The sequence below is a fragment of the Ruditapes philippinarum genome, unplaced genomic scaffold, assembly GCF_026571515.1.
Source record: "Ruditapes philippinarum isolate M1 unplaced genomic scaffold, ASM2657151v2 ctg4029_1_1_1_1, whole genome shotgun sequence".
Lineage (NCBI taxonomy): Eukaryota > Metazoa > Mollusca > Bivalvia > Venerida > Veneridae > Ruditapes > Ruditapes philippinarum.
Genome location: NW_026851882.1, coordinates 6,288 through 73,016, shown reverse-complemented (window position 1 = coordinate 73,016; position 66,729 = coordinate 6,288). Strand labels below are relative to the sequence as shown.

Genomic DNA, 66,729 nt, shown 5'->3' with positions numbered 1-66,729 from the left:
CTTTCCATATGAAGGAGTGAAGAGTATTAATTCATTTGTTGAATTAGAATTGTACATTTTTGAAAACCTTTGAATGAAATTGATGTAAGCTGCACCACATTTGTAATACTATCACCCTCGGGATTCCTCTTCATTTGTAGGAAAATGAAGACCTTGATAAGAAAGATCAAGATGTAAAAGCGGAAAAGGATAACATTGCGACCACCTCTAACGAATCTAACCAGGAAAATGACAAGAAGAAAAAGAAAAAGAAAATGAAGCTTCCAAGTTGTTTTGGTTTCATTTCAACTTGGATAGCCAAACGGAAGGAGAAAAGACGTCAAAAGAAAAAGAAGGCTATAGCTAGCCGCGCCCCCACACCAACGCTAGGTAAGAATTACACACACGCACGCACGCACGCACGCAAACACGCACAAACACACACACCTTGCTCGCATTTTGTGACAGAAAATATATGAATAATTGTTTCCTGCTTGTAAGAATATTTATTCAAACTTTTATTTAAAGAAACTGCGCACTGAGAAGACAAAACTTGTTTTATTTTATTTAACAAGATAATTCATTGGCAATACTCTTTCTATTTAAGTTCAATATGAGCATAGAAAATCACGTGGCGGGGAGTCTTTTGTCATTGAGGTAGATTGCAAACCGATAGTGATGAAGCCGATATTGCCGCCAATAAAGACTGCTGAAGGGCCTGTAAGTATAAATCTTATATTTCGAATACAACATACTTTCTATGCTTCCGCCTGGAAGTATTTCTGATGTATATTTAAAATTGTATTTTTGAATACAACATACTTTCTATGCTTCCGCCTGGAAATATTTCTGATGTATATTTGAAAACTATATATGTATTAATAAGATATATCCATGTAACTGCACTATTTGCTATTTAGTCTGTATATAAGAATGTCAAAATTCCTTAATAAACGATTTGTTAATTTGTCTAGACTGATCGAGGTTCATATAACATACGTACAAAATGTAATTAGAATAGTAAGTGTAAAAGCCATTTGAAATTTGCTCTTCAACATCAACTAAAAGATGATATATTAAATCTGCAACATAAAGTTATATTTAATCCAATGTAAATGCTACAAATGACATAAATCCCATTAACGCTTTATAATTAACGGAATAAAAACGAGATTAGCTGAGTATTGACGAATATGAAGTTGTGTATTGATTAAAAACATCTATAAATTCACAACGGCACTATATGGAACGTAAGGAATAGCCAATAATTTGAGATTCGAAACTTTTGACTTTTATATTTTCTTTTATACTGTTACTATAATTATATACAATTTGGACAAAATTGAGAAATTTCAAAAGGAAAGTTTGAGTTTGCCTTTAATATTTTGTAATATTTTAACAGATACGCCTAGCATGTGAGGCTCGGCAAGATAAAGCTGAGGCCAAAAGAAATGAAGAGTTATCCAAAAAGAAAATAATGGCAAGAGAGCACCAGAGAAAAAAGTAAGCTCATTTATTTTGTGTAACAACCGTTTGATTACATATACACGTACGTTCAATAACAGAATGTACCTTCTTTAAAGGAATGTGTGTATGTTCAGACAATGTCTACAAAGTTTTATATTTCGCATAATCATTATACATTTTAGATATGATCTCTATCATTGAAAAAGATATTATTTACATAACACATGTTTTTAAATAGCATCAATTCACATCAGACAATAAATCATTACATAACACGAGGTATATATCATTTACATCACATCAATATATATTACTAATATTACACCAGACACTTTATTTTTGACATCACACCAGGTACGATATCAATTACATCACACCAGATACTATATCATTTACATCACACCAGATACTATATCATTTACATCACATCAGATACTATATCATTTACATCACACGAGATACTATATCATTTACATCACACCAGATACTATATCATTCACATCACACCATAGAGAACATCATTTACATCACACCAGAAATATAATATTTACATCACATCAGATTCTATAACATTTACATCACATCAGATACTATATCAATTACATCACACGAGATATTATATCATTTACATCACACCAGATACTATATCATTTACATCCTACCAGATACAATATCATTTACATCATACCAGAAACTATATCATTTACATCACACCAGATACTATATCATTTACATCACACCAGATACTATACCAATTACATCACACAAGATACTTTATCAATTACATCACACCAGATACTATATCGTTAACATCACACCAGATACTGAATCATTTACATCACACCAGATACTATATCATTTACATCACAACAGATACTATATCATTTGCATTACACAAGATACTATATCAATTACATCACACCAGATACATAATCATTTACATCCCACCAGATACTATATCATTAACATCTCACCAGATACTATATAATTTATGTCATACCAGATACTATACCATTTACATCACCACAGATATTATATCAATTACATCACAACAGATACTATATCATTTACATCACACAAGATACTGTATTATTTATATCCTACCGGATACTATATAATTTACATCACACCAGATACTATATCATTTACATCACCACAGATATTATATCAATTACATCACAACAGATACTATATCATTTACATCACACAAAATACTGTATTATTTATATCCTACCGGATACTATATCATTTACATCACACCGGATACTATATCATTAACATCTCACCAGATACTATATCATTTATGTCATACCAGATACTATATCATATACATCACACCAGATACTATATCAATTACATCACACCAGTACTATGTCATTAACATCACAGCAGATACTAAATCATTTACATCACACGAGATACTATATCATTTACATCACACCAGATACTATATCATTTACCCCTCACCAGATACTATATCATTTACATCACACCAGATACTAAATCATTTAAATAACACCAGATACTACAACATTTTCATCACACAAGAACTATATCACTTACATCGATCACGCTAGATAAAATATCATTTACATCAAACCGGATATATATCATTTACATCACACCAGATATATATCATTTACACCTTACGAGTTACTATATCATTTACATCACAACACACATAATTTTATATATGCAATCTACATTACTCAACGACATTGATAACATTCAATTGTCACAATTTTCTTTGATATATTTTAGAACTGAGTGCAAGCAGCGAAAAAACGAAGCCGAACACCAGTTTCAGGAAAGAGTGCGACTCCGTATCAGCCATAGACAGGCAGACGCTGAACGAAATAGGAGCCACATGTCGTCTCAAAGAGCCAGTATAAGCCGGATGTCAACCAGAGCAAGAAGCTCACTGGCTGTTTCCTCCTCTTCAGAGTCTGTCGACGAGGGCACTAAGAAAGCCCTCAATGTCGGCAGTCCTAACTAAATTTTAGGCCGGCCGACACTCCCTATAAATAGTAGGACACATTCATTTTGCTATTGTCACGTGATAGGTTATTTTCTTGACATAAACTACAAAAAGCAACTTAATCCCTTTTCCCTTACTCATTTTTAATTTTATAATGTAATTTTTTTTTCATTTTATTATCAGATGATCATCTTTTCTCGCCGTTTTCAGCCTTTACTTTTGTGACCCTTCTATACGAATTTCAAATCATACTGTGTGTAACATATGTCCATGACAATTTATTCAGATAAGTATTTATTTTCAGTTTGTCTTTGCTTTCTTCATTTTTGAACTAAACAAGTTAATATCATTTCGCTCTTAGTCATGTTAAATTTTCACTTGACCAAATTCTGTGAAATTTCAACACATTAGTTATATTTTAGCACTATTTTCAGAATCAATAAAATATCGATACATTATTTTATCGAAATGATTAACTTTATAAAGTTTACATTCATCTTCCTTAATTAAAAATAACATCTTTGTTTTAAAATCTTTTTGACAACCTGACCATGATGAGTATCATCTGCCTTGAACAAAAGAAAAAACAACATAAAACCACGAAAAACAAGTATCAAATCTACATTTTGACCTTGATTTATCAACGTCAAGTATGATGATACTTACCAAAAAATCTCATCTCATTTTATCATCCAATCATCCATGTATTCATCTAAAAACTCCAAGAAACAAGGCATTGGTCTTTTCCTTAAGGTTTAAGAAAACTCCACATCTTTAAAAATGCATTTCTTATCATACCCTACGTGTAAATTTCAATCACTGATTTGTTATATTTTCTAAGTTTCTTTATTTTCATATTTAGAATCTGGTTAGTAAGAAAGCGCACCTAGATCATAAGTATATTTTTGGACATCCTAATCTCAACAACAAAAAAATATTTCCGGACTATCTTACTATTTTTGTTGTTTTTTTTTTGTTTTTTTTTACAATAAAGTTTAAATTTTCATTCATAATTATGTTAACAACCTGACCGTGATGAATAGCATCTGCCTTGAACAAAAAAATACATAAAACCACGAAAAACAAGTATCAAATCTATAATAAGTATATATGATGATACTTACCAAAAAAAAATCTCATCTCATTTTATCATCCAATCATCCATGTATTCATAAAAATTCCAAGAAACAAGATATTGGTCATTTAATTACATTTTAAGAAAACACTTAATCTTTAAAGATACATTTTTTATCATACCCTACGTCAGGGTACATGTACATTATAATCACTGGTTTGTTATATTTCCTAATTTTCATTCATTTTTCTTTTTCAAAAGATGGTTAGTCTGACAGCCCACACATCATTGTGTATTTTTTGGACATTATTATCTTAGTAACAGGGAAATATTTATATATAGACACTATTCATACTATCTTAACTGTTTTTTTATACAAAAAGTTTTACACATTTTTGATAATTCATCATAATAATGTTACAGAAAATCTTTCTTTTTTTCATTCGAATAACAGTTAGAAAAAACCAATATTGCTATAAATATCATTGATATCCAAGTTTAATATATAAATTATTTAATGACTATTCACGTGACATGGCTCCAATATTTCAAGGCAAAAAGACCCTTTGGCCTGCTGATATAGGGATGTTGTCGGCTTTGGTGTTTTAGGCATTTCGGCATTTTGTTTTTAAATTTACACAATCTATCTTCCTGTTAACATTGCACCATTAATAATAAGACTTAAAATAGGTATATCAATAAAACATATACATCTACAGTTTATTTTACATATTTTCCTATACATGTATAATGAATAAAAACAATTTTGGATCACAAAGCATATTATTCTTGTTGTTGTTTTTCTACCATTTTACACATCATCGTAACGAGTAATATGGATATCTAAGATCAAAGAAGCTTTGTCAATATTGTAAACGTATGTCAGGATGATATTCTTAGTGTGACGATATTACTGGATTTTAACATTTACCAATTTACTTGTTCTAAAGGCATATTATTAGAACAGAAAATTAAAACCAAAAAATGTAAAGATCAACAGCATGAAGTGTTAAGAGCCGCAAGAATAAGTTGTTTTGCCTAAATGTGATATGATTTGATTATCTTATCTCGTTCAGTTAACACGTGCAGACAAGGTAAGTTACTGATGTATTACTCTAAACTGGTAAACATTTACGCGAGATATCTGAATGACTGTGTCGATAAATGTGTTTTTATTTACCGATATACATGTACATGTAAACATAACGTGGGACGATTTGAGTCAACAGATCAATTCCAATCGATTTATTTCATACAACTTGTAAATTTGTGAATGTAACAAAATGCCATTATATTGATATATCAATCAGTAATCTATAAATAGACCACCACATTTGTATAGTATAGTATATCTGAGTCAGTAGGTTCTCAACACAGTGATCTAGTTTTCTTGAGTGCGAAAATTCCTAAACTTGCATAGGAAATTCCGGTGCGGTTAAATAATAACTACATATAAATAGCCGTGCTGTTAAAGGATGGTTAAGAATCGATAATTCTGTCATTGAGAAATTATTTCACCTCGACATTCACGGATCTATTTGACATTGCCTGGCACCATTCCAAGGGCATTTATTTATTTTCTAGCTAAGTTCAGGTAGCTTTTGTTGTTATATGTACTAATACGGTACAAACTGCAAAGAAGTAATATATTTATACACATTGCGTAACATAGTTTTACCAGTTTTAAATTACCACTGCTTCAATCAATACAAAGTTTAACACATTTTAAGTACAGGAAATACATTTAAAGTACAGGAAATTATATGCAATTTTTAAATTTGACAACTGTTGAAATAGGATCGACATCGGATATAAGGAGTATTTCAATACACAATACAAATATAATTGTGGACGGTTTAAACAGGTACGTGGAATAATTATACTTCTTAGCATAGATCTGTAGATATATGAAGTAAAATATGTGAGCTTATCACGTACGCACGTGTCTTAATCCGTTAATTGTTTTGAGAAGAAGACGAATAGATTAAATATCAAAGATATTTACGTGTTATATCCATCAATATTCTAATGTATGTATAAGCACATTTTCATTAGTGCCACCGTCCTATATATTAATATTTAAGTGTACAAACCCAAGATTTACCATTCTGATTCAACTTTCAACTTCTATTGTTTAATAAGATTCTTGTACAACGGATATAATATAATAATAAAGTATGAGTTTTTGGAGACTGATATTGCCTAAAGTACGACCGGGTCTGTTACATTTATTATATATTTTTATAAATTTTATGTCACTGATTATTAACAATATTTGGCTACTGCTTGTCAAACGTATTTGAAAATCATTTCTGGACACCTAGTGTTGTATAAATAACGGCCATTTAAGTAACATGTTTTATGTCTGACCCATTGAAAATGTGTTAATGTATATTCCATTGAGAGTAAAGCATTTTACTACATGTAGTTTCCCCTCAGAAGGGATCGGTGGGATGGGGTAGTCATGAGTTACTTTTGTTGATTGATATTACATAAAAAAATTCGTTAATTGATATCGAAACCTTTTGGATGTTATATGATATTTATGCATAATCTATCAAATCTCAGGTCTAAATATCGGGAATTTGACCCCCTTACACCACAAGGACTTGTAGTAAGTTCATTAAATGTGCATAATGAAACATGGCGAAAACTATAGTTTATTTATATTCAAGATTTATGATTATATGCTTCACAACAAAAGTATGAAAATATTCAAAAACGAATACACCTATACAAATGTTAATACAGGAACGCCCTTCTTGTCTGTACTAGTGAGGTTAAATTCTTTTCTATAATGATGAATGAACAAAAACTTGAAGGTATATACTAAACTTGTGTTAACGTATTATGTTACAACGTTAACTAGACAGAAGACAAGATGATTAAGATTGAGACATTCGCAATTTGAAGAGAAAGAAATATAACTGAGATTTGTGCTCCTTTGAACTTCATAATATGTCTCAGTTGTTTTTTGTTTACAAAAAATTACCAACGTACCTCAGTAAAGATGTTATTTTCTCTCATCGTATCGCATCCCGCTTTATAACATGATTTTTTATACTTATCAAGCACCACACATATAATATACATGTAGCTCAATAGCAGTGGTAAGCATATGGAAATTCGGTACCGTCATTGCTTGATGACTGACGTCACGTGAGTTGCGTCTAATTACGTCGTACTGTACGGAAGTTGACTAGGGATACCGGGCTTTAACATGCCGTTAATAGACCCACAACCGTTAACATACTTTTCAAAATATGAAATCACTCTTGTAAATTGCAATTAATTTGAATACAATAACTTTAAACACCTTATTTGTTGCCGTTTATAACTTTGTTTTCATAGCATCTCATATTATAATAAAAAGAGTGTATTAATCTATTTACAAAAGCAAACAGAATGCACTTAAAATAACGTGCCATTAACATACAAGTTTATATATGTATTTTGCAACACGACCACAAAAATGTCCCTGTGGTTAGGTATACATGTTAAGCAACTTATGCCTAGGTCACAAATAAGAAAATGCCGCCGGGCGGCGTCTGTTTCTCTAAAAAATCGCAATATCGGCCGGCGTCCGTCCGGCGGCAGTGACTATCGGACGGCAGCAGCTGAAAATTTTGCTCATCGGGCGGCCGCCTTCGAGTTTTAAGTAATACTTAAAAGCTAACGGCGGCCGGACGATAATTTTTGGGGTCACTGAGTATAAATATCATCGAGCGGACATCGTTCGGTAGCCGGGCGGCGACCGGGCGATGATTTTTTTGATCGGGCGATTTTTTGTTCTACTAAAACAGCGTCCGATTTAAAAGGCGTCCGGGCGGACATCGGCCGGGCCCCGCCCGGTGCCTGAATAGAGCTAAGTAGTCAAACGATTATCGCCCGGTACCTGGACGATTCATGTACAGGCACCGGGCGGTCATCGTTTTGTCATCCGGCGACCGGGCTGCTTGTGTTTGTTGTAATTTCAGCTTGAAGAAGTTGTAATTGCCTCAAAAATATATTTGTGAATTTCTTTTGAATACTAGTAAACATGAATTTTTTCTTCAATGTCCATGCGAATGTCTGATTGATTTTCGCCTTCTACGGCCTCGATACTGGCCGTTGGTGACTCGTTGTCAACAACACGGACCAACTCCTTGGCCTTCCCCTTGGGTTTGGCAGCTTACTTCTTTGCTGGCATAATTACAACTGGCTGATTTATATAGGATGTCATTAAATGTAAAGTCATTGTCGCCCGGCGCCCGCGCGGAAACCGTCCGATTCACTTTTAAATCGCACAGGCGCCGTACGGACATCGGGCGGCGACCGCCTGATCCGTTCAATTCTTTCTGTAAAATCCACTCGGCAAAAATCGGCCGACGACTGTTTCATTCGTGACCACGCAAGGTATCAGATTTAAAATCGCCCGGCGTCCACGACATCAAAAAATCGGCCGATTTTTATAAAAATCGTTTAATCGGACGGCGCCCGTTTTATTTGTGACCTAGGCATTAAATCACCGACGGGTAATTTAAACTTTAAATGTTAACAATATGTCATCAAATATTTGTACAGGCAATACATGAGGATACAGTAAATTTTAAAGTTCAAATTTGAGTACTTCCTCTTATATGGTGTTCCGTTTGGACTTTCGTGACTTTTTATGTAGCGATGGTGAAAACGCGATGGCAAGATTGTACGATGGTGAAATCACGATGGTACGATGGTGAAAACGCGTCGTAACATCGCGTTTTCACCATCATACTATCGCGCCATCGCGATTTCACCATCGTACCATCGCGTTTTCACGATCGTACCATCGGGTTTTCACCAGCGTACTATCGTGTTTTCACCATCGTACCATCGTGCCATCGCGTTTTCACCATCGTACCATCGTGCATCGCGGTAATAGACTAAATTAAAAATCACGACTGTCCAAACGGAACACATCAGAGAAGGGATCCAGTGCGATATTTGGTAATACAAAAACGACAAATTATATAGCTCAATAGATTTATAAGGTAAAAGCAAGTTTTGCGTGTATTATCATCTGTTTGTTTGGGTTTTAGTCACATTAACACAGTATATGCCATATCGCGACGTTCCAGCTTTACTGGTGGAGGAAGACCCCAGGTGCCCTTCCGTGCATTATTTCAGGCTAGAACGGGCACCTGCGTAGAACCTCCGACGTTCCGTAAGCTAGCTGGATAGCTTCCTCACATGAAATAATCCAAAGTCACTGTCGGGATTCAAACTAACAGCGGTAAAGGTCAAGTGGTTTAAAGTCAACGACCTTAACCACTCGGCCACGGCATTATCATCTGCATCATCGGTAACCCAGGCTATTTACTGTAAACATGTAAATTAAATGTAGTATATACAGAATTTGTTACGTGGGTTTCGACCACAGGCACTTGGTTTCGGGATAAAAAGCCTTTTGAAGGGTTTGTAGGACTCAACTTTGATTGAATGTAACGATTTTTTAACGTAGATGTCTCGATTCTAAGTTCGACATTTTTCCGATATTAGTAATATCGGAAAAATGTCGAATTTAGAATCGAGACATCTACGTTAAAAAATCGTCACATTCAATCAAATTTGAGTCCTACAAACCCTTCAAAAGGTTTTTTATCCCGAAACCAAGTGCCTATGGTTTCGACGATGTATCATCTGTACAAGTACAGCCATTCAAACCGTTCAAAGCCAGAGTATGAAGGGCGAAAGAGTTAATGTTTGTCTGAGGGCTTATCCAAATGTTAATGCAAAAAAAAATTGCACTCTAGCGCTATTCTTGCATAAAAAATGCATTCTGAATCGGTAATTTTGCGTCTCGTCATTTGATTTTTAGCTCGACTATTCGATAAGAATAAGTAGAGCTATTGCAGTCACCCGAGCGTCGGCGTCGGCGTCGGCGTAACCACTTATGTTAAAGTTTTTGTAATAGTTCAAATATTTTCAAAGTCCATTGACATATGGCTTTGAAACTTTGCACACTTGTTCACCATCATGACCCCAACCTGTAGACAGGAGGAGGTAACTCTATCAAGCATTTTGACAGAATTATGCCCCTTTTTCGACTTAGAATTTACGTTAAAGTTTTTGTAATAGTTCAAATATTTTCAAAGTCCATTGACATATGGCTTTGAAACTTTGCACACTTGTTCACCATCATGACCCCAACCTGTAGACAGGAGGAGGTAACTCTATCAAGCATTTTGACAGAATTATGCCCCTTTTTCGACTTAGAATTTACGTTAAAGTTTTTGTAATAGTTCAAATATTTTCAAAGTCCATTGACATATGGCTTTGAAACTTTGCACACTTGTTCACCATCATGACCCCAACCTGTAGACAGGAGGAGGTAACTCTATCAAGTATTTTGACAGAATTATGCCCCTTTTTTGACTTAGAATTTACGTTAAAGTTTTTGTAATAGTTCAAATATTTTCAAAGTCCATTGACATATGGCTTTGAAACTTTGCACACTTGTTCAACATCATGACCCCAACCTGTAGACAGCAGGAGGTAACTCTATTAAGCATTTTGACAGAATTATGCCCCTTTTTCGACTTAGAATTTACGTTAAAGTTTTTGTAATAGTTCAAATATTTTCTAAGTCCATTGACATATGGCTTTGAAACTTTGCACACTTGTTCAACATCATGACCCCAACCTGTAAACAGGATGAGGTAACTCTATCAAGCATTTTGACAGAATTATGCCCCTTTTTCGACTTAGAATTTACGTTAAAGTTTTTGTAATAGTTCAAATATTTTCAAAGTCCATTGACATATGGCTTTGAAACTTTGCACACTTGTTCACCATCATGACCCCAACCTGTAAACAGGAGGAGGTAACTGTATCAGGCATTTTTTTTACTATCAAGCACTAAGAATAGTCGAGCATGCTGTCCTACCGACAGCTCTTGTTACGAGAAGAAATCGGTTTTGTCATGCTTTTCACGTGCTGGTGCGATGTCATTTGGCAGCTTGTTTTGATTATAAAAATACCGGGTGTACATGACGCTTAGAGTTTCGATTATTAAAAGAGTGCAGCAACGACACGTGCTTGCGTGATTTTAATCATTAATTAAATTAATGTACATGTATGTTTGCGATGCAAGAATGATACTTTAATCACAAAAGTCTGTTTTTGTAATTTTTGTTGATTACGTTTGAAAAATTAATGAAGTAAAGGACGTTTTTTCCCAATAATTTGCATTTTTTTTTTTCAATCAAACAGGTGCATATTCGAGGTTCGAACTCTACCAGCGAGGCTCATTGGAAGGAATCATGGAGTTTATGGAGCCAGAAGAGGAGGCGAAACTGATTGCCGAATTTAATAAAAGGTTTCCGTACAAGGTACATTTAAACTTGAAAATTTGCGACTTGAATCAAGATTTCTGAACAAGGTTAACTTGAAGAAAAGTTATTTGAACAATTAAAGATTATTTACTTTAATGAAAATAGGTAAAATAGAACAAGAACATGAACATTGACTATTTAATTCCTAATCAGAATGACAGATGGATTTTCATGGTAAATACTGACAAGAGTGTACGGTAAATACTGACCGAGGGCCGTGTACGGTAAATACTACCGGATTAGCGTGCATGGTATATGAATACTGTTGGAAAAGGCGTAAAATGAAACAAACAAACAAACAAAATACCGACTGAGAAGCGTGCGTGGTACTCACTGCCAGATAAGAATACATGTTGCATACTGACATTAACAGATTAGCGTACATGATAAATACTTCCAGATAAGAATGCATGTTGCGTACTGACATTGACAGATTAGCGTGCATGATAAGTACTGCCAGATAAGCATGCATGTTGAATACTGACAGTGACAAATAAGCGTTCACAGTAAATACTGCCAGATTAGCGTGCATGGTAAATACCGACTGAGAAGCGTACATGGTACATACTGCCAGATAAGCATGCATGTTGCATACTGACAATGACAGATAAGTGTGTATGATAAGTACTGCCAGATAAGCATGCATGTTTAATACTGACATAAACAGATTAGAGTGCGTGATAAGTACTGCCAGATAAGCATGCATGTTGCATACTGAAAGTGACATGTTAGCGTGCATGATAAGTACTTCCAGATAAGCATGCATGTTGAGAACTGACATTGACAGATTAGTGTGTTTGATAAGTACTGCCAGATAAGCATGCATGTTGCATACTGACAGTGACATGTTAGCGTGCATGAAAAGTACTGCCAAATAAGCATGCATGTTGCATACTGACAGTGCCATGTTAGCGTACATGATGAGTACTGCCAGATAAGAATGCATGTTAAATGCTGACATTGACAGATTAGCGTGCGTGATAAATACTGCCAGATAAGCATGCATGTTGAATACTGACATTGACAGACTAGTGTGCATGATTAGAACTGACAGATAAGCGTGCATGCATGGTAAATACTGACATTGACGGATGGACTTAAGCCTTGCATGATTAATACTGGCTTTTTAGCGTACATGGTAAAACCGACAGATAAATGTGCATTACACATACTGATAGATAAGTGAGAACTGTAAATACTGACAGATAAGCGAGTACTGTGAATAGTGACAGATAAGCGTGTAATATACTTACTGACAGATAAGCGAGTACTGTAGCACAGTAAATACTAAAAGATTAGCGTGTTCAGTAAATACTGATAGATTACACTGACTGGTAAATACTGACAGTACAACGCTGCACAATGAATTAAAAAAAACAGTCTCCTATAGTCTCTGTGTGTGTAGGAATTCAGGAAGGAAATAACATGAGGTGATAAACGGATGACTTTCTCAGAGTTGTTACAAATAAACAACAGAATAAAATTAATGATTTGACTAGTAAATCATCTCTTTATCTGTTGATATGATCATGAACGGTAAAAAACAGTATATTCTTGTAGTCTTTCAGAAACAGGATTTGAAAAAAAAAACAGTAACGTTTTCTCGATTATTATATTACTGAAACTCAACGGCCATGTTATTTTTTTATTTTTTTTATTTTTAGTAGTTTCTAATTTTTGTGTTAGTATTTAAAGTCACACAAAACTTGCAATATTTTCTTTTTTGTTGAAGGAAAACATCTGTTGATAAGTTGGCTATTATTTTAAGCGCGGGGGCAACTGAAGAGAACCACCGACTTTAGGTTAATTTTTTTATGATTTTTGAGAAATCAGTAACCCTTTTGCCACATTTTGTTACGGTTCCCGGGGCAAATGATAGCGTAGTCATACTTTACTGTACTAAAAAGATCGGTGAACATTTTTTTTCTATTCATTCAACCGATTTGTTGATATTTACAGGTAGAATTACACGTGCATCTCGATGGCGCCGTGCGGCCGGAAACAGTTATAGATATTGCTAAGTAAGTAACAAATATCTTGAATTCAAAACATGTTTATTTTCTGTTTTTCCAAAAAGGGAAACCGTATTTGTTTTATTAGTTATCGTTAAGTCAATGGTCAAAAGAACAGACATTTGGTTCGTCGGGGGTTAAAGGCTAGTCCCACCTTACGAAGCCCTTGTCAGCTATAATTAAGTCACTTTTATCATTGCAACACCATTGTGGCATCTGTGTCAATGTCAATGATAAAACATGTTTTAATTCAACTTTAACATGAATTAATTAAAAATGTTAGAATACAATATAGCATATATAGTGGTGATGAAACGTCACTGCAGTGGGCGTTACCCTGTATGGTTGGAAATTTCGGGTTTGTTAGTGCACTAGTTGGGACTAGTCCAAACTAAAAACCGTTGACCATCAAATTTCGATTCAGAACATGTATTGATTGAATTTTGTTGGATTTGAACGTCAAACTCCTGTTATAATGTTAAAGAACGCAAGGGCGGGCAAAGTGGTGTCAGGATTTGACACCTGGAAAATGTCATAACAGTACTGTAGTTAAGATAGATAAGCAATCTATAGGCCACAAATATGGATAGTCTCGTGCACCTATTTAAAGGTTAAATCTGTATGAACCAGGTAGAAATTATGTTGATATTACATACAATCAGGACGATTAACGCACTAAGTCAAGCTTAACAAAGCTTTGCGAAATGACCATCTTGCTGGACATTTCGGTTTAAAAAGTTGGCAAGAGGAAATAATACATGTAGTACCTAAAATATGCCCAAAACGGCAAAACTGAAAATATTGCAGACTCGGTTTGATTGAGCTATTGATGTATCGTATATATGTAGCTAGACTACACGCTACCTAACACAAGCTTTAACCGATGTATTCATACGGAGGTTAGCATGGAACCTTCCATGCATGTGACACATTAGTGCCCTGCAATGAAAAGCGAAGTAAAGGTCCCAGGTAAAAGAGCCATGAAAAGCGAAGTAAAGGTCCCAGGTAAAAGAGCCATGAAAAGCGAAGTAAGGGTCCCAGGTAAAAATTGTATGTGGCATAGACAAGTAAACAAAGGGGGAAACTAAAAATGGAACTTTGAAATGGGATCTGAGGTTATGAAACCTGCATATCACAGATAAGCGGTAAAAAAAATAAATTAAAAAAGCAACATTTCCTTAGGGTGACTATACAGTATTCAAATAAGTAATACTAGAACCACCAAACTAGAAAAAAAACAAATAGAAAGAAATAAAAGTACCACAAACAACATTAATGTCGTGCGGAACGACTTTGATCAAGGATGACTCACCTTCAAGGATGGGAAATATAACATCAGCTGTAATATAAAGTAATATAATGTTATATTTCCCATCCTTGAAGCTTTACTATGAGGTGACTTTTGGCTTAGGCAAAAAGTCGGTGACTATATGATAATGTATAGTTTATGGTATATAGTTTTGGGAGGGGGTTTTGACTTTTGGACAGGCACAGGGGACTGTGTGGTTGTGTTTGGAGACTGGTCCAATATGTGATGGCCTGTGATATTGATAAGGTACCATGGTGACTTCTCTGTGAAATCTGACTGAGCTGATATTTTAAAGCGAGCCATAACCAGCTTTTATCTTATCAGTATCTTTTATTTAAATTTTGTTTTGATGCCATATATCATTCTTAAATTAACAAATGGTAACCATAAGTGTTTGCACACTTTAACATCAAAATAATTTCTGGGGGAGTTTGGGGGGGGGGGGGCTTGATTTGAAGTCCATTAATATCAAAGTGCATCCTCTATTTTATTGCACTATAAATCTGTACAAATTGTGAATTGTACATTGTGTAATAATGATAGCTGATAAGCTGCCTGTTGTTGCTGGTATGGGACACTGCTATTTGCGGTGGCCTCTTAAAGATAACATTCTTATGTCACAAAGATATCCTTACATTTCGATTACTGGTCCATTTTTCATGCTCCTTATCCGAACATTGACGGACATTGACGGAAAGAGCCTTGATACACAGCGTTTGTCTGGAATATTTTAATTATGTTGCTGAATATCGATTTCATAATAACCCCAACAAAATAATCATTGTGGTACCCGGCACTGCTACCAGGAATGTGACATGTCCTATACCTGTGAACACATTGTCTGACTTTTTTTGCAAGCGAATACAGCAGAAAAATGTATGTTAGAAAATCAGCCGTATCAGCTATATGGAGTCATTATCTGAATTTGAAAGAATGCATTGGATGACCTCCCTTGTAAAGAGAAATCATTAACTGAGTAGTTCTGGCTTCCAAAACTTTTAAAGCCGCTTATTAATATTTTGGCATTAAATGTCATGTCATAGTATATAAACGGGTACGCTGAAGACCTTAGTTAATTTTATTCCAGAACCTACACAATACACAGATATCTTTAGAAATTATATTCTGAATTGACTTCTTCTCTATAATTATGGGTACAGTATATGCCCTGCATAGTTTTGTTGGTGAAGATTCTATTACAGCAATTAACATGCCTTAAAAATGAAGTAAAAAGGTGATATAGGCACCACATGAGATCTAGGTAGCTGTCCTGTCATTATGGGTCTATTAATGGGAAACAGGGAAAGTTTTTTTGGTTGTTTTTTTTTTCTAATACAAAAAGGAACATTTTGATAAAATTATGACAAAAAGACATTAAGTGATTTCCTGTGCCCTGTGATTCTGTGACTTAAGAAATCAGGACTGCATTTCATAGCAAGTCTGAAATCTGAATCTAAATTAAGAATCAAAACTGAGACTATTTTGCGTTTCAAAGAACATGTCTTTACTTATGACTCCCTTGAAATTACTCCTTCAATTCCTGAATAGCAATGCAGATGAACATTAAATGTTGCAGTTTAAGACACCTACATGTACCATCTGATTGTAATTCCAAACTTTTCTCAAGAGAAAGGATTTCATTTATTTAGTCTTAACATCTTTAATAATAAATATGTTTATTGAAACAGTCATAAGTTTGAATTAATGTTGATCTTATATCCTAGGATTTAGGATACAGTTAAGAATTGATTATATTATGTCAGAGTCATGTTTGTATATATTACAGAGAGAGAGGGATGTTAGATGATCTACCTCATAAGACAGCAGAAGAATTAAACAGAGACGTTATCCTTGTAGAACCTAGTAGTCTCGAGAGATTTCTTACTTCTTTTAGTTATTTCATGCCAATTATCAGGTTGGTTTGTTGCACTTGTTGTTTTTGTTTTTTTTTTTTTTGCTTACCTGAGCACTTTAATATACTCCTAGGTGAGCTTTTGTGATGACATTTTGTCCCCCTTATGTCATTGTCCATAGTTTCTTTAAAGCAGCATGACTCCAGATTCATGTTAATTTTCATAATTTTTTTAAAATGTATTTAAAAGTAAATTATTTTGAGAGTAACAAATAAAGCAATTTACATACTGCAATCGGTTGTTATATTCCAAGAAAATTTCCAAAAAGTTGTAAACATATGCAAAAACAGCCCTTTCTGTGTTAGTAACACAGTAGAAATATGGTGATAAAATACTGCAACAGCTGTCTTAAACCACACATAACATGTAAGATTTCACTTAGATCCTGAATGTTTTTACCTTTCATAAAATTTTAATACATTTTTTCAATATTGTTTTTTTTTCTTGAAATATTTTGGCTCATCTGGGGGCCTGCAGCTTTAAGCAATAATTCCATAGGTACTTGATGGATTTAAACCAAACTTCACAGGAATGATGCTTAGGGGTCCTCTGTAAAAGTGACATACTTGGAAATGGTTCAAGTATGATGCTTAAATAGGTCCAGGGACTTTAAAAATGAAATATTTAAAAATCTTCTTCTCAGGAACTGCTCAGAGTATAGAAATTTGGCATGTGACAATGCCTTGTGGTGCTCTACAAAAGCTGTGTAAATCCTGCCACATCTAGTACCCACTAAGTTTATATAGACTTGTACAGAAAAATACAATTAAGGCCACTTTTGTAAAACTACAATTAATGCATTGGGGGCTTATACATTTGGCATAAGCTTTGCTAGTGGATCATTATGTAAGCCGTATTAGTCATGCCCCTGATCTCAAAAATGGCCACAATAAAGGAGGTATTTTACTCTGAAATGTGTCTTTATTAACCTTGTGTTTCAACGAATTGAATATCAGATCTGATTAAGTGGTCAAAAATGGAAATCTAGAGAAGAATGTTTATTCTCCTGCTTCAAATTTTGGAACTTTACATTAGCAAGTACATGTATTCACAAGATGGTTGAATTGACAGAGCTTTTGCCATGTCAAAGGCTTATTTTGTATTTTGATGTACATGTATATTTGATCTGTTAATTTGCCATAATTAAGATGCTATAGGAAACTTGTATTATAATACTGTTGCTTTTATAACCTTAAGTATGTAGTGAATAAATATGAAAATACTGATATTTGATATTTTTCATTTTTTTAAAGCGGTTATAAAAAGGCGGTTGAGAGAATTGCATATGAGTTATGTGAAGACTGTGCCAAACATAAAATCAAGTATATGGAGGTACGTTATTCACCCCATCTACTGTCAAATTCCTTGAAGGACCCAGCATTTACTACGACACCAGGCACGTTTACACCACATGATGTCGTAGAGACTGTAAACGAGGCTCTAGCACGTGGGATGAGAGATTTTGATGTCAAAGTAAACACTATACTTTGCTGCATGACTCATAGACCAGGTAGTGTGCCCGACTATTACACAACTACTGTTTGCTTTATTTAGTTAATTTTTTTTCAACTTTGTCAATAAGACAAGGTATCTTAATACCCTTGGCTTGATACAAATTTATTTCAATTATAATAATACAGTCTGTACTATACTTATTAAAAATTCACACCTCAAGTATTCAATTGTTACCCAAGCCCAGATTGCCAAATTAATTTAGACATGAATGGTTTGACCCATTTTACAGACTGCTTTTTCATACTTTGAGGACATTGCCCATCCAAAAATTATTTCAATGACTGACAAGTCAAATTATTTGGACTAAGCTTTTTCTTATGGCAGACTCTTAAGTTAATTTCCTTGGTTTCTTACTATTGACAGTGTACTGACTTCAAGGCAAAAAAGAGAAAATTATGTCAAAAATTTAGCAAACACAAATATTTTCTGTGGCAAATTAAAGATGCATTTCAAGTAATGTTTAAACTGATTGCCCTTAATTACTGTCCCACAAAAACAGTAAATGGAGGTTAATAGTATTTAAAACAATTACATGTATGTGTTAACTTTTATTTCATTTTGCAACTAACAAAATTATACATTGTGTATATTAATATGTATTTATATAGAATGGTCAAAGGAGGTAGTAAATCTGTGTAAATGGTACAAATGTAAAGGTGTTGTGGGAATTGATCTGGCTGGTCAGGAGTTTGTACCAGGCAAGGAGATTAATGAATGTGAACACAAACAAGCATTTCAGGTAAATAGTGAACACAAGCAAGCATTTCATGTAAAAAGTGAACACAAGCAAGCGTTTCAGGTAAATAGTGAACACAAGCAAGCATTTCATGTAAAAAGTGAACACAAGCAAGCATTTCAGGTAGATAGTGAACACAAGCAAGCATTTCAGGTAAATAGTGAACACAAAAAAGCATTTTAGGTAACAAGTGAACACAAGCAAGCATCTCAGGTGTATATATAGTGAACACAAGCAAGTATTTCAGGTAAATTAGTGAACACAAGCAATCATTTCAGGCAAATAAGTGAACACAAGCAAGCATTTCAGTAAAAATATAGATATAGTACTTACAAAAAATGTACATGTCCCAAGCACAGTCAAGTACATATTGAAAAATATCTATAGGCAAGTTGAATAAAGTCTGTTATATGTAACAAATTACTGATATTAGACATACTGAAGGCTACTTGTATCTTTAATATTAAAAAATTATATTATATTATGTTATATTATACAACCTATTTCTGAATTATATTCTACAGATGTCTATGTAAAACCAAAAGATGGTTGCCTCCCTTGCTATGTATGTTAGTGTATCTGTGTATTTAGATTAGCATTATTGTTTATTTGAACTAGGAAGCTGCCAAGTGGGGTATACGACGAACAGTCCATGCTGGAGAAATAGGGACATACAAGGCTGTTCAGGAGGTAATCGAAGATATATTATTGTTCTTGTACATAAGGCTGTCTAATAAAAATTTTATTGAATAAACATAATCTTGAGTACTTTTGGGTACTGTATCTATGTTAAAATATATTTTTTGCTGTGTTGAAGATACTTAAATGTCTCCTTATGTTGTGAAACACCTGTTAAAATGTTAGTGACTCTTGACTCAATCTTGTGCTCCAAAGCAAGTTCTTTGTGTCTGATTCCTAACTTTTGCTAATGTAAAGCAGGTATATTATTGGCTATTTTTCATCTCTTTGTCAAATGAGAAAACTAGATGCTATTCTCTTGTGAAATATGCTTCTGTTCAATGAAAATCTGTGCCCTTTGTACAGTCATGTACTTCATTTTAATTGTCCAATTATTATCATATAAATGATAACGGCATATATGCCTGAGCAAAGTTCTAAATACATGTACATGTATATGTTAAACCATGATTATTCTGACATTAAGCCATTGTTTGATCACAATTTAACACTTTTGTGATCTGGTCCCTACACATAAAACTCGAATTTTTATGTACTAGCAGACTTACATACAAATTTAAAAAAATTGTGTGCTGACATTAAATCACACGCAAATATAAACCCTAAAACTCTATGTTGATATGTTGGCCATAAATCACATGGGACATATTATCCCTACACTCATAAATCAGTCTCCAATAATAAACCACTGTCTTAATATGACACTGACAAAAATCAACTCCATATTTATGTGCTAAAATATAAGCGTTTTATTTCAGGCATTAGAGGACATGTGTGCAGAAAGAATCGGGCATGGATATGGTTCTATAGGTCACCCAGACGTATACAATGTTATATTACAAAATCAGATTCATCTAGAGACTTGTCCTATATCCAGCATTATGACTAAAGCTTGTGATAAAGATATTCAAAAACATCCCCTTAGACAGTAAGTTAAAATGATGTTACATCATCATGCAGTACTCAAAACTAACAAAATATTGAAGTTTTTCCAAAGTCTGATATAATTTATTTAGTCTGGAAACTCCCTATTTGATCTTTTATGTATCTTTGTGACTTTAACTAAATTAATTTGATCTACTTTGAATTTAGGACAGTTCATTAAAAGTTTAAGGGATTTCAATAATAAAATACAAACGTTAAGCCTCAAACATCTTCCTTCTTGTTTAAAACATTTCTCCAAACCAGTGGAAAATTTTTCATGAAAAGGTCTTCCTTCATCAAAATAGCTGACCAATGTATGTGGATGTGCCATTAAATCCAACTGACATGGCATGATGATTCAAGTATATGAGCCGCGTCACGACAAAACCAACATAGTATGTTTGCGACCAGCATGGATCCAGACCAGCCTGCGCAGTCTGATCAGGATCCATGCTGTTCGCTTACAAACCCTTTAACAAGAAGAGAAACTGATAGCGAACAGCATGGATCCTGATCAGACTGCGCCGATGGGCAGGCTGGTCTGGATCCATGCTGGTCGCAAACCCATTATGTTGGTTTTGTCGTGACACGGCTCAATTATGTCTTTGAAATTAATTAGATTTTGTGATTCTTTTTGTATATTTATATTACATTTACTTTCATGTTTTGATAGGTTTGTGAAAGATGGTATTAACTACGGTATCAACACAGATGATCCAGTAGTACTAGGGAATACATTGACAGATGATTATAAATTTGCTCAAGATATGGGACTCACAGATGATGACATCATTCGAGGGGTAACTGTTCTTTTTTAATCTTACTTTGACCATCAAAATGACACTGAGAGAGCATAAAAGTAATTGATTGTAAAGTACAAGCCAGGAGGAGCATTAGGGTCATCTTTTGGGAAATATAAGGTAGGGTGAGCATAAGAGATTTATTTTGTGAAGTACAAGGCAGGGGAGCATAAGGGGTGTTAGTTGTGAAATACAAGACAGAGGAAACATAAGGTCATAATTATGAAAAACAAGGTAGGAGCATTAGAGATTTAATTTGTGAAGTACAAGGCAGGGGTGCATAAGGGGTGTAAGTTGTGAAATACAAGGCAGGGGTAGATAGATAGATAGATAGATACTTTTATTTCCTCCAAAATTGAATGGCATGAACATATATACAAATCAAATACAAATCAAATAACAAGCAAAAAAGCAGATACATTATATATAACAATGAACATTGGTGAAATATTTTCATTTATCCAACATCACAATATGCAATGCATTTAAGATATCACTTGTATACAGAAACCTTAACTCGAAATCGAAATATCAAGATTCCTACAAGTAAACAAAGACATGTAAAGGTACGTATATGACAAAATCTCATCCAATAAGTTAATGTAATAAAGGAATATCAATGACAGTGTGAAATAGAATTATATATTTGAGAGGTTCAATGCTGAATTCATTGAATAAAACAATATTGTGCTCACCAGAGTGTTCACAAAGATTTAAGGGTCAGGATCAAGATGAGGATTAAATTTAAGAACTCAAATATTTTCCACTGTTATCCTCATAGATGAAATATTAAATAATATCTTGATTAAATTGTACTTCAAATGGCATGTTTATGAAATTTTAGAAAAAAATTACTATTTTTCCAAAATATGGGCATTTTACAGTTGATCCAAAATGGATTTTGATTCCTCAAACTCATTCAATGGTCTCTTCGCATTTTTTGTCACAGCACAGTTCATTCTGGCCATAATTTTGACAAATTAAGTTGGAGGCCAACAAACTAATCAAACCATGTTAGATTTTAATAGTATACAATTCTAACAAGATTACTTTCAGTATTTTAACTGTAAAATTCTAGAGTGATTTGTTAATGGCCATAACAAGTAAACTTGTTTCTTTACTTTCCCAGATATTTAACTCAGTAAGATCAAGCTTTGCTACAGAAGAGGAAAAGAAAAAAATGGAAGAAGATCTTGTTAAAGTTTATGGAGAGTGCAAGCCATTACCTGTAAAATCATTCCAAGAAACCTAAAAGAATTCCAGTTTTATTGTGTTTTTGTGTACAATTTGTTGGAACATTTTTTGAGAACACAAAGTCTGGTGTGTTAAACAAAGCTTACAAAAATATCATACTTAATTGCTTTTGTATTAGAAGGCCTTAGTTTACAGTACTATATGGGCATTTTCCATCAAACATACTTATCATTAGGTTAGTTTTTTTGTGATTTTTTTCATATGATTGTAGCAATAATTCCCCTTTGTTTACTGGTACCGAGGCTAGCCTGCTTGCACATGCTGTTGTCTAAGCATCTGTTTTATTGGCTACAGTTCAAGGTCATCTGCACATATACAGCTCAAAGGCAAGATTCTAGCATTGGTCAGTTGTTAGTGGTCTGCAATTCAGTGAAGTTAAATTTCTTGACTGGATCGTCATCAAACTTTGTCAGAATGTTTTATTTGCTCTTCTTAGGTAAAAATTAGTTAATATAATCATATTAATATCTTGTTGACATGTTTCTTTATGTCCTATAAAACTTGCGAAGAATGTCTTTGTAAGAAATTTGTCTTCCTGACATCTTGTGACAATTTTGGGTGATGACTCAATTCCAGTATACATGTAGGTCATCTGGGGTTATCTGTTTAATTTTCAAGAAACCATAACCAGGTATAAGACCGTAAGTCTGGGGGAAACTTGCATGATATTGTTAAATTAATCATATTTGAACAAATGAAAATCTGGATTGTCTTAAAAGTAAGTAAAGGTCAAAAGCATAGATTAAAACTCTTCTCCTTGTCATAGTTTACTGGACCTCTTGTTTGTATTTTATCAAAATCACAGATTTTAGCAATGGAGTTTAGACTATTCCCAAATTTTAGGAGGTCAAGTCCATTTATGGTATAAATGGTTATATGTTGTGGTAAATACACTAGCTGTTCACAGTTATGAAGTTTTCTTACATGATTTATACCTGTCTTTCATTTGCAACATTTCTTTCTGTATCATCTTTTAAGATTCCAAAGTACATATTGTCTGTTAGGACTATGTGCATTTAATTTCTTGTATCCCGGTCCATTAGATGTTATTATGTTATCCCATGATTTTTTTTATAATTTCAGCAATTTATGATGATGTTTTATGTGAAAACACTTTGTTTGTATATGCTATAATTTTACAAAATAAAAATTTGTGTTGCGGCAGTGAATCTTTTTGTGTCATCTTTGCTTTCTGCCTTTCCATTTCTCATGACGATCTAAATCTTGTTACGTTAATTTTTCTTCTATAGTAAAGAGACATAGTTGTTTTAAAAAGTTGTCAGAAAAATCGTAGTCAACATCTATGATCTGTTTATAAGACAAGGAAACATTTTTGTCTTCAAAATAGGAGATCAAATCACTGCCTTAGAGTCATAAATACGGTACACTGTTGGTTTGACTTACAATCCACCAAAAACAAACTCGTTTATGGTATTTTTCCAAATTAAATTCCTTAAAAAAGACTAAACAAACATTACTTTTTGCCATATTTTTTTTATTGAAAACTGCTCATTGATAAATGCAAGCATGGAAAAATAATTATTCCGTGCAATAAATATATAAACAAAATATTTCATCAATGAATATTTGAGCTGCATCACGACAAAACCAACATAATGCGTTTGCTACCAGCATGGATCCAGACCAGCCTGCGCCTCCGCGCAGTCTGATCATGATCCATGCTGTTTGCTTACAAACCCTATAACAAGTAGAGAAACTGATAGCGAACAGCATGGATCCTGATCAGATTGCACGGATGTGCAGGCTGGTCTGGATCCATGCTGGTCGCAAACCCATTATGTTGGTTTTGTCATGACGCGGCTCATTTATACAATATAATACTCCTCATATTTGGAATTGAACACACAATCAATCTCTTCCCTTCTTCTTTAACTTTTCTCATACACTGATGCATATACCAAAAACTTGTGTGTTCATGGTGTTTTTAGCTTTTCTCAAAATCTGATACTGTGATTTGCTTTCCTATGTTAATTGCTTTTACTGATCCTATAAGTGATTCAATTTTCAAAAAATTGATTATAACAGTAATTTACAATTTCTGAAAATTGATAAAAGAAAGAGGTAGTTCAAGACAGTCAGTAAATAAGTCTCCAAATAATGCCTACAAATAAACTGAATATTTTGCGTGAATATGAGAGGACAATATATCAAGTTTGATATCAAGTCATTTGCTTGTTTCTTGACAACAACTGTTACAATTTCTTTTCACAGATAAACCTTGATCTATCACTGGATGCAATTCATTTGTCCATTTACATTTAGGTAAAAAAAAAAAAGAAATATGAAATGAAATAATCTCTGTCCAAATATTTTGACTAGTTGAGTCAGGTTTGAAAAATAAATATTTAACAATGATTGTGAAAAATTGGTAAAACAAAACAAACAATAAAAACAGTGAAATTAATAAAGCGGCTTTACTAAATCAAAGCACAAGTAAGAGTTGTAGTTGTTAACTTGCTAAAAGATTTATACTTGTACTTGTTTATAAAATTTTTAAAGTAATTTTTAATTTCAGGCCATTTTTTTATACTAAAAAGGGAAAATAACTTATGTTAAACAAAATTGACAAACAATGAAACTTCCCCTTTTGTGCTTTCTAATGACCACTTTATATATATTTAAATTAACAAATTAAAACCATTCTTTGTTTCAAAGATATTTCAAATAAAGAATCATGTACCTGAATGAAGGACAGTGATGCCTCAACTGTTGGTTATTAATTTTGGGATATCAAGATGGAAACTCAAGATCATCCAATAATATAGAGCCTGTCCGACTGTATGAGGGTTAGGTCTGGCTCGGCTCAAATCAAGTGGCAAATGTTTATCACAGATTAGGGGGTTTCATTTAAAAGTATTTCAATATTTCTCTGGTACTTACTACACTACACTTTGTTTCTATCTAACCTTCAACAAAAGTCTATCCATAAACTTATCAAAATTATAGACTGTGTCAAATTCATCTTAGTCGGTGCCACTTCCTCTTCAAAATTTGACTGTGTCCCAACTTTCATTCTCAAACATTTAATGTAGATTTAGTCAAATGTTCATTAAATTACATGTGCCATCATAGAGGATGAGAATGTTATATCTGGATTACATGATTTTTTGGAGATATTTTTTTCCTTTTCAATTGCTCATTTACAATGATCATGATATTAAAGATTTCATGTTTTACAATATACCAAGCTGTTTTAACAATATCAAAATTGATAACTCTTTCTGAGTAATACTCTTATCTATATATAAATAGCATCTACCTCGTAAACTTGATTTTGTTCAAAACAACAACCAGTCAATTCTCAGGACGTAATACTGAACCTTCAACTGTAGAAAAACAAAGTGTGAAGTGAGATCATCAGCATGAAAAATTTAACCTCTGGTTGTATAATGTTGTAATTTAGCTTCACTAAGAGATTTCAGTCTGTCTTTTGTTGATTGAGGCACTATGTCTCCTTCTATAGGCAGGAAAGGAATTAGTCCATTTGCTAATATAAATTTGCTTTGCATCTTCTGTAAAAACTGCACCTGATCAACAAAGCAAAAAAACGAAATAAGTACATGGATTGTATATGAAAATCTTTTAGATAAAAAGTTTCTAGCATAATTTAAGGTTTTGTTTTGTTTTAATTTTTCAAGTCACATAGACATTATAAACACCATGTGGCAATGTGCAAACTTCCCTGATGGATGAATTCCTTAATGCGCCTCCATGCATTATTACAGGCAAAAGCAAGCACCTGAGTAGAGCAAAGAATGGTCTATAATCTGGTTTGCTTCATCACATGAAAGTATTAAATGTTTGTGGTAGGATTCAAACCATTAGCATGTCGGGAATGTGACTGAAAGTCAGCAGCTGTGTCCACTCTACCATTGAGGTCTAAAAGTTAGCATTATATGTGTAGTAATGTGTATACAACCTTGATGTCTAACATATTTTTGGTGCTTCATGTTACTTTTGCAAAAGATGTCAAACATGAGCTGTCTGTTAGATAGTGTGCTCAGTACATGACAGTTAAAAAAGCGCATAACATTCTTAAAAAGAAACTCTGAGTTATGGGATTTGAGCTATAAGATAGTCATAAAAAACAAGTTTGGAAAGTTTCGACCCATTCCTTTCAGTTGTTATGGAGATACCAACTTGCAAGCAAAAACTTAACCAAAGTGTGACTATTCTTTGGATAGTGCAGCTAAAATGGCTTTATTGTTATTTACAGACAGTTATGTATAAAGGCAACTTCAGTTCATGCCGTTCATGTTTAGAATGTAAATAGTCAGAAAGGTATGATTTATTGGATTTTTCTTTTAATTTAAGGGCTGAAGGTAATTGTTTGAGACACAACTTGTCACATATCACAATACCTCACCTGAGCACAATGTGGTAAAAGCTAAACACTGTAATCACAAGGGCCCGAAGAAAACAAAATACTAAACCTGTTTCCGTACATATTGTACCATAATCTCAAGGTGTCTGGGGTCTATATCTTGTCTAAAAGTGAATAATGATCTCCAGAGGGATGCAGCTAAAACTTTGTCATCTAACAACAAGCCCTGTCAATTGTAACATTAAAGATGATATATGTTCTGTGATATACAGAATGTTTTTTTCCATATCTTATAAGATTTAATGTAAATAAATAAGTGTTTGTTTGATTGACTCACAATCTTTCCCAGTGGAGGAAGACATCACATGCCTATTTTTGGATAATTTTCCGTACAATCGAGCAAATAGCTTTCAAGCATTAGAGAAACCAGTCTTTGACACAATTGAAACCTTAGCATAGCAACCTCAACACTTTGGTAAATCATCTGAGCATTAAACAGTTACTTTCATCTTTACTAATAGACAGTGTAAGATAGTGTTGCAGTGAGGCCGAGTGGATAGTATTGCTGGCTGCGTGAGTTCAAAGCCTGTCAGCTGTTGTATCTGTAGCAAGAAACTTTACACTCATTGCTTAGTACCAGTTGGTTCAAGGAACAGATCGAGAGTGTTTCAATAAACTTATAGCTCCCAACACAATCGAACTAAAATAAATTGGTTTTAATAGATTCACAGGCTTTTTTAATAGATTACCAGGCTTTTACCTACCTCATCATAGTTTCCTAATGCTGCCAAGAATTCTGTATGTAATAAATCTAGGTCACCAGCTTGTACTCTGATATCTAATTCTTTCTGCAAACATTAATATATCAACATATAATTGACCATTAGCTAAGCTGTAAAATAAAATTGCTGTTTTGAATTTAGAACAGTGAACAGCAAGTGACTGACTACAAATCCTTTTTGAAACTTGCATCAGTCATGAAAGAATATGACCATTTAAACTTAATATCCTAAATCAATTTGTCATTGCGAAATTACACCATGTCAAAGGATCAAACCAACAACCCCTGCATCTAACCCTGATGCTTTCCTGCTTGAGCTTAGCAGGTTGGTGTATAAATATACACTTGCATAGCTCTGTAGTGCTGGCATTGCCATGTTATTAGTACCAAGTGTCCAGAGATTAACCATTTATAGCTCAGATTGGAGAGTATCAGATTTTAAATCCAGGGGTCACTGGTTCAATGCTAGGGCAAGGTGAAATTACCACAATTGATCTCGGTGTAAGTAATCTACAGTTACGTGTGACTGTAGAATAAAGATACAGACAAGTAAGCATTAAGGTCAAACTGTCAAAGGATCGCAACAATACATTCCATCCAAAACTTTCAGGGAGAAAAAACATACACTTCATTTACTAGAAGAGAAATTTTCTTAAAAAAAAACTGCCCAATACAAAATCATTACATATAAACATTTGACTTATAATGAAAATAGATGGTAGTAAAAATAAAACATGCTTACCCCTAGCATCCTAGCCTTAGCTTTAGTATCTGTAATGAGATTTTCTATGACTTGATCACGTAAAATTCTACCCTCACGTCCTTCTGTTGATACCCGTACCATTATCAACCTAGTACAATAATATCATCATATGTTTAAAGATTTATCACCGGACTTTCCTTATTGGCCAGTACAAAATGTAACCTGCTATGTTGAGGTATGATAAATGAAACATCTTTCCCATGCATGTACTTCTTTGTTGTATTTAAAGTTATGCTTACATTCTAATTAATGCAATTTCCAGCTTTACTTGTGGAGCCAGACAATTTTTTGGTTTATTTTTATGTCTCATCAAAGCTGTATAGGTAATAGTGTTACTGGTGGAGGAAGACCTCAGGTGCCCCTCTGTGCATTATTCCAGACATGAATGGGCACCTGAGTTAAACCACAGACATTATATATGCTAGCTGGAGATGTTTCCTCACATGAAAGAATCCAAATACCTCACAAGAAAGCAACTGTAAAGAACCACTGACTGTCTACATGTATGCTAGCTGAATAGCTTTCTTATACAAATGTAACCAAAATGTCCCTAACTGGATTCAAACTTAAAGCTGTGAGAGGCAAGTGATTTGAAAACCTAAATCACTCAACAACAAAAGCCCAATCTTAAACAAGAGGGCCATAATGGCCCTGAAATCGCATTTGCTTATAGGCCCCTGGGCCAAGGCCAATTTTAAACCAGGGGCTTATATTTGAACAAACTTGGTAGTCAACCATTAGAAGATGTTTCATGATAAATATCTAAGCTCTAGCTCTTTGGGGTTTTTATAAGAAGATTTTAAAAGTTTTTACTATAAACATATAGAGGAAAAAACGACCCCCCCCCCTTGGGAGGGGCCAATTTTGACCCCAGCGCACTTATTTGAACAAACTTGGTAGACACTCACTAGAAGATATTTCATGCTTAGTATCTAAACTCTAGCCATTTAGGTGTTTTATAAGAAGATTTTTTAAGACTTTACTACATGTGTATACACATATAAGGAAAATCAATGACCCCTGGGGCGGGGCCAATTTTAACCCCAGGGCCCTTTTTTGAACTTGGTAGACACTTATTAGAAGATGTTTCATGCTAAATATCTTAGCTCTAGCTCTTTGGGGTTTTTAAGAGAAGATATTTTAAGTTTTTACTTTATACAAATAAGGAAAATCAATGACCCCCGGGAAGGGGCTAATTTTAACCTCAGTGCATTTATATGTACAAACTTGGTAGACACTGACTAGATGATGCTTCATGCCAAATATTTAAGCTCTTATTCTTTTGGTTTTCAAGATATTTTAAGTTTTTCCTTTTGGTTGCCATGGCAACCAGAGTTCTGCTTGTAATTAAATTCTTTGAACAATTGTTAAAGTTGACTACCAAAGGAACATTCCTGTGAAGTTTGGATGAAGTTGACTTAGGAGTTTATGAGGAGATGTCATTTAAAGTAAAAGTTTACGGACGGATGACGGACGAAAAGTGATCACAAAAACTTACCATGTCACTTTGTGACAGGTGAGCTAAAAATCACTTTCATGTTGTTTATATGTGCTTACTTTGTCATTTAATTTTAGAAACAATCAAACAAAAAGTTTAACATAACAGAAATGAATATTGTAATTTTGTACCTTGAAATTAGAAAACAGGATAAAATGTTCCTAGATAAAATATTCACTAGTCACTGCTAATATGTACATGTATAATTATTCTACATAAATCTTCAACTACCCTAAAAGGTTCGTTTGTTCAATTTAAATTCACATCAATATTGTTACGGCCATGGTTATGATGACTTTCCAGCTTTACTGATAGATGAAGACCTTGGGTGCCTTTTTTACATAATTTACATAATTTCAGGTAAAAGTGGGCACTTGAGTAGGACCACTGATCTTGCTGGATACATGTAGCTTTCTCACATGAAAAAGTCCAAAGTCCCTGATGGGATTCTAACTCACAACATTCAGGGGCATGTGGTTTGAGGTTGACAACTATGAATACTCAGCCACAGAAGCCCTGAATGATAAAATTCAAAAACTAATAATTAGCAGAATATTTATAATAAAATATGAAGTTTACCAAACATGCAGACATGTCAATTTATGCCAGGATGCCATCGTATCAGGAAGATCTATATCTATCAAAAATAGAAACATACAATGTTAATAGTTCTCATTCTTTTATAAGAAGTTATTTGCCACTTCAGTAATCTGAACATGACCAAAATTTCCATCCTCTTTTTTAAAGGAGTAGGGTGGATGGGAGGCATGTTTATGTACAATGTATAAGTGAAATAGATTTAAATAGATTTCTAACCATGATCTATTAACTTAATAGTAAAATTAATAATAATAAATTTCTGACACCTTACAAGTATTTATCTTTTTTACAGTCAAGTATTGTCATCCTGATTTGATTGATTTTATAAATGAAAAAAATAATAAAGATTTTAATCAATTTCTTAATTTTAAAAATCTTATAGATCTAATATGTCAGATATTTTCTTCTGTGTTTTATTCTTTTTCACTTATGTCACACATAAATCATTTTTCAAAATGATTTAACAAAAAATAATGCTAATATTTCATTAGCATTTTTTTCTTATACATGTAATATAGCCTATTAAAATATGACTTAACATCATTCTAAGCAGCTATTATCATTATCCCTCATGTACAGACTCAATCAAACCGGTCTGCAGTCCTCTTGTAATTTTGTTGTGATTAATGCTTCCGAGGGATCACTTTGTTTCCAGATTTTTTTTTTAACATCATTCTAAGCAGCTGTGACTTATTAATATATGTAAGCACACAACTTTAATATTCATTAACGATGTCAGACTGACGCCACCTTATACAAGTTGTATGATGACATTTTCCAGTCTGATGTGACAGAATAGAGATGTATGGAACAGTGTTACTTACAATCATAGATATTGTTATATCGTGATGCTTCAGCTGCTGATAGATACAGTCGAAAACCACTATACTTTAATGTCTACAAATAAATAATACATGTACATTTGTAATTATGCTTTATGATTTTCTCACTTTTCAAACTAGTATTTTACACTTAAGCAAAAGCACTGTTTTTCTTGAATTCCATACCCTCTTAATAAAATGTGTATTATATACAAAACTCTAGAAACCTGTGAGAAAAATACAAATACAAATGTACATTGAAAATACAAATGTATGTGTGTATAAAGCGTTTGGGTTGGGGGACTACATGTAAGTTAAAATATACAGCATTTGATTTCTGAATACAGTGGTTGCTTCAATATATCAGATAATCAAACCATGAAAAAATTCACAAACCATTCTGTTTCCAGAGAAAGGGTAGTGTTCCAATGATTTGTATATTTATATATATCTCACACCATTCTGTACAATAACAAGTCGCTAATTATGATAATATAATGTACATTACACAACTATAATTTCATGAGTGCCTTGTCTTACATGTACTACACTTGTGATAGCTTGACTGACATACCCTGTAAGGTAAATATCTGGAAACAATGTCATATTGTGTAAAATAAGAATAATTAAGCAACTGAATGATTTAAAGTTTGTTTGTTCAATTTGAAGTCACACCAACAACTAGTACCAAGTTGAAAACAAGCACAGTATGCCATTCCTCTGCTAAGTTTGCTGCCTAATCAATTTTATAACAATTGTTTATATTTTAACCTAATACAAGTAAATCTATTTTTTGTTTTTTGTTTTATTTGGTTTCATGTAATACAGACAGTTACACTGTACAGGTCATCCAGAGACTTCCCTGTGTTATTGGTGAAGAAGATATCAGGTGCCACACCCTACATTACTTAAGTCACAAGTTGTAACTTAGTCCTCTGAGTATGCTAAATGCCTTCCTGTAAACTACCGTGATAGTTTCCTCGCATGAAAGAACTCAGAGTGTGAGGCAAATAAGCCTTATTCAGCAACTTTTTAAAATCTGCCATTAAGGCTCTACTATCTCAATGAATATAAGAAACAAATAAAGAATTAATAAACAAGTTTTTACCATTGGATAATATCTCAATGTGCCTTTAAATCCTAAATTTTCTTTAAATCTGGTAAAAAATCCAACATTTTTGATGAATTCTTCTTTTTTGGGGGTTGAGTAATCTCTCTGAAAAAAAAAATTGGTACAGATGATATGCTTTTTATGTGCAGAAAGTTTAAAGGCCCAATTTGCTCCAATAATGCTATTATTTTTATTTTCTCAAACACTTTCTAAAGTTATTGTCCTGTTACAATTTCAGAAAAAAATACTGATTTGATAACTTAGTTTTATTGGCAATTGAGCTTAAGCAAACTTTGTTTGCCTTTCTTTGTTTATTTTTATATAATTATAATAAGTACAGTTACAACTTACACTAAGTTACAGTGATTTTCATTTTTGTACAAAAGTAAATATAACACAGTAACAGTGAAATATTTTAGATTTTTGTATTAATGATTTTTCTATCTGTTTAAATTAAACACTGTTTTAATACTTTACTGTGTATATGACTATATCCAGTAACACTGAAATGTGAAAATAATGTTGGAATTGCAAATCTGTGGATTAAGAAAATAACTACATGTACACATTTATGTATCATTACATTTTAGTTAGGGTCAGTCTAACAATAAACAGAAAGTAGTTGCAGCATAATAAACAATTATCTTTTTGCTTCTGGCATTCAATCTTTTCACATACCCGTATCTATATCAAGTACAAATGTTAGAAAATAAAACTAACCTTTAAAATGCTGTCATCTTCTCTTAATATATTGCTACAGTAATTTTCCCTTAAAATATTGCTACAGCAAGCATGATTTGAACAAGGAGTTCTGCCTCTTATTGCTGGCCTGGACTTTGAAGAATACAGCCGCACTCCACTGAATCGTAATGCCTTGTATAACAAAAGTTTTCCTCTCATCATCATATTGTTCGACAGCAGTCTGAAAAGTCAATAAACAAATCATAAGTTACATGTATGTGTCCTTTCAAGCAAATGATCATGGGTCAAACTGAGTCCACAATTCCAGATTGTTGGGGCTCAATCCTCTACATGAACTTAGGCAATTTCCTGAATATTTGTATTTCCAGCAACTGACAACTAGTACTATTGTTGAAATACTTACATTATTCTACACCGAACTTTATTTTTGACATACGATTTATTTTTGGTTACGTAAACCGTCAGCTTTATGGTTGCATAACCACAAAATATAACCCCACCCACAACACTGACAACATTTAGAAGCTGAAATTAAGGATTTTATTTATAATTTCAATAGCAAGATATTGTTACTGATATAATATTTTAACAGTTGTATATTGCAAGAAAATTAAAATATAAGAATAAACTTACAAATCAAATACTTTCACGTTTATGTAAGATCCATCCGATTTCTATGTCAGTATACGGTCGTGAAATTATTCCTGGTATCAAAGGCGCTTGCTTACCTAAAAAACAACGAACAAATAAAAAACGGAAAGTTTCAAACTTTGCAAATGGACGCTAAATTACTTGATAGGAAACACATGAAATGTGCCGGGTTGTGGAATGTTGCATATTGTAATGATACTTAAACAGCGATCTCCTTTTCCAGAGTCTTTCAGGATAATCAATACAAAAAACTTTGGTGCTGATTAGGGGCGTTACAAAAATACCTATACTGTATAATTATATAAAGCTCCGTGGGGACGTAAAAAGTTGCATTTCCCGTTGTATATTATCATGGAGCTAAATATATATCTGTGATTAAATGTATCTCATTAGTAGACACAGAGACATAGATAATCATGTTATCTATGTCTCTGGTAGACACAATGAAACCATGCAAGTCTGCAACTCTTAGTTTTATTTTCTTCAAAATTTAAATATTAATATAATATTATTGCTCACTATATATGCAGTATATGCGGTTCCATATAGCTATGAAATATACACATATTTAAAATAGCATCATGTAGTACAGCTAGTTTCTTGGCCATTATGAACTTAAAAAAAATTGGGCTGTGAAAAATTCATCAGTGGTGGCTTTAAGAAAGACTGCATGGAATTCGGGATCTTATTAAACATATAAAGATCCTGATATCTGATCATTTGACATATAGGTATCAACGGGAGTACGGGATCAGAATCTACTGTCTCCAAGTATAATAATATTTATTAATCATTTGACAATTGTTCACTAGCTGAAATATGTAAAGATTGACATTTTGTCGTAGACATTTATTTCGTGCATGTGTTTATTTATAATAATAAATACAGTTGAGTTCACACTAAACTTCCCACCCTTGTGCACTTCTAGTTCACTAGAGCTGTACTAGAAGTGCACACCGTGTGCACTTCTAGTGCACTAGCTAGACCATATGACCAGGGAAGGTGACACCTAAATGATTTATTGGATAATTGCACATCAAGTGACAGGGGTGAGGGGGCATCCATTGTTAAACTGCTGTAAGAAAAAAAAACTTTGGGAATATATGGCCTATTCATGAATATAAATAAGTAAATTTTAAAATCAGCAGTTTTAAAATTTTAGGTGCTATCATGTTAAAGCTTAAAATTATTTTTTTTCTTTTATTTATTATAATCAAATTTTTATTAACCAGTATTTAACTGTAAGTGTAAAATAATACCCCTTAAAATCAAATCTATAGAATTAATAAGGTTAAATTTAAATATGCTTTGTAATGGATAATTAATTGTTTTTAAAACTTTTTTAATGACCATGTATTTCAATTTTTCTTGAGTACAAATGGGAAAATCAATGTGATAATTCTGGCCCAATTAATTTAGTTTGTAACAACATAACTTTTTTTCATAAGCTCAAACAAATTAAGGAAAGGTTTATATTTAAGCTAAAATATTATTTCTATAATATACAACTTGGAGACAATTCCTCATGTTCAATATTGAAAGAAAATATTAATACATTGATTTTAAAACAATCAATATACTGCGATAATTTAGTATTCAACTATGTAATGCTTGCATATGTTTTAAAGATATAAATAATTAAAATTTTCCATGAAATAAATAAATTTGATAACTTTATTCATGATTTCAATATTAAAAATTTAATTTATAAAGGGATACTTTTATTGAAGAGGACAATCTCAAATCATGCTGTGTATTGGTATTTTCTGAAAAGGACTGTTTTTATTATATGATAAGAGGGCCTCATGGTAATTAACAAAGAACAGTCAATTTTGCAGATTATAAGTATGCTTTGAAACTCCCTGGTTTTCTCAAAATGCATATTATTAGACTCATCAGGCGATGGCACTCAGGCTTGTTAGACATATAGATAAATGACCACAATTTTTGTGTAATCAAATATAAAAAAATCATAATGGCGTAAATGCATATTAGATATTATTGTCTCTAAAGCGGAATTTTCTATTTTTATCCATTTATCCACATTTCTTGCCATTCTGCATAATGATATAAATGTTCATGAGGCAATTCCTCATGTTCAAGATTGAAAGAGAAAATTAATTCATTGATTTTAAATAAATCCATACACTGTGATATTACGTTTTTCAACCCTGCAATGTTTGCGTACTTTTTAAAGATATAAATAATTAAAAAAAAATATGAAATAAATAAAATTGATAACTTTATTCAAGATTTCTATATTAAAAATTTAATGTATAAAGGGAATGCTTTTATAGAAGAGGAAAGTCTCAAGTCATGTTGTGTATTGGTACATTTTCTGAGAGCGACTGTTTTAATTACACTGGTCTCCTGCTGATAAGAGGGTCCCAGGGTAAATAACAAAAATGCAGATGTATGCAATATTTATTTAAAATTTCCTGTTTTTTTTCCCTAAATACATGTAAGACATTGATAAATGACTATAATTTTTGTATTATCAAATGTAGAAATAATCATAATGGCATAAACGCATGTCAGATAGTATTGTCATTATTGTCTTGGTGTGGAATTTTCTAATCTTTTCATAAAAAAAAATTGTTTAAAATTAATATCAGTGTTAACTATTCTAGAAAGACCTCATATCAATATTTATCCACATTTCTTGCAATTCTGCATTAAAATTTGCAACATCTTTTAGTTTCTGAACAGGGAAATGTTAAATTTTTCTATTATAAATTTGACAAATTTGCCTTGTCAGTTTTAACACATTTAGAAGATAATATATTTTTTAAGAAAATATTTAAATACATGATTATAAAACTTTTGTAACTACCTTTCACTTTAATGCAGATCTGTGTTTTTTTTGTTTGTTTTTTTTTTTTAAAATATCATACATGAGCAGAAAACAATTACAGAAGATTGAAGTGTCAAAAGTAATGCTGTGTATTGGTGTTTTAATATAGTACCCTGCTGATAAGAGAGCCCCTCAGGGTAAATAACAAAAGGCAGATGATAAATATAAGTAGGCAATGTAAATTCTGTATTCTCTGGATGTTGGTGCAAATAAATTTCATTACAAGTAGTACAAAAAGAAAAAAAACCCCGAAATATTTTTGCATTTTATAATAAACTCATAAAAATAATCATATTGCATAATTACGTTACAATGCATGAAAAAAGGAGGAAGATTGGTGTCATCTCAAAAATGGAATTGAAAGATTTTCTAATCTTTTTGTAAATATCCATGTCAGTTTAATAATACATTGTACTAGTGTCCCACAGATACATATCAATACTTAATCCACACATATCGATACTGAATCCTCATTTCATACATATACTACCATAATATATAAATATTTATTTTCAGAATAATATATATCATTTATATTAATCTTAGGTAAATCTCAGTTTGAGAAGGTAAGAGAGATTATAAATGGGATAAAATTGACAAAATTTAGGCCAATTATAAACATATTAATTCTTTAATGTATTTAAGGCTATTTATGCTTAAAATCATTACTTAAACTAAAACAACCATAAGTTAAGATCAAAAATAACTAATTGGCATAATTTCGCCCCCCCCCCCCCCCCCCAAAAAAAAACCCCCAAAAAACTGACAGAATTTTGTTTAATTAGCATTTCAATTAGCATTTCAATGTTTCATATTTCATAACCCAGATTAAAAGAAAAAAAATAGAATCATATTAAATATCAATTAACTTATTAATTAACTTATCAACATTAAAGTTATAATTATTTATATTTACTTATTCTAACACTTAAGTTTTAAAGTACAAAATCAGTAAAATTAATGATTTTGAGAAAAATTATTGTTCTGATATTTTACGCCATATTTCACAAAATCAAATATTCACAACTTCAAATTTATTATGAAAAACAACTATACAGATATCTAAATTTATCTATCTTTTTGTAAAAGTCAAATTGAAATAAAAGGTAACTGCTTAATACATATAAAAGGTCTGGTGCACTACAAAGTGCACTTACGAAGTGCATTAGTAGTGCACATCTAGTGTACTCCTAGTGCACTTTGTGTAACCTTTAGTGTGAACTCAACTGTACTATTTCACTTCTCTTTTCGAGTATTTTACGTGTGTGTCATTGATTTTAGAAAAGTTGTACAGGTGAATAACAGTAATAATAATACAAGTGTATTTGTAAGACGGGTTACATTTTTAAAATAAAGAAAATCGTTTAAAAGTTAATCTTAAAGTATGCAAGTTTGGTCATACCCTGCTTAAATATTTCCCGGTTTAATAGGGACTAAATTAGGGACTTACACAAGTAATTATGGGGCAGTGAGGGAGTGTTTAAGTATGATGATAGTTCGAATGAATACTTTCAACAATTACACTACGTACTGATTCGGGAGATTTGTCCACATAATTAATATAGAACTTTGATAAGTTAAATGCATTATTTTTACATGACATTATAGATAAAAAAAATAACCGTGTTTATCTGCAAATGAAAGCTGCTTACAGACTACATATAGATGTAAGCAGCTATATTCTTTATTGTGTTAATCCGATTTCAGCTTTAGAACAGCTACATATGAACACTAACACACTTAGTGTCAAGCTTTATTTGGCTTCATTAAAATGCGCTAGCTTTATTGCGCCACTACCTGTCTATTCTTACATGTAGTTCTATGAAGCACTATGAAAAATAGGAAGCGGCTATGAACGGAATTTGATATAGTATCAACTTTTGTTCGTCTAAGAAAATTTACACACATTTTTTAAAAGAAATATAGCGTTTCTATTGAATGCCAAAAAAAGCTTGACACTAATACTAGTATGTTTTCTTTACTTATGGAATAACTTCTCACAGGTACTAGTTATTGTGAGTATATCTAAGTATCCAGGTGAAGACCAAAACATCCAGTCTGATAAGCATGTTTAATGTGTTAATCAATTAATAAACCAATATTGTAAATAAAATAATTAATATACTTATAATGTGATTTGGCTATTTCCCTTCTGCACATGACATCATTGAAATTATTTACCCTGGGGACGATGATTAGTTCTACGCGTGGAATGTGTATGAGTTTACTTTTCTGCATGCAGAAAGCAAAATATTTTAGCAAAACTAAATAAAATCTTAAAAACATGAAATAATTTGTATGCAATGCCGAAAGTGTGCGCACAACCAGCGTTCACCACTCAAAATCAGCAGCTTATATTAGCAATAAAATTCGTGTAAATCGATCATATTGAGTATATTCATGAGAGATAATAAAAGGTGTCACACCTCTCACGCCCCTCTTTTTCTTCTTCCAGTACTGTACATAAACCACTCTGGGGCATTAACGTACAGGGTAGCCTAACCCCGACTTGAGCAGTATTCAATCTTCAACACAACTATTGAAAATTATGATCTCAGAACCAGAACCAGAAGCAGAATAATATGACAACGATTATACATGACAATAACCTGGCAATGCTTTTTTCAATGCATGAAATTTACAAACTGAATTAGCTACGTACATGTTTCATCTTTAAAAAAAATAGCATAATTGTCCTACATGTATGTTTTTAAGTGATTCCGGATTTATTTTTTTTAACTATTATTTTAAAATCCTGTTTTTAAGTGTAAATAATACATTTGTTTATTCTCGTTTGTTCATGCACAATCTATTTGAAATACCCCGTACATAGTACAATCTTATGGAAGGGAATAATTATTTCATCATTTACATTGATTATAGATTTTCCGTTTTTAAATTATTCCTTTCAGCTTTAATTTTTTATGGTTCCCAATTTAATTTTTAGAAATATGCTGGGTACCAGTCTAACCATCTTGCTTACAGCATTAATATTGCATAATTAATGTTATAAATAAATTTCAAGAGACTCAGTTAGCTATAATATATTTTGTACTGTATGAAATAATTAAATTAAATTATATTTTTAAAAAAATTATATACTATGTTCCAGTTTCATAGATTTTTACATGCTATAGGCGACTTAAACTTTGCGCTTCTGCAGGTATGCTAAAAGGAATAATATTTGATGTTAATGCCTGTGGAATGCGTTTCGACTGTAATGTTGGTTTCATAAAGTCACTCCCAACTAAAAGAAGTATTTGTTATCACATGTCAGGTCTTTATTTGAGAAAATAAATGAAATGATTTTAGTGAGGGAGTCGGCCCACTGAATTTTCGCCCTATTTATCCTAGAGTGGGTGGACCAACGCTCGGCGTAAAAATACTATATTTGATATGGCAAATTCAAATCAACGTCAACAAACCTCAATGTTATATGTCCATTTTCAAGACCGATGATATTGTTTTAAATAGCCATTGTGTAAAATTCGCTAATCATATAATGATGTGCATGGCTGGAGCCCGATAAACAAGTGTGGTTTGCGTGAAATTGTACCATAGCTCGGCATACAATACTACATTATTCAGGATTGTTTTTCGAATAAAATCTCTTTTTTATCTTATGAAGAAAACATATTGAATAAATTGTAACAACCAAATTAGGTTCATACATTTACAAGTACCCAACTTTTAGTTTAAATTTTATAGCCCCAGAACTCTAGTGTTAAAAGATTTTAATAATTTATATGTTGGGGATTACATACGGTTGTTTGTCTGCTATTAGCATTGTCACGTGACTTTATCAGCAGTGAACCACGCCAGGATAAAATGGTGAAAGATGTAAATAAAAGCACCAGTGACCTATATGAGATAACTCGAGACATTTTCAGATATTCTAAAAAAAATATTTTTTACGCCGAGCATTGGTATGCGCCGAGCATTGGTCCAACCACTCTATAGTATCTTCAAAATTTAAAAGATCTACTTTCTAGACTACAACGGGCTTGGTCTAAGTCTAGGTACAGCAGACTGGCCATATCTGGATAGAACGCTACTGAAAAAGGATCATTGTGTACACCAGTTTTGCTGTCGATTTTAGAGAACTGTGTATGCATTGAAAAAAGAGTGAGCATAAAAAAAGGATTTGAGCACCACACTAAATACTGTATTCCAGTATGTACCGGACAAGGCGCTTAAATGCTAAAATCATGCATTTTCGCACAAAGAAATGAGCTAATTCATGTTTTTACACTGATTTATGTATGATTATATGGATGAAAAATGTAAGAATTAACAAAAAAAAAGATATTTGTCTATTTTGTGATCATGATTTCTGCAAGCGTCTAGAGGTACTGCTCCAGTCCTTTAATGAGTTAAATCCATGAAAAAAGGATTGGACCACCACACTAAATACTGTAATCAGGTATATACTGGACAAGGCGCTTGAATGATTAAATGCTAAAATTTCACCCATGAATTACATGAGAAAAAGAGACAGTGAACTATCATTAATCAAGACATTTTTACACATATTTCTTTAACTTTTTCCCCATTTAGTAGCATAAAAAAACAGTTAAAATGTCACATATAATGGCATTACAATTCTAATTAATGGAGTTAAAGGGCCCAGACCAATTCACAAAAGACTAAGAAACACTACCCGGTCAGTAAGTCTCTAAATCAGATGAGCCATATAAGGGCCATTATTGCCTTCTTGTTTAGCTTTGTTGTATAAATAATAATATTTTGATATTAACTTTATGACACTAACTCGTGAATAAGTGGCAGATTGACATCTTCTTGAACTCTTGACTAGTTATGAAATGATATTGCTGAAAGTACACAACTCATCTTACACAAAGCTGTTGTAAGATGTTATTTTCCATCTTGCAACATGTAGAAAATCCGTTCTAATATGTGAGAAAGTTCTGTACCTACTGCATTGTCTGATTACACATTGTTCAATGATAGCGTCAAATTGATTTGACCATCTTTCTTTCATTCAGGTTTTGATGAGATTTCTATATGGATACAGTAAGGAATATGGAATTCATCAATGTGTTAGGAATGCCTACCAGTGTATTAAAGTATGGTGAAATTTTACAGGACACAAAATCAATGTTTCTAGTCGTACCAGGTTTGTTTTACTTTCATTTGCTATGATCTGGTACGTATTTATGTGAATCACCACTACCAACTTGAGAAGGCATCAGTCCTTGTTTATATAATTTGGTGGAGACATTGCCTATTGTCAGTAGATGAGTCATGACCCCTTTTGATTTTGAGGTCAGGCCTTGCAGAAATAAAAATAGGCTTTTAATAAAATATCTTCACCTATTTTTCAGCAGATTTTTATGAAAATTTATAAATAATCTTTGAGGTATTCTTACACCAAAGAGCTGAAAATGTTCCAGTCTGCTGAAAAAATGGCAGCCAGAGCTTTAAATAGAAAATAGCATTAACTGTCTCACAGTCTGATTTTGATGAAATTTGACCAGAGGGTTGTTGTTATTTTCTAAAAAGGAATAAAAAAGCCAAAAATGATTTGATTTGTTGAACTTAATAGCAGGCAGAGAGAAAAATAAATATAATCTATTAAAATGTTAACTTAAATTCAACACATCAGGGAAAAAAATAATAATTCTGTTTTGACTCCTCTTTTCTACCCTGTGTTTTAAACTACCAACCCTAGAATTTTTTATTTGCCTTTGGGACTTTTCAAAATCTTTTTTTTTTTTTTGCTCATATTAACTTTTAGTTTAAGTGTGCTATTATCATATGTCAGTTAACTCGGCATCCACAATCAACAGTTGTCACTCTTGAGGTCACAGTTTTGAAGTGCATCAAACTTTGTCAGAATGACCATATTATTGATCAGTTGGATTAGTTTGATTTATGGGTCATCTTTGGTCTAAAACTAGGTCACCATGCTACAACAAAGAATCTTTAAAGTGAAATTAATAACAACTTTCATACACTGCTGTAAGTTTGAATCCAAATTGGGACTTCAGGTTCTTTCATGTTAGGAAGCTATCCAGCTAGCACATACTGTTTGTGTGTAAGGTTCTACTCTGATGCCTGTGAATACCTGAAGTGGGGCACCAGAGATGTTCCCCCACATTTGTACAAAATGAAGCTGGAAAGTCACCAGGACCTTTACAGTGACTATAAGCCAAAGAATCTTTAGAAAGCCATCATTTTTGATGACTAAATGACTTATTTTCAAGTCAGAAACCATTTCAGTTATTAATAAGGAAACATTTTGGTATTTTTTTAATTTTTTTTTTTGTAATCAGAAAGCATTTCATGTTTTAAACAAATTCCAGGAGCCAGGCATCATGTATGAACATTTTCAGTTTGTAACAAAAAGATGCAAATGCATCAAGAAAGATCCTGATGTTGCTTGAATTTGCGACTTACAAGTGATAGAAACAAAGTTTGAGCCCACTAAGCCAAAGAATGATTTCCAGGCCCTGTTGTAAGAAGTTGTACATATATTTATGAATCATAACAGTTGACAAGATAAAATTTAGGTGACCGTTGATCAAAACTAGGTTAAATTCATGACAAACGATTCCTCTTTCTGAAATTACTGTTTTATTTGGATTTTGTCATTATTAGTAAGAATGACTATATTTTTAGACAAACTTGCCCAATTAGACGGACAATCATGGTCTTCTTGTTTACAATAGGTAATTACACTGTATGTAAAATTATATACACTACAAATACATCATGAAATAAAGAATACCTTCCCCTACCCTATTTTCCCCCTAATGGCATTATATTATGTTATGATTCCCAGAATATGTAATAAGTTAAATGGTATAACATTATAAATTAATATGTTGTAAATTGTTTTTAATTTTCAGGAAATCCAGGTGTTGTTGAATTCTATGATGATTTTATGAGTCATCTGTATACAAGCTGTGGAGGTACAGTGCCTGTATGGGGTGTGTCACATGCAGGGCATGTACTCCCACCTGCTGGAAACCAGGACTTGTACAGTAAGTCAGAAACCAATGAGGTTCCACAGTCTTTAGTCTAGTAATTACATGCTCTTTCTTTGTAGCAATTAACAGATATGATGAAACTTTTGCAGAAATGTTAATTGTTAGCTATATAGTAGGGCTGTAAAATTTCATCAAGGTAATGAGATCTTATAAAGAAATATTATGCATCTGGACATGGGTTTTGTAAACTTGAAATGTTGTTAACCCTTTCCCCCCATGAGCATATTGTGAAAAATGGCCGTTTTCACTGAAAAGCCTCCTGTTACAAGTTCAAACTGCTATGAAACTATGAAAAATGCTTCAGTACTAATCAAACTTGGCACAAATGTTGACTGGACCATTGCCTTTGTAACGACATGCTCAGTCTTAAATTTCCTGTTACCATGGCAACGAGGGGACATCTCAAAATTGCCAAAAATCACTATTTTGCCTTGATTTTTTCCATCAAAATTTATTTCAAAGTGCTGCAACTTCTCAAGGGATTGAGACAGAATCAAAGGCTTTTCAGCGTTGGTTACATGTTACCTTATGATCGACCTGGGGTCATTTTTAGCCTCTCACAAGTCCAGAATTTTCTTGGTGATGAGGGGGACTCCGCCCCCCCTTCAAACCCCCCAAACAGAAGGGGGTACATCCCCCTTCTGGCAACCCCCTGATGTATCTTTTGGATGGGGGGCGGCGCCGAAAAAGTGCTCACTTTTTTTTGCAACATTTCTCAAACGATTTCACTATTTCAGGCCTAAAAAGGGGGGGGGGTCGAAAGTGCGTTGTTTCGTGTATATATGGGGTAAAGGGTTAAATCATACAAAGTCAGACTCAAAGGTTCTAGAAATATTTGTATTAACAGATAGAAAATCATTCAAACAATGGGTCAGATGGTGCAGGTCGGAATTATTCAGCACAGATAGTTCATTTAACAGTCTGCAAATTTAGCAGTAGACTGCTAGCCGATGGCTAGTAGAATATGAATCAGGGTCATAAAATTTCCAATTTTCTTGCCAGACTGGCTTATAGTATGAAAAATTTGTGGTCGATGATCTAATTTTCTGAAATTTAACTGAATTTCAAATAGAATTTGTCCTTGATTCAGAAAACAACTGTATTCATTATTATTCTTGACTACTTTCCTCTTCAAAATTTGAATATTTTTGGGCTTGTTAATAATGGTTCAGGCTAGTATAGATTTTGCAGAATACTGGCAATTAATTGCTGTGGTTTTCTGGTCCTTAGTATTTTGACTGGTTCAAGTTTAGGTCTTAGAGGTAAAATATTTATGGTTTATCTTCTTGTGATGCATTAGATAAGTAGTTAACTGGTGAATGAATTTTTTTATGTAGGCCAAGTAGCGTATTGAAAAAAGTGATAACTTTGCATCCACATTTTCACTGTATGACTTGAGAAACAGATATGTATTGTAATTTATATCATATGAAACTTCATCTGTAACAGATATTCTAAGTTGGAACTTTAGCCAGATTGTGGTAGTTATATAATTACTTCATTGAAAATTAATTGTTGAGTTAAGATAACAATTATTTGTCAAAAAAGGAATATTTATTAATTATCTTTTCTATAAACAAGACTTTTAATTTTTCAGAAAAGTTGAGCTATGAAGTCTGCACCCTAGATGGTCAGATAAGACACAAAGTTGCTTTCATCAAAGAAAACATTCCAAAGAAAACAAAACTGTTCCTGATTGGACATTCAATTGGCTGTTACATCATTCTAAAAATACTCTACCAATTGGAGCAGCCGATAGGCAGATGTTTCATGCTGTTTCCAACAATAGAAAGAATGGCTATATCTCCAAATGGCAGGATTTATACTCCAGCATTGAAGTATTTACGTTGGATGGCACCACTTTTAGTCTCAGGTGTTGGCCTCTTACCTCAGGGTATAAAGACATGGTTGCTACGCAGTCATTTTAAAGATGAAAATGTGCCTGAATGTGTTCATTCAGCAACTGAAGGTTTGATCAATCCGTTTTGTGTAAGCAATGCCTTGTTTATGGCACACCAAGAGATGTCCAAAGTGGCAGAGCTTGACAAAACCCTAGTTGGGAATCATTTGGACCGTCTTAGTTTTTACTTTGGAAAATCTGATGATTGGTGTCCTCCACATTATGGAGAGGATTTCAAGAAATTGTTCCCCACCTGTGATATACGTGTCTGTGAAATGGGATATAGCCACGCTTATGTGATAGATGCTAGCTTACACATGGCTGATATTGTGGCCAAATGGTGTCAGGACTTCATGTGATAATGTGGTATATTGTATCTGGAAACTGAAAAAGTCGGGGAAGTGCAATAATCAGTTTGAGAATTGTGTACAAAATTGTAAAACTTGTGTATATAAAATGGAGTAATCTTGTATACATATATGAAATTCTATGCCTTTTATAAATGTACTTGATGAATACAATTCTTGTAAAGACATGCTGACTGCTTCAATGAAAATTGATCAAAATTGTTACCAGTACATTGTATTAAAATGAATAAAGTAAAATCAATTGAAATGCTCAAAATAAAGTAAACATTGAACAAATTCAACTTACTTAAAATGATTTTATGAAATCTCCAAAAATGAAAAGAGCATAAGCACATACATGTATCATATCAACTTAGCATGAACTCAGGGAAATATGAAGAAAAGTAGATATAACATTCTTGTTTGAATAATGCTCAAGATTTAAATTATTCATTGAAACAGATTTAAGTATGTATTGATGTATCTGCTGCTATATGATTTGGAGACAAACTAGACCATACATTATCTGTGATTTGTGAACAAATAGAAACAGAAATAAGAACATTTTGAAGCAAGAGTGAATCGGAAATAATGTCAACATAAAATCACTGAAGGTGTGATTGAAAACAAACCAGAAAGTATATTCTAGGAAACCCTTGTCAAATTTTAGATCATTATAGTTAATTCTTGGGACTAAATCAGTTATATATATACCCAGTAAACATTCATAATTTTATACAGTGTTCTTTGACATTCACATGTTCATGAGCATGAGTTGTGATAGAATAATTGTGATAAACAGTAGATTCAAATACAGTATAATAAATATTGTATTTTGTTTCAAGAGGACAACAATCCATTGATAACCATAACAACAGATCTGTGAGTTATTTTAAATCTATTTTCTGCATCCAGGGCTTATGTTTTGGTAAAGTGATTCCTTAACAAAATTGAAGTAATCATTTCAATTTAAAGAAAAAAAGTAGTCACAATTTATTCGTGGAAAAAAAACCTGATAGGTAACAATAGTAATAAGTGAAAAATTAATTTACTAAAGGAAACACTTGTAAAACTTATTGACTCAAAAATATATTTAAAGTACTGTCTGGTAAGTTGAAAAATCTGAATAGATAAACATTCCTAGGGTGGTAAATTAATAATGTCTAATAAATATGTTTGATAATATTCATTAACATTTTTTATTAAGTGAATTTTTTTTTTCTTTTTGCTTTTGAGTTACTTGTTCCAAACACGATTCTCTTGCGAATTATTTGGTCTGGCTGGTTGAATTGACAGTACGTTACCCTGATCCGTAAATGTGTTAGGAATGTGTGAAAATTGTCGGAGCCCTGTGTCTCGTAAAATTTGTTTCGAGGAATATGGGGTTAAGTTTGGTCTGGACATAGTTTCTGAACCATGTGTAAGTTTCTAATTTTTTCTCGCCGTCAGCGGTGATATCTCTCCGTGTTTGGTGCACTTCTCTGCCTCTGTTTCCTACCTAGATTAGGTGATATTGACTTTTTGCTCCTCTCTTTTCTCCAACAATGGCCCGTTGAAGATCAATTTTGCGTGATCTTCAAATTTCTGCCATTTATCTGGTAAATTCCTGCTATTCCAATTGATTTGCGGAGGCGGTATTCCTACCGTTGTTCTCGCAAAGTGTGTAAAAAACATAACATGACATATATTTTATTCAACATAAAATTGTATACATACAATTTATAGTATACTTTATATGATAAATGTAATAATCCTTTTTCTTTTCTACTATTTTTATCATTTTTACTCTGACACCATGTAATATATTTATTGAATGTACATACATGTCATATACTATAGTGTAATGTTACAAAGTTCTGTTATTCACAAATGTGAATATATATAAAAAAGGACACAGATGTGAACTTATCAAGTTAAATCTTAGAACTGGTCACTGGCAGGAATCACCTGTCTATAATAAGAGCTACCTATTCCAGCATTCATGGGATTATACTGACATGTAAAGGTCAAGGTAAAAGTATCAGGTAACTGATATCATTACAATTGAGACTTGGTTACTTGATAAATGATAGTATGAAATAGTAAATGTTTTTATTCAGACAGGGTGATTATCAGTATTGTAACAGGGCTGTAATTTAACTTTTGCAAATGTTTGGGTGAACAAAATATTCTGCTTAAATCCGCCTGGATTGGACCTACCCTAGGCAGAAAGAGTTCTACCTTGTAACCAAAGTAAAATAAAGGCCTTATTTTTAAGGGGGAAAAATCCTGCTTACTGCATTTTAAAACTTTGAAACATAGGTTAAACACATTAAAGTGTTTGTTAAATGTACATTTAACATGTTCAGTATTGGCACTGTTTTTTTTTTCTTTGCTTCTTTGCAAAACAAAGTAATCAAATCATTCATCAATATAAAGAAATATTTTAAACACATGAACTTCCCTGGCCTGGGATTTGGGACCTAATGCTGGTTGCCTGGCCTTTCATTGAACATCCAGCTAGCTCTGTTGTTGAAAACATTCCCCTCATGGCCTTTGTGATAGCTTTTACAGGCTGTTTCTCCTCACCAATAATCAACATCACCTGTTGCTGGAAATATAATGTCAAGGATAATTCACATACTAATAATTAAAATAATATTGTGATTACTTAAAAATACAGTTAAAGAATGTCATTGTTTATGTCAGATAATTTTGTATTCGTTTTAGACTTCACAAATTTAACATACTTACTTAAAGAGATATGACCAAAGGATATGCCTATTTTACCCAAATCTTTGACAAACATTTCCCCATTGAAACAAAAATGTAAGCTAACAAATTATTTATGACCCTGAATGTTCACATATCAAAATCAAAAATTGAGAAATGAAATCAAGATGACTTGTGAAATTAAGATTTGTTTTCTTTATATGCACACTTATTTACACTATTTGCAAGACAGAATGAAAACAAATGTAATGCTTAAAACAACAGAATTGAAATAGAGTGAAAAACACGTTTCATTATGACTAATAAAAAAAAATGTCTGAATTGATAATGAACTGATAATTTTTCCCAATTAGGCCAATTTCCAAACTGTTTGATGTACTTTTCCCAAAATTGCCAAAGTCCTAATTTTTTCATAACATGAATTTCAAAATATAACTTTGATCATGCCACCGCAGCATCTGCAATAAGGTGGCAAATAGCGATTCACATATGTGTGTGCAGTGTGTGGATTTACTGGATTAATGTATGTGTGTTATATTGATTATATAGTAAACTTAAAATATTCTTGTGAAAAACCACTAGTCTATTTGGTATATAATATCATCTATAGGTACTCAACCAAAGTTGTTTAATTTTTACCTCTGGTATCAAAATTGGCCCTGCCTTGGGGGAGTACATTATAGTAAAGACAGAAACTAAGACAAATGTTTTCTGAATAGGAGAAAGTTAGAGTTTAGATATTTGACATAAAACATTGTCTGGTGGACCTGTATCAGGATTGTTTTAATTTAATCCTTGGGTCAAAATTTTGCTCTACCGAAGGGGACAGTGACCTACTTTCTTGTCCTTTGATGTACAGCCAAGAATTTTGGACCGTGTGCACAGTTAGAGATTTAAAATTGAATTTTAATATCAGCTGACCTAAATTTTGACACATGACCTACTTTAATGTTCAGCTATGAAATTTCTTTTGGACACTGTACACAATTTTAAATGTAAAGTTGAACTTTGATATCAGCTGACCTAGATTTTGATTATGTGACCTACTTTCTTGTCCTTTGATGTACAGTCATAAAATTTGATCCATGTGAAATATGACCTTGACCACCAAATTCACTAGAATCAACTGCATTTTGGCAAAGTTCAATTGTATAGTAACAATAACTCTTCTTGTCCTACACTACTATTTAGTGTTGCATTATATTATGCGGTGGCATTGCTTTTTTCACAAATGCAATCTTGTTTTAAAACTGTCTTGATATATTAATCTTAAAATCAATGTATTATAGGCTATTAGGACGATGTAGTTGAACTGTCAGGAGTGATATGTTTCCTTTGGATCGAGTTAGGGGTCAGTTGGGTCAAGGTCAACAGTCAAAGTCAAATAGATTTTTACATTATGCCCATGCAGCCTTTATATATTGACATATTTATTTCATATTTGGTAGGAAAATAAGTTGCATGATATTCTTCGTTTGGATGGAGTTAGGGGTCAGTTGGGTCAAGGTCACCAGTGCTAAAAATAGATTTTTTACACTTTTGCCTATACAGCCTTTATTTTAAATATTGTTACTGACAAGAATCTGAGCCGGGGGCATTTGTGTTTAACAAACACGTTCTTGTTATCATATCATATCATATAAATATGTAATATGATAAATCTTTTAGAATTAATTAAGAGGTTTTTTTTTTATTAAATCTGAAATGGAGCAACTTTCAAGGTTTGTAGTTCAAACCTTACTATGGTACAATTTTTTTCTGTTTGACAAAAGCAAATTTCAATTTTTTAATGAAGAAATTGAAGTTCTTTGATGTCTGAAGACTATTGTTTTCTTCAAAAACAAATATCTGCAAAAGCGTCATGAACATTGCATAACACTAAGGATAGTAAATGTCAAAAATGTAATACACACTTATTAACTGAATTATTCCAAAGAGAAGGCAGTCCCCAAAACATCTTATGGAGATGTCATCTCCAACAATGAAAACTGCTTTGAGTTTTCCTTCATCAATAAACGCACAAAGATGTGGTGCTGACCCTTCCTTTGTTTTTAATTTCTCTGTTACCATGGAGTCATCCGCATCCTGAAAATATCATATTTACGCATATATTGATGCTAAGCTCAAATTATTTTTATTATCTTAAATATTATTAATTAATTTGTCTGCATATGACTAAATATCAGCATTTTCTCTCATCAGAATAAAAAGTACATGATATATATGATATATGGGGGTTGTACGATATAACTCATTTTTATGCCCCAAAAGGAGCACAGACAACAAAAAATCGTTGAAACAGCAGAAACTGAAAATATCCCCCGGATAATACTGCAATACATATGTATCGTAGTATCCGGGGTGTGTTTAAACACATATATAAATCGAGGTTCTGCTATATAAACTTTATATCGCTGTATTTTCATTATGTGAATATCATATGACAAAAAAAATACAAAGTGACATTATATACAAATTTCAGTCTTCCTCAAACTGTTTGACCAGTTCATAATATCTGTATTTTAGAATACAAAATCCTGATTATAATACAATAATAACACAACATGCTTCAGTTCACTCAATGAAGAGTCACACTTTATCACCACCTGACTGATAAAAATACTACACCAGTGATAACTTTACTATGACATTTTTACAAATACTTTATATCAGTATTCATGTGAATTGACGTGATATCAAAGTTCAGTCACACGCCCCTCATGTTGTTTGGTATACTTCGGTGTTCATCCTCCAATATGGACACTTGACACACTGTCAGTTGGTGACAGGACTGTCACTGGCTGTAAACTTGCCAAACGTTACATATGAAAGGAGTTTCTGAAAAGATAAAGTTAAAACCCGATTAAATTTATGTATAAAACTGAGCAGTTTTTTCTCCTGAAAAAAAAATTTTTTTTCATTGCTTTCTAAAATAGACTTTTACTCACAAGTTTTCAAGCAAGTCCGTCTCTTCATTGGCCTCGCGGTAAGCTCCTACTGCACCATCAAAAGTCTTCTGCACTTCTGCATCGTTGGGGATTCGCCTTTGGTAATATTTGTCGCGGATTGCCCGGTCTGGACCTGTGCTAACATTTACAGCCATGACATCAATATCACAACGCTCTATTGTTAAGGTTTTATCCATTGCTTTCAGGGACACAGGCAGTGAAATATTATCTCTTGAGTTTTCGTCCTGCGTCAGATTTAAAATATTTTAAGTCTTTTTTGGTGCAAAAGAATTCGTGTGAAAGTTAAATCACACATTATCAGTCTAGGAAAGCAAAAGAGCATGTTCGCCAGAGTGGCGTATCGCAAATATGTTCTGTATGGCACAACAAAAACCTTTTCGACGGCTGCTTTCAGGCTAGCATCCACAGTCCCCAGCGATTCTTTCGCAAAAAGGTATAACTTTCCTCTGATGAACTGAATCACCAGAGTTCCGATTCTCATTTCATTTTCAAGTCTCACTATTTTATCGTGTTCATTCTTGAGTTGTTCAGCATTTATGCCATCAAAGTCAGTTATTATATTGGAGAAGTCCATTTGAACTTGCACACCTTCTTCCTGTAATTCCGCATCCTCAAGTTCCTTGATTTTCCTCTCAATCTGAGGCAGAATGTTTTTCGTGAATATGTTTTCGTCTGACAAGTTTTTGCTTGTTTTTTTCCGTTGTTTTCTTTCCTTAAGTTCCTAATTTTGTGTTAAGAAAAGTTAATCCCTTTTCAAAACAAACTTTCTTTAGTCTCTTGAGACATTTCTTGAAATGCAACATTTATGGCATCCTCTGAAAACTTTGCAACCTGTTTTATTTGTTCCGCCATGGTAAAAAGGGGTGGTTAAACTATGTATCGGAAACTTTAATCATCATGTGAGATAACTAGTTTGATTACCATTTTCATTCCAATAAACACACCTTGCTTCAGTGCCCTGGCCATTGTGTGTATTTTGGTGTTGACTGCTTTGGTGACTAAGCTACTCTCCATACTAAGTTTATTGAAGCAGTACACTGATAAAAAACGGTTTATTTTTCATTTACATGCTGCCATGTTTATACTGGATAAAACTAGAACTATCACTGAAGGTGACTGATACCCCAAAACCCCACATTGAAAAAAAGTGGCAGTAATCTATTAGTAAAGCCCACCTACAAATGAAGAAAATAAACACCAAAGGCAATTATTATTTATTGGTCAATACACTGGTGCTGGCTTGATTTTGATCTGTTGGGATGAACATGCATTTGCATTGCAAAACCTAGATTTAAGTACAAATGACAAGTGGATACCCACCAGTACCTCAAAACGTCTTTGCAACTGCCTATCCACCATTGGAAAAAATTCTTGATCAGCAGTGAATGTTAACATAAACATCTCAAAGTTCAAAGAATATATATTACTGCAGTCATTAGCGTTGTGACTATGAAAGCGATATAACTATCTTTCAATAACAAAATATCCTTCATTCATCAAAATTTTAACAAACAATTAAGAATATGTGTACTTATGTGGTTAAAATTAATTCCAATATTTAAGCAAACATGACCAATATGAAATTTTACTCACACTGAAATGCCTTTCCAACTGGGGTCCTCATGATCTCAGAGGCAGTTTAATTGACTAGTGCCTGGGGTTCGTTTAAGAAGAGTTTGGCACAATGGGACCTTGTTTTATTCTTAAACAGGGATGTTGTTGACTCTAGCCAAGTCACTGGAACACACATATCGGATCCAGAGACCAGATACGTGTATCCTGTTTGTGGCGCCTCTTGCCCAGAAGGAATAAAAATCTTCAATTGAAAAGAACATCATATTAAATATCTGTATTATATTATCATTTAATTAATATTTGTTTACAAAATGGTACATTAAAGCATTTGTGACATTGTTCACCGAATCAAATTGCCAGTTAAAACTTAAAATTCATGAAAGCAAGATTAACTGTTATTGTGAACAACAATACCCTCCATGATACATATGATGTTTCAATTTGATAACTCTTAGGCAAAAAATAAAAATATGTTTGTTTCCCCTTCCCGACCCATTAAAAATAGTTTGAAATGTCATCTCTAAACGGAATAATATATACTACATATCATGATACAAAATTTGTAAAAGAATAGTAAAAGAAAACCATATAAACATATACAAGAGACCATCATAACACAAGTGGGTAAAGTGGTTAGCATAGCAAACTTATGATTATAGGAGCCAGTAGGCATTGTATTGCAACTGACAATCGTATTGCGATACGTCACTAAGTGTATCGCAGTACGTACCGATACGTATTGTCGAACATTTTTTACATACTTATCACTAATTCATGTGGTGCAATAGTTTATAAAAACAACATCTTTTCATAGCAAGAAATCAGCGTTGTGAAATTTTACTCAACGAGCCACAATTTCACATGTACATTGATATAAACAATGTGTTTAAAACCAATTTTTCAAACAATTCATATTCATCACTGTTATTTGTCGCCATTTTGGTAAGGGACGCTACTCTTGATAGCATGTACCGGTTAGACTGTTTCGTACCGATACGAACCGTACCCAGCCTTTTCGTACTGCTGTTGTGCGGTACACCGGTATATTTTTACACCACTAGGAGCCAACTAAGACAAACCTTGAGCCTGTTTTCGGTATTAAAGGAGCTGATCTGAAGATGGTAGGCAAAAATAAAGAATTATGTTGTATGAATAAAAAAAAACAAATAAGGGAAGTTGACCCTTATGTGCAAACCTAAATCACCCTTTATTCAGAAAAAAAATATATACATGTTATGAAATCAACAAATGAGACTTTCTCAAAAAGGCTGTTTCGACCTAAAGATATTTGTGACAAACAGTCACATGTTTAAATTCATATTACCTTTCCTGTTCTTAGCCTTTTCACATTCACCTCGCGAATACTCCACATCCTGTGTGAGGGTCAATATGTATTTGTTTTGGTCACTGATTCGTTCCTCTTTTTGGAGACATTCTGCACAAGTTACATCTGACAGCATAGACATGAATGATGAAGTTATGGCTATGCTAGAAGAGTGTGGTGAAGAAAACTGGTGGATGCAGGTGAATCAGAAGGGAATGAGGTTGTTGCTGCAAAAAGCTGGTGAGGTGTAGATAAGTCAGATATTATACTGGATTTGATGATAATGGCCATTTCATGATGTTTTGTTTTTTTATGTGATAGGACCAGCTGTAAACCATTTAAATTATAAGTGTCAAAAGATCAAACCAAAACACCAATTGTTAATGAAACTTCGTCTGAATAAGGAAGACTATGAACTTAGCCTATTTTTCTGTGTGAGCCAACCGACCATTTCGAAGATGATTGAAACATGGATAAACTTTATATATTGTCAACTAAAGGAAATAAATACATGGCCTACAAGAGATATTATTACACAATATATGCCCGAGGATTTTAAGAGGAAACATTCAACAACACGTGTCATTCTTGATGCAACAGAGATCCCAGTACAGAAAAGCATCAAATGTTTCAGCTCAAAGCTCGAGGTTTTCATCATATAAACATAAAAATACCCTCAAAACTATGATTGGTGTTTCACCAAGAAGTTTAGTTACATTTGTCAGTGATTCTTATGCCGGAATTGCTAGCGACAGACAAATAATGGAGCGTTCAGATCTTTGTAAGAAAGACCTTTTTAATAAAAAAAAACAGCATTATGGCAGACCGGGGGATAATGGTGCAAGATTTATTTGCAAATAAGGATGTAAAGGTCAATACACCTACTATGATGGCAGGAATATCACAGCTTGAACCAGAGACAGTCGTGAAGGACAGACGCATTGCGTCCAAACGTATACATGTTGAAAGAGTCATTGGTCTTGCGAAAAACTTTAAAATACTAAGTTCTGAACTTCCAATGTCAAAAGTTAATCTTGGTTCAAGAATTGCATTTATATGATTAAAAATTACCAATTTTTACCGCTGTATTGTTGGAAGGTTAGCATGAATATACTTAGAATATAATACTATTAAATTCTAAATAAAATTAGGACAAAATCAATACAATCTTTGTTTATTTTTCTATTCATACACTCGATCAAATAATTATTTTATATATATTAACATTTACACTGTCTTCTCATTTCTCTGCAATGGCATCCTTTTCAAATTATGTATAGATGTTTATTTGTTTTCTTTCACACTGATTATAGTTGAGCAGCTACCTATAACCTTGGAGGTATAGAGCCAATACAACCCAGTGGGAAACCTGTATAGAAACCTTTGATAAGTTTATCTTTCAATGTTTTGTTGTAACCATTAAGATACCAGGCTAAGCGTTCTGGCAAAACAGGCGATGGTAGTAGAAGTTTAGGATTTCTTGTCTGATGGGTACTTGGACATTTTTGGTGTGTCCAGTTGTTGGCGCTGGACAACAGGTCTACGGCATCTTCCTGCCCCATGGGACTTATCTTCGCAGTTGGCACATTTGTGCAACACACTGCATTTTGATTTAGCACAGGAATTAAACCGTTGGAAATCCCAGCCTTATCCGTTTCGAAAGAGAGTGCTGGCGGGGACTCTTGAATTAGAGCCTGATGTTCTTTGACCATGTTGGGGACGAAAATTCTGTTTAGATTGTGTAATACTACAGAATAGGTAAGTTTCAATATGAATCTTACCCCATAGGATGGACTCAATAGCCCGGCATTGACGAAATTTTTCATCATAGAGCTGCCAATAGTTGGTATGATTGGCAAGGTTCTGAACAATGGACATATATCTGAGAATTTGGGGTGATTCTAACGGATATTTCATACAATAGATGTCGGCATATATTTGAAATGCTCGGCACCATACCATTATTGTTGAGATTTGTTTTGGGGCAGCTTTATGAATAGATGTGACTGTGCCTGAATTGCTTTTAGGGATAGTTTTTGTCTCGGACGTGTCTTTATTAAAATAGAGGGAAGCCAAATCTACATACTGCATATTCCAGATTTTTTCCTTAATTTTTTTGCTTACTGGCGGATGAATGGCTGAGAAAGTCCCCAAATCAACAGGCTCCATTTTCTTAGCAGGATGGTCATTAGAACTGTCATCAGACTCGGAGTCAGATGCAAAATTTGGATCGGAGCCTGTTAATTTTGGGAATCTGAGGATGATGATACAATATCATTGTGTGAGGCAATTGTACCATCTTCGTTCACTTCCATTTGTGGCTCGTCATTGATCAGTTCTTTTAACTCATTCATGAGTGTGTCATCTTTTGTGATAGCTGATGCTAGTAATTCGGCCATCCGGCTTTGCTTTTTAGCTCACCTGAGCATGCTCAGGGTGAGCTTTTAGGATCGATGATTGTCCGTCGGCCGTCGTCCGTTCACATTTAGTTGTTAACACTCTAGCGGTCGCATTTTTGCCTCAATCATCATCAAACTTGGTCAGGATGCTTATCTAAATGATAGCTCGGATGAGTTCGAACATGGTTCATCTCGGATGAGAAACTAGGTCACAAGAGCTAAAAATAGAAAAACCTTGTTAACACTCTAGAGGTCACATTTTTGCCTCAATCATCATCAAACTTGGTCAGGATGTTTGTCTAGGTGATAGCTCGGATGAGTTCGAACATGGGTCATCTCGGATGAAAAAGTAGGTCACCGGAGCTAAAAATAGAAAAACCTTGTTTACACTCTAGCGGTCACATTTTTGCATCAATCATCATCAAACTTGGTCAGGATGCTTATCTAGTTGATAGCTCAGATTAGTTCGAACATGGGTCATTTCGGATGAAAAAGTAGGTCACCGGAGCTAAAAATAGAAAAACCTTGTTAACACTCTAGAGGTCACATTTTTGCATCAATCATCATCAAACTTGGTCAAGATGCTTGTCTAGGTGATAGCTCGGATGAGTTCGAACATGGGTCATCTCGGATGAAAAAGTAGGTCACTGGAGCTAAAAATAGAAAAACCTTGTTAACACTCTAGCGGTCACATTTTTGCATCAATCATCATCAAACTTGGTCAAGATGCTTGTCTAGGTGATAGCTCGGATGAGTACGAACATGGGTCATCTCGGATGAAAAAGTAGGTCACTGGAGCTAAAAATAGAAAAACCTTGTTAACACTCTTGTGGTCACATTTTTGCATCAATCATCATCAAACTTGGTCAAGATGCTTGTCTAGGTAATAGCTCGGATGAGTTCGAACATGGGTCATCTCGGATGAAAAAGTAGGTCACCGGAGCTAAAAATAGAAAAACCTTGTTAACACTCTAGCGGTCACATTTTTGCATCAGTCATCATCAAACTTGGTCAAGATGCTTGTCTAGGTGAAAGCTCGGATGAGTTCGAACATGGGTCATCTCGGATGAAAAACTAGGTCACCGGAGCTAAAAATAGAAAAACCATGTTAACACTCTAGAGGTCACAATTTTGCCTCAATCATCATCAAACTTGGTCAGGATGTTTGTCTAGGTGATAGCTCGGATGAGTTTGAACATGGGTCATCTCGGATGAAAAAGTAGGTCACCGGAGCTAAAAATAGAAAAACCTTGTTAACACTCTAGCGGTCACATTTTTGCATCAATCATCATCAAACTTGATCAAGATGCTTGTCTAGGTGATAGCTCGGATGAGTTCGAACGTGGGTCATCTCGGATGAAAAACTAGGTCACAGGAGCTAAAAATAGAAAAACCTTGTTAACACTAGTGGTCACAATTTTGACTCAATTGTCATCAAACTTGGTCAGGAAACTTGTCTAGGTCATTGCTGGGAATAAATCGAACATGGGTCATCTCGGATGAAAAACTAGGTCACAGGAGCTAAAAATAGAAAAATCTTGTTAACACTCTTTTGGCTACTGTTGTGATCCAAATATTCTGTTAATTGGTCTGAAAGATTGTTTTGATGATTTCTAAGTCAAGATCGAACATGGGTCATCTTGGATGAAAAACTAGGTCACACCGCCCAAATATGGAAAAACCTTGTTAACATTCTAGTGGTCACATTTTCGACTCAGTTATCATCAAACTTGGTCAGGATGCTTGTCTAGGTAATTGCTTGGATGAGTTCGAAATCACATGTGAAACTAGGTCACCGGAGCTAAAAATAGAAAAATCTTGTTAAAACTCTAGTTGCTACTGTTTTGATCCAAGTATCCTGGAAATTGGTCTGAAAGTTTGTTTTGATGATTTCTAGGTCAAGTTTGAATATGTGTCACCTGGGTAAAAAACTAGGTCGCACTGCTCAAATATGGATAATCCTTGTTAACACTGTAGTGGTCACATTTTTGACTCACCTGTCATGAGATTTGGTCAGAATGCTTGTCTAGGTAATTGTTTGGATGAGTTTGATAAGTCAGGTGAGCGATCTAGGGCCATCATGGCCCTCTTGTTCTTTGGTTCATTTGCTAGTGAAGGGTTTACGCTTAGGCATTCTAAAATAAAGTGATAAAAAAAATGGTTAGTCAGCATTCATTGTAGTATTTACTAGAATGAACGAATACACAAAATTCAAAAATTATGTGCGAGGGGATATTCAATTCCCTAAACAAAATAATTTAATATCATTATAATCTATGTCATAATGTCCAAATATGAAAGAGTTTAAAACTTTAACCAGTAAAAGTGGCCAGACATAGGCAGTGATTAATGTTGAATAACATGTTTGTTTGTTTGTTTCATTTTACACCTTTTCCCAACAGTATTTCAGTTGTGTAAGGCGGTTTAATAACAGAACTGTGCCAAAAATAAACATTTTTTACATTGTATGACATAGATAAAGTGCAATGAGAGCACAAAGAATGTTGCCTTAAAGCAAAAGTAGATGTCTACGTGGTGTGTCGCAAAAAGGTAAAATGCATTTGTAAAAGGCTAGAAACCCAAAGCCAAAATAATTACCGAACAATAAATTATGGCGCTCAAAAGCGAAGTAAAAAGTCTACAACAAAGGCGTGTCGCACAATGCAAAATGTATAAAGTGAACACCAAAAGGTGTGTCGCAAAAAGCGAACTGGTAACTACGCCAAAGGCGTGTCGCAAAATGCGAAAACAGGAAAGCCAAAAGGCTTTATCGCACAGAGCGAAGATATAGAAAAGCTTCGCACATAGGTGAGTCGCACAAAGGCGAAAAAATGAAATGTAAATGAAATAAATATTCAACCTTCCAAATGGCAATGAATAACTGTCAAACGTCCAAATATAGCAATGTAAAGCTAACTAACCACACAACATTACCATCTATGATCTGCAAAATAAAGTAAAAAGTTAAATAAACAGGCAAAATATAACAGACTGAGGTTGAAAAAAAACCTAGAAAGTTCTAATGCAAGTGTCAGCATACAACAGAGCACCTCTGACTGAACTATAATACCGCGGCATTCCTCTAATGCTATCAACATGTACCCGATCGTGTGCAACATAATCTGAAAGGAAACGCCTGTTAAAATTGTTTCTTGAATATTAATGTGTCCAAAAGTAAAGACTTGATGTTTGCCTGCAAGCTGAACAAAGTAATGAATTAGTGCGGTCTACATTGGCATTATAGATTCCATGAGTCTGCCTATGGAGTATTTCATAAACAACAACTATCTTACAAACCTGTGAAATGAGTAATTTTGTTAATTCAAGCAACTGCTGGACCAGATTTTGGATAAATTGATAGGTCGCACAAATCGTTGCTGCCAATATCTAAGAAAACAATGTCACCTTGTAGATCAAAAACAAGATGTGGATCCGACCAAATGGATTTAGGGTGATGTGCATTCTTCAGATTTCCCCCATTGATCCCATGCCAGTACACTTGGAACCTGTTGTGATCAAGATTCATATTAATGCGATGGTTTTCAACACACAATCTCTGCAGTCTCTTGGTAAAAGAATGTCCTTAAATAAGAATATTAGATGAAACAGCCATCTAACTAAGTTAGGAATCCACTGGCACTACAATTATATAAATAAGTAACGTAAGAGAAGTCTTATAAAAAGGAAAGTCAAAATGTATCAAATAAAGAAAACGAACAAGTGTGCTGATAACTGTGAAATAATATTATTGTATATTCATTCACCTTACAGGATTAAATGTAAAACACTATTTCACTTATTACAAACAAAAGATGTAAACAAAGGAAATGAACCCACGCTAAAATGGCGGATGTCCGAAACTAGGTCAAAGACGCTTTCCTTTGTGTTTAAAACAGTACGGCATTCAGCGACAATTTAGTATAAATAACCCGTGAAAGGGTGTCAAAATATAGGAGAAATAAATAAGTAGTTAAATAGCACAATTAAGTCACTGATACTTTATACAAAAATACAAATGAAAAGAAAAACTTCTCTTTAGCGTCAATCTGCTTTGTTAACTTGAATGAAAACAACATTTGGTAGGTGGTATTTAGTACTTATGAAACCGGAGCGCCGTATTATTTCAACATCGGAAACTCTACCGCCGCAAGCACAAGATAGGAATAACACCATTTGGGGTACATGAAATCAAAACTTTCACACTACTGTGTTTTTTATAATTTGAGTAACATTTGGCACGTGCCTGTAGGTTTCTTGGTCTCTCAATAAATATCTCGAAACAATCAATAATCGAAGTCAGTCTAGGAAACTTTGCTGTAAAGGTGCTGGTGAAGTCAAATTTATTGTTTCACGGTCTGGCCATTTGATTAAAAAGTCTAATTTTGCACTGATGAGTGATATCCATAACCAGAAAATGATACTTATTGTAGCTACTGATACCCTTTTGAAGTCAGCTATCAACTCAAAGGCCATATCATGCCTCAACTTAACCAATGTAATGAAGAACTGATCTTCAAGATTTATCATCCTATTCTTTGGGGCTGGTTTTACAAATGTAGACAGAAACTGAAATGTTGTAATAAATGTTTCCCAGCACAATCCTGTATAAAACTTACACTTTTCATCATTGTTTTCAACATGTTTGAAACTTAAATTTGCACTCTGTAATGAGTCTGTAAGTTCTTTATTTTGTTCTTTGAGTTTCTCTTTTTCTGCACGGAGATTGTTTATTTCAATATTATACTGAGCTTTTTCATATTCAGCAAAATATTGACTATTCACATCTGCATGAAGGGGGGTGGCCATATACACCTCTTCTTCTTGTGAGTTTTCACTTTCACATAATGGTGATAGCACTTTTCGCTGACGCTTTGCTGGTGTTGGTGTATTAAAGGCTATCTTTCTTTTCACAGCACTTGCGAACCGTTGCAGCTTTGACTGATTTTCTTTAGGTGTTCTTTCAACATGCTGGAATAGTGATGGAATATGGTCCGGGTGTGCTGGGTCTCGATTTGGTTTGCCTGGAATGAATATAAATATTTGAAAAATTAACCAAAACGGTTAACAGAATGACTCAAGAGTCTTTGTAAGGTAGCCCGGAAAAGACTAAAGCTGACATCACATAATGATAATCTGACATATCTCATTATCTGTCAAGTGTCACTCCCTTGGGTATGAACTATCTCATTATCTGTCAAGTGTCACTCCCTTGGGTATGAACTATAATAGTTGTCATTAGTCATTTTCATTTCATGACAAGTAATGATTTACTAAATTTATATATGATTTATTGTGTCGCCTCTACGGAGTAGTGGCAACATATAGGGATCACTTTTCCGTCGTCTGTCTGTCTGTCCGTCCGTCCGTCACAAAACTTGTCCGTCTACTCCTCATAAACTGGTGCAATTTCATCCAAACTTTACAGGAATGATCAGTACCATGTCTAGTTGTGCATATTGTCAGCATTTTCCGGTTCAATGATTTTTGTCAGAGTTCTGGCCCTTTAATAACTTTTATTTTTAAAGTTTGTCCGGACTACTTCTCTTATACCACTAATGCAATTTCAATGAAACTTTACAGGATTGATCTTAAGCTCAAGTCCTTGCGCATATTGCACGGGTTTTCCGGTTGAATTATTTTTGGCCGAGTTATGGCCCTTTGATAAAAGTTTTTTTTCTGTGTGTTGCCAGATACACAAAAGCTTGTCCGGACTCATAAACTACTGGTGTAATTTCATCCAAACTTTACAGGAATGATCAGTACCAAGTCTAGTTGTGCATATTGTCATCATTTTCCGGTTCAATGATTTTTGTCAGAGTTATGGCCCTTTAATAATTTTTATTTTTAAAGTTCGTCCGGACTACTTCTCTTATACCACTAATGCAATTTCAATGAAACATTACAGGATTGATTTGTAGCTCAAGTCCTTGCGCATATTGCACGGGTTTTCCGGTTGAATGATTTTTGGCCGAGTTATGGCCCTTGGATAAAAAGGTGTTTTTTCCTGTGTATTGCCAGATACACAAAAGCTTGTCCGGACTACTCCTCATAAACCACTAGTGCAATTTCATCCAAACTTTACAGGAATGATCAGTACCAAGTCCAGTTGTCCACTGTCTGTCTGTCTGTCCGTCTGTCACAAAACTTGTCCCAACATGAAATTGGCCATCATGAGGCTACACATGTGATCACTGATTGCTCTTGTTATATATACATATACTGATTCGCATTATTAAAAAATGTGGAAAAGTTTACATCAACAGGATGAAATTTAACACGTTTGACACGAAGCCACTTGTCTTTAGTTATCCATTTCAAGGAACCATTATTTGATTTCTAAACGCTGATGTCTTTAAAAATCATGCATGTTGCATACAAAATTAAACACACAACCAAAAAAATACCTTCAATGAAGTGGTCACTACACAATACAGTGTATTTTCCCGGTAGCCATTTTGATCCGTCGGCATTTATTCTCTTAACAGCCGATATTCATTTGATACGCCTTTCCTGATCGCTTGGGAATGTAAAGAAAGAAATTTTTCTTTTCATCATTCCATGATTGCTGCATCCAACAGCACAACAAGAATTTGGCATTTTTGCCGATATTTATCGAATATTACGGAAGAAAACTATTTAAGTTCATGTATCTGCACTAATCAATATGGCGGAAATCGATTTGTTTGCCCCAGTAGTCAAGGGGCGCGTAACTCTTATCGACCTGCAAATGTCCGGATGTGTAAAGTCGAGAATATAGGTAACTAATCCAAAGGAAGAAAAATACCAGCAAGTACTGAAATCATAATAAGCCCCCATAATAAGAAAAATAGCATTTAGCAAATATAAACTACTTTATCTCATTACATTCTATTAAGTGTTATTTTATCTCGATTAAGGCATCACTACCTATGAGACCATCAGGCGATGCCGCTATATATGGTCTTTCATTGAAAATAAATAGACCACACTTCTGAACGTTCAATCCTGATTTTGATTGGAACACTTTTTATCCCTTTGATTCATACTGTTTTCCATGAATTATTGCTTTATTGCAAAGTCTTGATGTCTTCATGAAAGAGTTACATAGTTCATGTTCCTTCGTGCTGTAAGCTTACATACCTCACCAAAACGAGAAGCTGTTATCCTCCACAATCTTTCTTCCTTCCATCTCTTACAGTCTGCTTGTTTTCGCGTTTTCTTTTCCAACTCTTTAATGGTGCTATCTAAACATACATAGGAATTGTCAACCCAGTGTTCTGTGACAGGTAGATCCAAGTAATTATGATCATTTGCAGCTGCTTGCAAATCAGCTCTTTCCCACATATACTTCATTGTAATGTCCTTTGTTGTGTTTGCACAGTAATTCAAAACTGTACTCCTTACATGATCTTCATACCTTTCAATATTTCGATATTCCGGTGGCCTTGGGTCCGTCAGCTTACATTTTCTTGAGGTGTTTGGAATGTCTTTTGCTTTTACAGGTGTTCCAGCATATTGTTTCTTGGGCTTATGGAAAGTTTGTAAAATTTCTGTGCAGGACTGTTGAACTTGTGGGTCAGATCCGCTTTGTACAAAATCATGCAACATATAAAGCACAGCTGCTATGTGCTTGCATGTGCCATGCGGACCCTTGCCAGATGGACATTCACAGTGACTGTTTAGTACTTCACCATTATCTTTGTCCATCCTAATTTTGTAGTTGTATGTTAGTTTTTTACGCATAGCAGCTCCAACAAATCCTGTGAAAAATATGGATGGTGCTTTTACATTAATACTGCAGGCATATATCTTTTAACTCTCATACATTTTTTTACCTTTTTGTAGAGCTTTAAGATCTGAGATCTGTTCGTTGTCATCTGCCATCCTGTACTTAAAGTATCCATCTATTTGCTCTTTTGTTAGTTTAGGCAGATGGATTTGATGTTCAAGTTGCAATTGGTCCATCACCCGACCATTGGATCTAGAGGTTCTGGTAAAATCACTTCTCCTCGAAAATCTTGATTTCTATCATATGCCTCTAGTCTGTAAAATACAAAATCATTTATCATAATGTTAACAATATTTTTTAGCAGGTGAAAGTGTGAAAGTGCATTTCTTCCATTACATTATAAAACCCTAAATGAATCTGGATATTACAGATAAACAAATACACATCTGAGTAGTAGATGTAATAAAAGGCAGATAGGTATGAATAAATCTTATCAGTTTCTCTAATCTAGACACCTTGGGTAGTAATGTTATTGTATCTAAGCATCTACCTTCCTGACTGACCTATATAATACATGTATAAGAACAATGAGGAATGACTGTTGGTGTGTTAAATATAGCAGTTTTGATGAAAAATCAGTATACATTGTATTACCTTTCTATTAGATCCTCCTTTCTACCATTAATAACAGCGACTTTTTTTATGCCACCGCAGCATCTGCGATGCGGTGGCATATAGCGATTCACTTGTGTGTGTGTGTGTTTGTGTGTGTGTTCTATAGATTATATAATGAACTTAAAAAATCTTCTTGTGAAAAACCACTAGTCCAATTTCAACCAAACTTTGCAGGATCAATCCTTGGGTAAAGGGCTTCCAAAGTTGTTCAAAGAAATTTATTCCATGCAGAAATCTGGTTGCCATGGCAACCAAAGAATTATAAGAATAAATTTAAAAAATCTTCTTGTAAAGACCCAAAAGGTCTAGAGCTTAGATATTTTGCATGAGGCATTGTCTGGTAGACTTCTACCAAGATTGTTCAAATTATAGCCCTGAGGTCAAAATCGGCCCCGCCCCGGGGGTCATTGTTTTTCGCTATATATAAATATAGTAAAAAATTAAAATACCTTCTTGTAAAGACCCAAAAGGCCTAGAGCTTAGATATTTTGCATAAGGCATTGTCTGGTAGACCCTTACCAAGGTTGTTCAAATTATAGCCCTGGGGTCAAAATCGGCCCAGCCCCGGGGGTCATTGTTTTTCACTATATGTACATATAGTAAAAAATTAAAATACCTTCTTGTAAAGACCCAAAAGGCATAGAGCTTAGATATTTTGCATAAGGCATTGTCTGGTAGACCCTTACCAAGATTGTTCAAATTATAGCACTAGGGTCAAAATCTGCCCCGCCCCAGGGGTCATTGATTTTCACTATATGTACATATAGTAAAAACTTAAAATACCTTTTTGTAAAGACCCATAAGGCCTAGAGCTTAGATATTTTGCATAAGGCATTGTCTGGTAGACCTCTACCCATATTGTTCAAATTATAGCCAAAGGGTCAAAGTCCGCTGTTCAAATTATAGCCAAGGGGTCAAAGTCCGCCCCGCCCCGGGGGTCATTGATGATATCATCTATAGGTACTCTA

At 33.6% G+C, this 66,729-nt stretch overlaps 6 protein-coding genes across 7 annotated transcripts; 3 read left to right on the top strand and 3 right to left on the bottom strand.

Moving 5' to 3' along the window:
- The first annotated feature begins 114 nt into the window (after window positions 1-114).
- On the top strand, window positions 115-3,708 carry LOC132741880 (uncharacterized). The gene is made up of 4 exons (XM_060730149.1): window positions 115-369; window positions 587-699; window positions 1,382-1,482; window positions 3,208-3,708. Exons 1-4 carry the CDS (start codon window positions 255-257, stop codon window positions 3,440-3,442), a joined length of 564 nt encoding a protein of 187 aa, XP_060586132.1. The 5' UTR covers window positions 115-254; the 3' UTR covers window positions 3,443-3,708.
- Window positions 3,709-6,148: 2,440 nt separating this feature from the next.
- Window positions 6,149-24,182, top strand: LOC132741906 (adenosine deaminase-like). Of its 2 annotated transcripts, none has more exons than XM_060730184.1 (10): window positions 6,149-6,363; window positions 11,730-11,848; window positions 13,811-13,872; window positions 16,959-17,087; window positions 18,339-18,595; window positions 19,209-19,339; window positions 19,955-20,026; window positions 20,794-20,963; window positions 21,633-21,759; window positions 22,889-24,182. In XM_060730184.1, the coding sequence occupies exons 2-10, from the start codon at window positions 11,780-11,782 to the stop codon at window positions 23,009-23,011; spliced, it is 1,140 nt and encodes a 379-aa protein (XP_060586167.1). In that variant the 5' UTR covers window positions 6,149-6,363; window positions 11,730-11,779; the 3' UTR covers window positions 23,012-24,182. The 2 variants fall into 2 exon arrangements, with proteins under 2 accessions (XP_060586167.1, XP_060586159.1); XM_060730176.1 differs by lacking the exon at window positions 6,149-6,363 and adding an exon at window positions 6,662-6,716.
- Window positions 24,183-24,507: 325 nt separating this feature from the next.
- On the bottom strand, window positions 24,508-34,157 carry LOC132741897 (ubiquinol-cytochrome-c reductase complex assembly factor 1-like). Its single transcript, XM_060730168.1, has 9 exons — window positions 34,038-34,157; window positions 33,653-33,854; window positions 32,930-33,037; window positions 31,825-31,897; window positions 30,980-31,037; window positions 28,882-28,990; window positions 28,123-28,206; window positions 27,468-27,584; window positions 24,508-26,561 (listed from the first exon to the last, which is right to left on the bottom strand). The coding sequence occupies exons 2-9, from the start codon at window positions 33,836-33,838 to the stop codon at window positions 26,406-26,408; spliced, it is 891 nt and encodes a 296-aa protein (XP_060586151.1). The 5' UTR covers window positions 33,839-33,854; window positions 34,038-34,157; the 3' UTR covers window positions 24,508-26,405.
- A 6,124-nt stretch (window positions 34,158-40,281) lies between these two features.
- LOC132741890 (lipid droplet-associated hydrolase-like) lies at window positions 40,282-51,302 on the top strand. The gene is made up of 4 exons (XM_060730156.1): window positions 40,282-40,361; window positions 42,146-42,276; window positions 44,012-44,146; window positions 45,750-51,302. Exons 2-4 carry the CDS (start codon window positions 42,165-42,167, stop codon window positions 46,409-46,411), a joined length of 909 nt encoding a protein of 302 aa, XP_060586139.1. The 5' UTR covers window positions 40,282-40,361; window positions 42,146-42,164; the 3' UTR covers window positions 46,412-51,302.
- Window positions 51,303-61,674: 10,372 nt separating this feature from the next.
- LOC132741861 (uncharacterized) lies at window positions 61,675-63,832 on the bottom strand. The gene is made up of 2 exons (XM_060730127.1): window positions 63,811-63,832; window positions 61,675-62,399 (listed from the first exon to the last, which is right to left on the bottom strand). Exons 1-2 carry the CDS (start codon window positions 63,830-63,832, stop codon window positions 61,675-61,677), a joined length of 747 nt encoding a protein of 248 aa, XP_060586110.1.
- On the bottom strand, window positions 62,244-65,969 carry LOC132741870 (uncharacterized). Its single transcript, XM_060730137.1, has 2 exons — window positions 63,783-65,969; window positions 62,244-62,399 (listed from the first exon to the last, which is right to left on the bottom strand). Exon 1 carries the CDS (start codon window positions 65,098-65,100, stop codon window positions 64,447-64,449), a length of 654 nt encoding a protein of 217 aa, XP_060586120.1. The 5' UTR covers window positions 65,101-65,969; the 3' UTR covers window positions 62,244-62,399; window positions 63,783-64,446.
- Between the last annotated feature and the right edge of the window lie 760 nt (window positions 65,970-66,729).

What these genes read in the sequence shown, in the direction of transcription:
- LOC132741906 (XM_060730176.1), top strand. Translation starts at nt 6,677, where the DNA reads ATGAGTTTTTGGAGACTGATATTGCCTAAAGTACGACCGG. An exon ending in ATTGCCTAAAGTACGACCGG is followed by an intron (nt 6,717 to 11,729) that starts GTCTGTTACATT and finishes TCAATCAAACAG; the next exon opens with GTGCATATTCGAGGTTCGAA. An exon ending in ATGATGACATCATTCGAGGG is followed by an intron (nt 21,760 to 22,888) that starts GTAACTGTTCTT and finishes TTACTTTCCCAG; the next exon opens with ATATTTAACTCAGTAAGATC.
- LOC132741861 (XM_060730127.1), bottom strand. Translation starts at nt 63,832, where the DNA reads ATGGCTACCGGGAAAATACACT. An exon ending in GGCTACCGGGAAAATACACT is followed by an intron (nt 62,400 to 63,810) that starts GTATTGTGTAGT and finishes TATTCATTCCAG; the next exon opens with GCAAACCAAATCGAGACCCA.
- LOC132741870 (XM_060730137.1), bottom strand. Translation starts at nt 65,100, where the DNA reads ATGCGTAAAAAACTAACATACAACTACAAAATTAGGATGGACAAAGAT.
- LOC132741880 (XM_060730149.1), top strand. Translation starts at nt 255, where the DNA reads ATGAAGCTTCCAAGTTGTTTTGGTTTCATTTCAACTTGGATAGCCAAA. An exon ending in TAAAGACTGCTGAAGGGCCT is followed by an intron (nt 700 to 1,381) that starts GTAAGTATAAAT and finishes ATATTTTAACAG; the next exon opens with ATACGCCTAGCATGTGAGGC. An exon ending in AGAGAGCACCAGAGAAAAAA is followed by an intron (nt 1,483 to 3,207) that starts GTAAGCTCATTT and finishes GATATATTTTAG; the next exon opens with AACTGAGTGCAAGCAGCGAA.
- LOC132741897 (XM_060730168.1), bottom strand. Translation starts at nt 33,838, where the DNA reads ATGATGATGAGAGGAAAACTTTTGTTATACAAGGCATTACGATTCAGT. An exon ending in CATTGAGATATTATCCAATG is followed by an intron (nt 31,898 to 32,929) that starts GTAAAAACTTGT and finishes ATTTATTTGTAG; the next exon opens with ACATTAAAGTATAGTGGTTT. An exon ending in CTAAGGCTAGGATGCTAGGG is followed by an intron (nt 28,207 to 28,881) that starts GTAAGCATGTTT and finishes TAATGTTTGCAG; the next exon opens with AAAGAATTAGATATCAGAGT.
- LOC132741890 (XM_060730156.1), top strand. Translation starts at nt 42,165, where the DNA reads ATGGATACAGTAAGGAATATGGAATTCATCAATGTGTTAGGAATGCCT. An exon ending in AATGTTTCTAGTCGTACCAG is followed by an intron (nt 42,277 to 44,011) that starts GTTTGTTTTACT and finishes TTTAATTTTCAG; the next exon opens with GAAATCCAGGTGTTGTTGAA. An exon ending in TGGAAACCAGGACTTGTACA is followed by an intron (nt 44,147 to 45,749) that starts GTAAGTCAGAAA and finishes TTAATTTTTCAG; the next exon opens with AAAAGTTGAGCTATGAAGTC.